Source organism: Rattus norvegicus, chromosome 1, assembly GCF_021556685.1.
Source record: "Rattus norvegicus strain SHRSP/BbbUtx chromosome 1, alternate assembly SHRSP_T2T, whole genome shotgun sequence".
Lineage (NCBI taxonomy): Eukaryota > Metazoa > Chordata > Mammalia > Rodentia > Muridae > Rattus > Rattus norvegicus.
In genome coordinates this window covers 77,209,147-77,278,517 of record NC_141534.1, presented here as the reverse complement: position 1 = coordinate 77,278,517, position 69,371 = coordinate 77,209,147, and the positions used below count along the sequence as shown (strand labels likewise).

Sequence of the window (69,371 nt, the reverse complement as noted above, 5' to 3'; positions counted from 1 at the left end):
GTTACTGTATCCTGCAAAACTCTCAATTAACATTGATGGAGAAACCAAGATATTCCATGACAAAACCAAATTTACACAATATATTTCTACAAATCCAGCACTACAAAGGATAATAAAAGATAAAGCCCAACATAAGGAGGCAAGCTATACCCTAGAAGAAGCAAGAAACTAATCGTCTTGGCAACAAAACAAAGAGAATGAAAGCACACAAACATAACCTCACATCCAAATATGAATATAACGGGAAGCAATAATCACTATTCCTTAATATCTCTCAATATCAATGGCCTCAACTCCCCAATAAAAAGACATAGATTAACAAACTGGATACGCAACGAGGACCCTGCATTCTGCTGCCTACAGGAAACACACCTCAGAGACAAAGACAGACACTACCTCAGAGTGAAAGGCTGGAAAACAACTTTCCAAGCAAATGGTCAGAAGAAGCAAGCTGGAGTAGCCATTCTAATATCAAATAAAATCAATTTCCAACTAAAAGTCATCAAAAAAGATAAGGAAGGACACTTCATATTCATCAAAGGGAAAATCAACCAAGATGAACTCTCAATCCTAAATATCTATGCTCCAAATACAAGGGCACCTACATTCATAAAAGAAACCTTACTAAAGCTCAAAACACACATTGCACCTCACACAATAATAGTGGGAGATTTCAACACCCCACTCTCATCAATGGACAGATCATGGAAACAGAAATTAAACAGTGATGTCGACAGACTAAGAGAAGTCCTGAGCCAAATGGACTTAACGGATGTTTATAGAACATTCTATCCTAAAGCAAAAGGATATACCTTCTTCTCAGCTCCTCATGGTACTTTCTCCAAAATTGACCATATAATTGGTCAAAAAACGGGCCTCAACAGGTACAGAAAGATAGAAATAATCCCATGCGTGCTATCGGACCACCACGGCCTAAAACTGGTCTTCAATAACAATAAGGGAAGAATGCCCACATATACGTGGAAATTGAACAATGCTCTACTCAATGATAACCTGGTCAAGGAAGAAATAAAGAAAGAAATTAAAAACTTTTTAGAATTTAATGAAAATGAAGATACAACATACTCAAACTTATGGGACACAATGAAAGCTGTGCTAAGAGGAAAACTCATAGCGCTGAGTGCCTGCAGAAAGAAACAGGAAAGAGCATATGTCAGCAGCTTGACAGCACACCTAAAAGCTCTAGAACAAAAAGAAGCAATTACACCCAGGAAGAGTAGAAGGCAGGAAATAATCAAACTCAGAGCTGAAATCAACCAAGTAGAAACAAAAAGGACCATAGAAAGAATCAACAGAACCAAAAGTTGGTTCTTTGAGAAAATCAACAAGATAGATAAACCCTTAGCCAGACTAACGAGAGGACACAGAGAGTGTGTCCAAATTAACAAAATCAGAAATGAAAAGGGAGACATAACTACAGATTCGGAGGAAATTCAAAAAATCATCAGATCTTACTATAAAAACCTATATTCAACAAAATTTGAAAATCTTCAGGAAATGGACAATTTCCTAGACAGATACCAGGTATCGAGGTTAAATCAGGAACAGATAAGCCAGTTAAACAACCCCATAACTCCTAAGGAAATAGAAGCAGTCATTAAAGGTCTCCCAACCAAAAAGAGCCCAGGTCCAGACGGGTTTAGTGCAGAATTCTATCAAACCTTCATAGAAGACCTCATACCAATATCATCCAAACTATTCCACAAAATTGAAACAGATGGAGCCCTACCAAATTCCTTCTACGAAGCCACAATTACTCTTATACCTAAACCACACAAAGACACAACAAAGAAAGAGAACTTCAGACCAATTTCCCTTATGAATATCGACGCAAAAATACTCAATAAAATTCTGGCAAACCGAATTCAAGAGCACATCAAAACAATCATCCACCATGATCAAGTAGGCTTCATCCCAGGCATGCAGGGATGGTTTAATATACGGAAAACCATCAACGTGATCCATCATATAAACAAACTGAAAGAACAGAACCACATGATCATTTCATTAGATGCTGAGAAAGCATTTGACAAAATTCAACACCCCTTCATGATAAAAGTCCTGGAAAGAATAGGAATTCAAGGCCCATACCTAAACATAGTAAAAGCCATATACAGCAAACCAGTTGCTAACATTAAACTAAATGGAGAGAAACTTGAAGCAATCCCACTAAAATCAGGTACTAGACAAGGCTGCCCACTCTCTCCCTACTTATTCAATATAGTTCTTGAAGTTATAGCCAGAGCAATCAGACAACAAAAGGAGGTCAAGGGGATACAGATCGGAAAAGAAGAAGTCAAAATATCACTATTTGCAGATGATATGATAGTATATTTAAGTGATCCCAAAAGTTCCACCAGAGAACTACTAAAGCTGATAGACAACTTCAGCAAAGTGGCTGGGTATAAAATTAACTCAAATAAATCAGTTGCCTTCCACTATACAAAAGAGAAACAAGCCGAGAAAGAAATTAGGGAAACGACACCCTTCATAATAGACCCAAATAATATAAAGTACCTCGGTGTGACTTTAACAAAGCAAGTAAAAGATCTGTACAATAAGAACTTCAAGACACTGAAGAAAGAAATTGAAGAAGACCTCAGAAAATGGAAAGATCTCCCATGCTCATGGATTGGCAGGATTAATATAGTAAAAATGGCCATTTTACCAAAAGCAATCTACAGATTCAATGCAATCCCCATCAAAATACCAATCCAATTCTTCAAAGAGTTAGACAGAACAATTTGCAAATTCATCTGGAATAACAAAAAACCCAGGATAGCTAAAGCTATCCTCAACAATAAAAGGACTTCAGGGGGAATCACTATCCCTGAACTCAAGCAGTATTACAGAGCAATAGTGATAAAAACTGCATGGTATTGGTACAGAGACAGACAGATAGACCAATGGAATAGAATTGAAGACCCAGAAATGAACCCACACACCTATGGTCACTTGATTTTTGACAAAGGAGCCAAAACCATCCAATGGAAAAAAGATAGCATTTTCAGCAAATGGTGCTGGTTCAACTGGAGGGCAACATGTAGAAGAATGCAGATCGATCCATGCTTATCACCCTGTACAAAGCTTAAGTCCAAGTGGATCAACGACCTCCACATCAAACCAGACACACTCAAACTAATAGAAGAAAAACTAGGGAAGCATCTGGAACACTTGGGCACTGGAAAAAAATTCCTGAACAAAACACCAATGGCTTATGCTCTAAGATCAAGAATCGACAAATGGGATCTCATAAAACTGCAAAGCTTCTGTAAGGCAAAGGACACTGTGGTTAGGACAAAACGGCAACCAACAGATTGGGAAAAGATCTTTACCAATCCTACAACAGATAGAGGCCTTATATCCAAAATATACAAAGAACTCAAGAAGTTAGACCACAGGGAAACAAATAACCCTATTAAAAAATGGGGTTCAGAGCTAAACAAAGAATTCACAGCTGAGGAATGCCGAATGGCTGAGAAACACCTAAAGAAATGTTCAACATCTTTAGTCATAAGGGAAATGCAAATCAAAACAAGCCTGAGATTTCACCTCACACCAGTGCGATTGGCTAAGATCAAAAACTCAGGTGACAGCAGATGCTGGCGAGGATGTGGAGAAAGAGGAACACTCCTCCATTGTTGGTGGGATTGCAGACTGGTAAAACCATTCTGGAAATCAGTCTGGAGGTTCCTCAGAAAATTGGACATTGAACTGCCTGAGGATCCAGCTATACCTCTCTTGGGCATATACCCAAAAGATGCCTCAACATATAAAAGAGACACATGCTCCACTATGTTCATCGCAGCCTTATTTATAATAGCCAGAAAATGGAAAGAACCCAGATGCCCTTCAACAGAGGAATGGATACAGAAAATGTGGTACATCTACACAATGGAATATTACTCAGCTATCAAAAACAATGAGTTTATGAAATTCGTAGGCAAATGGTTGGAACTGGAAAATATCATCCTGAGTGAGCTAACCCAATCACAGAAAGACATACATGGTATGCACTCATTGATAAGTGGCTATTAGCCCAAATGCTTGAATTACCCTAGATCCCTAGAACAAACGAAACTCAAGACGGATGATCAAAATGTGAATGCTTCACTCCTTCTTTAAATGAGGAAAAAGAATACCCTTGGCAGGGAATAGTGAGGCAAAGTTTAGAACAGAGGCAGAAGGAACACCCATTCAGAGCCTGCCCCACATGTGACCCATACATATACAGCCACCCAATTAGACAAGATGGATGAAGCAAAGAAGTGCAGGCAGACAGGAACCAGATGTAGATCTCTCCTGAGAGACACAGCCAGAATACAGCAAATACAGAGGCGAATGCCAGCAGCAAACCACTGAACTGAGAATAGGTCCCCTGTTGAAGGAATCAGAGAAAGAACTGGAAGAGCTTGAAGGGGCTCGAGACCCCAAAAGTACAACAATGCCAAGCAACCAGAGCTTCCAGGGACTAAGCCACTACCTAAAGACTATACATGGACTGACCCTGGACTCTGACCCCATAGGTAGCAATGAATATCCTAGTAAGAGCACCAGTGGAAGGGGAAGCCCTGGGTCCTGCTAAGACTGAACCCCCAGTGAACTAGTCTATGGGGGGAGGGCAGCAATGGGGGGAGGGTTGGGAGGGGAACACCCATAAGGAAGGGGAGGGGGGAGGGGGATGTTTGCCCGGAAACCGGGAAAGGGAATAACATTCGAAATGTATATAAGAAATACTCAAGTTAATAAAAAAAAAAAAAAAAGAAAAGAAAAAAAAAAAAAAGACACGTCCTCCACTATGGTCATCGCAGCCTTATTTATAATAGCCAGAAGCTGGAAAGAACCCAGATGCCCTTCAACAGAGGAATGGATACAGAAAATGTGGTACATCTACACAATGGAATATTACTCAGCTATCAAAAATAACGGCTTTATGAAATTCATAGGCAAATGGTTGGAACTGGAAAATATCATCCTGAGAGAGCTAACCCAATCACAGAAAGACATACATGGTATGCACTCACTGATAAGTGGCTTTTAGCCCAAATGCTTGAATTACCCTAAATGCCTAGAACAAATGAAACTCAAGACGGATGATCAAAATGTGAATGCTTCACTCCTTCTCTAAAAGGGGAACAAGAATACCCTTGGCAGGGAAGAGAGAGGCAAAGATTAAAACAGAGACTGAAGGAACACCCATTCAGAGCCTGCCCCACATGTGGCCCATACATATACAGCCACCCAATTAGACAAGATGGATGAAGCAAAGAAGTGCAGACTGACAGGAGCCGGATGTAGATGGCTCCTGAGAGACACAGCCACAATACAGCAAATACAGAGGCAAATGCCAGCAGCAAACCACTGAACTGAGAATAGGACCCCCGTTGAAGGAATCAGAGAAAGAACTGGAAGAGCTTGAAGGGGCTCGTGACCCCATATGTACAACAATGCCAAGCAACCAGAGCTTCCAGGGACTAAGCCACTACCTAAAGACTATACATGGACTGACCCTGGACTCTGACCTCATAGGTAGCAATGAATATCCTAGTAAGAGCACCAGTGGAAGGGGAAGCCCTGGGTCCTGCTAAGACTGAACCCCCAGTGAACTAGGCTGGTGGGGGGAGGGCGGCAATGGGGGGAGGGTTGGGTGGGGAACACCCATAAGGAAGGGAAAGGGGGAGGGGGATGTTTGCCCGGAAACCAAAGAATTATTATTAAGTATTAAATAAATTTTAAAAAAAAAAAGAATAAGAAGCCGTCTTGAGTGTCATGCTAAGTACCAATGGATTTGTGTTACTTTTAAACTTGACAATGATAGTCAATCTAATTGGAAAAAGTTTCAAAGACACCTACAGGGTATTTGACATTCTAATACCTCTCTGGATGTTTTAACATTGCATATCAAGATTATAAATTTAAAGAATGCTGCCCGGCTGAGCTTTGCTGCTGATATTGCTGGTAAAATTAATCATGGCCTGAAGTCAGTATTTCCATCTTGGTCTAGCTTCAAGAATGTCTGGTATAGCTTAATCATGCTAGCCCTTTTTGTCCTTGGAATACTTTTATTCCTGCCATTGCGATAAAGCTTGCCTTTAACAACAGCAATATGTTGGCAGCCAAAAGACATGACTTGAAACTAAAAATGGACCTCCATATAGACTTATTAATTTAACAGGGTGGTAAACCAAGGATGGGTAAGAATCATCTGCTCAGAGCCTTACCACCCTAAGACAGAAATGCATTGCTTTTGATAATGCATATTCCATGACAGGTAAGGAAAGCATTCTTGTCTGAATGACCTAAGAGAGGCTCAGTCTTGTTTATTAAATAAATAGGGGGAAGATGTAGAGAGCCTTTTGGGGACACTCACTTCACTTCTAGACACTTGGTAGTAATCTGACATTATCAGGACAAAGGAAATAAGCCCAGGGCAGATATCTGGCTTGGGGCTTAGGCTCAGGAAATAGGCCCTGATTAAGAACATTTATATTTGAGTTAATGCAAAGCTCAGAGCAGGCTCAGCAGAAACAAGTGTGGCAGTCCTTTTGTCTTGGTCATCCTGATTAGCCCCCCAGAAAGATGTTTTGTTTACAGGATTTTGTTTATCACCTTGCTTGTTCCTTGACTGTGAACTGATCTTATCATTCTGCATGTAATTAAAGTGATATAAAAGCAAACTGAGAAAAATAAAGCTGCATCAGCCTCAGAACTGGCTGGAGTCATGTTAAATGTTGTCTAATTGTCCTTTTGTTTTGTTTTGTTTTGTTTTGTTTTGTTTTGTTTTGTTTTGTTTTGTTTTTAATCCTCACTCCTGCCCTAGATAACCTGTTGACTGACTGAGCTGGCTTGGTCAATCCTTAGTCGTCAGGGAATTGCAAATCAAAACAACCCTGAGATTCCACCTCACACCAGTCAGAATGGCTAAGATCAAAAACTCAGTTGTCAAAAAATGCTGGTAAGAATGTGGAGAAAGAGGAACACTCCTCCATTCTTGGTGGAATTGCAAGCTGCTACAACCACTCTAGAAATTAGTGTGTCAGTTCCTGAGAATATGGGACATAGTATTACCTGAGGACCCAATTATACCACTTTTGGGTATACACCCAAAAGATGTTCCAATATATAACAAGGACACAGGCTCCACTATGTTCATAGCAGCCTTATTATGTCATAATAGCCAGAAGCTGGAAAGAACCCAGATGTCCTTCAACAGAAGAATAAATACAGAAAATGTGGTACACTTACACAATGGAGTTCTACTCAGCTAATAAAAACAATGACTACATGAAATTCTTAGGCAAATGGATGGAACTAAAAAATATTATCCTGAGTGAGCTAACCCAGTCACAAAAGAACACAAATGGTATGCACTCACTGATAAGTGGATATTAGTCCAAAAGTTTGGAATACCTCAGAAAAAATTCATAGATCATATGAAGCCCTAGAAGAAAGAAGATCAAAATGTGGATGCTTCATTCTTTCTTAGAAGGGAGAATGAAAGACTCATGAGAGGATATACAGGGACAAAGAGTGGAGCAGGGACTGAAGAAAAGATCATCCAGAGACGGCCCCACCTGGGAATCCATCCCATAAGCTGCCACCAAACCCAGACACTATTGCTGATGCCAAGAAGTACTTGCTGACAGGAGCCAGATATGGGTGTCTCCTGAGAGGCTCTGCCAGAGCCCTACTGATACAGATGAGGATGGTTGTAGCTAACCATTGGACTGAACAAAGGGATCCCAAAGGAAGACTTAGAGAAAAGACTGAAGAATCTGAAGGGGTTTGCAACACCATAGGAAGAACAACAATATCAACCAACCAGACCCCACCAGAGCTCCCGTGAACTTAACCACCAACCAATGAGTAAACATGGAGAGACCCATGACTCCAGCCACATATGTGGCAGAGGATGGCATTGTCCAGCATCAATGGGAGGAAAAGCCATAGGTCCTGTGAAGGCTTGTTTCCCCAGTGTAGAGTAATACCAGGGCATTGAGGCTGGAGTGGGTAGGTGGGAATGGGAACATCCTTAGAGAAACAGGGGGATGGTGGAAGGACTATGGGAGAGGGGGGAAAGGGTATAACATTTAAAATGTAAATACATAAAATATCCAAGAAAAATAAAATTATTTTTAGAAAAAGAAAGAAAAAAATCTATGACTCATGGAGACCCCCGAAAGCAAAACTAGAATTGATAATCCCCAGTTTACAAAGAATGTTCTCTACTATAGTGACTTGGCCAGGCATGGTCTTCTTCGGGACCTTTTCCATTTCATCTACCACAACATCATCTGGTATACATATTTGTATCATCATAAATGGCTTTCCCATGAGTAGTTTCTTGGGTCACATTAGTTGCTTAATTCACTAAGGCTTTCATGCCTTGGGACTGAATCTCTAGTTTTGGATTAAATCATATTGCCTGTGGCTGGAGAACCTTTAAAAAACATTTTTTATCCATAATATTTGTTATAACAAATTCAGGCCCTCAGATTCCAAGACTGTGGGAAGAAAGTATTGGACAATTCCACATGGGAGTGAAGAGGCCTATCAGAAAGAACTTGAGATGATTCAAGTGATAACTTCAGTCTCCAATAAAATTCTAAATAATAATGCACACATAAACCATGCATATGTGTGCTGGACACTGTAGAGTTCAACTAGTCATGTTCAAGAAGGGGCAAATACTTTGTTAATATGCTCTTCGCTTGGACTTTTATCTCTTGCTTTCTGCAGATTCCAATTATTTTATGCTCCTACAGAAGCAGCGAGTGCTTAGTCAAGATGAATTATCGTTTAAAGGGGAAAGGAAATGTGGTGATTGTTGGATTTTTCCCTGCTTTTGCTGTCTACCCCCTCAACAAAACAATTGACTGGTGGATGCTTAAATTCAGCAAAGAAGTTATGATTGAGTAAGTCCTTTATCCATTTATTTTTTTTCAAGATTTGGCAGTCACATACCATAGGGAAAGTACAGATTCAAACAGCATTTTTCTGAATCTTTGTCCTAGTAAGACATATCCTAGGTCTTTCTGCAGCCCTGTGTTCTTAGTGACTTATCTAGTATTTTCAAAAGACAAGGAGTTTTGGGGTTTATTCACTTTCTTTCCACAGTAGACACTGGAAATCTCCTCCATTTTTTCTACCAAACCTGTAACTCCTCGAAGTTTGAATATTTTCAGTGTTAGCTCTACAAGAGAAAGACTATAAAATCAAAAGTTAATAGAGTATTTGCGAGGGTTCTAGAAATCTAGCTGTGCCCCTGTAAGAAGGAATAATGCCACTGTTATTAGTGACTGTTTCCTTGTGTGAGGCTGCAGTAACAAATAATGTCTGTGTGTGCTGCTGACAATTTGGGAGCAGCAATGTCAGGATTAGAAATGGAGACCTACCGTCTGCTTTAGAAATACCTTCAACTGTTTCAGATTATTTGATCTAACTTTTAATATTTGTATTTTGTGATAACTTACCATGTTTACCTGTTTAACACATACGTATTCAATGTGTATTTGTTGTCATGAATGTGTTTCTATGCACATATTGATTGTTCTGGGGGCCTCTGAAAAATGTTTCTAGGTATTCTCAAAGATGGAAAGATAGTGCCAGACAAGTGCTTGAGTTTAGTAAGCCCTGCTAATGAGAAACAATCGTATATATTTGTATTTAAAGGAAGAGAGGTCTATTTTGTCACATACAGGCATGTTCATTGCTGTAGGTAACCACACAATAAGTACCTGAAAATAAGAAGTGCAGCTTGCACTCAAGTCTGAGCTCAACGAGGGAGCATGGAAATACACATTCAGGGATTAACTTGGGAAGAATGGGTAGAAACTCACCTAAAACAAATATAGTACTGCAGATAGATTATGGTTAGTGTGGCATTGTTGGAATGGATTATGGTTAGTGTTACTGTGTCTACTGAAATGCACCTCTAGAGTTCAGCCATTAACTCAGCAGTGGAAGAGGAAAATGTTCAAGGGTAAAATGTCATTTGACATTAAGGATATTGTAATAGGTTTAGCCTTACATTAGGCAGCATGGAAAATTCAGAAACTGATCCCTCAACAAAATATTCTATGAAGAGTCTATTGGTCCCAGGGATCCTTGCTTACTTCAAGGAAGGTTACAAATTTTCTACATATTTGCACCTTGGACACTAAGGTGAAAACTGTTCTGGTTTACAACAGATGCTGTCCTTGTTACTCTTCTTCTCCTCTGCTTTCCAATCTCAACAGGTCAGGCACCACTGTGCATCATCCTGAATACATCTTCAAGTTTTACCACAGCAATCCTATGTCTACAAACTTCACACTTGAAATTACATGAGCCCTCTGTGGCTGTTTTATTTAATATGTACAATAAGAGAGTGCTGTATAAATGTTATTTAATACACTATGAAGTAAAAAATAAAACTAAAATGAACATAAAATTATTGATGCTATAAAAATAACATACAGTTTAGGTGGCATTTTTTTAATTTTTTTTAAATTTTTTAAATTTTTTTTATTAACTTGAGTATTTCTTATTTACATTTAGAATGTTATTCCCTTTCCTGGTTTCTGGGCCAACATCTCCCTAACCCTTCCCCCTCCCCTTCTTTATGGATGTTCCCCTCCCCATCCTCCCCCCATTACCACCCTGCCCCCAACTATCACGTTCACTGGGGGTTCAGTCTTGGCAGGACGAAGGGCTTCCCCTTCCACTCGTGCTCTTACTGGGCTATTCATTGCTACCTATGAGGTCAGAGTCCAGGGTTAGTCCATGCATAGTCTTTGGGTAGTGGCTTAGTCCCTGGAAGCTCTGGTTGCTTGGCATTGTTGTTCATATGAGGTCTCAAGCCCCTTCAAGTTCTTCCAGTTCTTTCTCTGATTCCTTCAACGAGGGTCCAGTTTAGTGGTTTGCTGCTGGCATTCGCCTCTGTATTTGCTGTATTCTGGCTGTGTCTCTCAGGAGAGATCTACAACCAGCTCCTGTCTGCCTGCACTACTTTGCTTCATCCAACTTGTCTAATTGGGTGGCTGTATGTGTATGGGCCACATGTGGGGCAGGCTCTGACTGGGTGTTCCTTCTGTCTCTGTTTTAATCTTTGCCTCTCTATTCCCTGCCAAGAGTACTCTTGTTCCCCTTTTAAAGAAGGAGTGAAGCATTCACATTTTGATCATCCATCTTGAGATTCATGTGTTCTGTACATCTAGGGTAATTCAAGCATTTGGGCTATTAGCCACTTATCAATGAGTGCATACCATGTGTGTTTTTCTGTGATTGGGTTACCTCACTCAGGATGATATTTTCCAGTTCCAACCATTTGCCTACGAATTTCATAAAGTCATTGTTTTTGATAGCTGAGTAATATTCCATTGTGTAGATGTACCACATTTTCTGTATCCATTCCTCTGTTGAAGGGCATCTGCGTTCTTTCCAGCTTCTGGCTATTATAAATAAGGCTGCGATGAACATAGTGGAGCACGTGTCTTTTTTATATGTTGGGGCATCTTTTGGGTATATGCCCAAGAGATGTATAGCTGGATCCTCAGGCAGTTCAATGTCCAATTTTCTGAGGAACCTCCAGACTGATTTCCAGAAAGGTTGTACCAGTCTGCAATCCCACCAACAATGGAGGAGTGTTCCTCTTTCTCCACATCCTTGCCAGCATTTGCTGTCCCTTGAGTTTTTGATCTTAGCCATTCTCACTGGTGTGAGGTGAAATCTGAGGGTTGTTTTGATTTGCATTTCCATTATGACTAAAGATGTTGAATATTTCTTTAGGTGTTTCTCAGCCATTCAGCATTCCTCAGCTGTGAATTCTTTGTTTAGCTCTGAACCCCATTTTTTTAATATATTTTTTTATTAACTTGAGTATTTCTTATATACATTTCAAGTGTTATTCCCTTTCCCAGTATCCGGGCAAACATCCCCCTCCCCCCTCCCCTTCCTTATGGGTGTTCCCCTCCCAACCCTCCCCCCATTGCCGCCCTCCCCCCACCAGTCTAGTTCACTGGGGGTTCAGTCTTAGCAGGACCCAGGGCTTCCCCTTCCACTGGTGCTCTTACTAGGATATGCATTGCTACCTATGAGGTCAGAGTCCAGGGTCAGTCCATGTATAGTCTTTAGGTAGTGGCTTAGTCCCTGGAAGCTCTGGTTGGTTGGCATTGTTGTACATATGGAGTCTCAAGCCCCTTCAAGCTCTTCCAGTTCTTTCTCTGATTCCTTCAACGGGGGTCCTATTCTCAGTTCAGTGGTTTGCTGCTGGCATTCGCCTCTGTATTTGCTGTATTCTGGTTGTGTCTCTTAGGAGCGATCTACATCCGGCTCCTGTCGGTCTGCACTTCTTTGCTTCATCCATCTTGTCTAATTGGGTGGCTATATATGTATGGGCCACATGTGGGGCAGACTCTGAATGGGTGTTCCTTCAGTCTCTGTTTTTTTTTTTTTTGTTTTGTTTTTTTTGGTTTTTTTTTTTGTTTTTTTTATTAACTTGAGTATTTCTTATATACATTTCGAGTGTTATTCCCTTTCCCGGTTTCCGGGCAAACATCCCCCTCCCCCCTCCCCTTCCTTATGGGTGTTCCCCTCCCAACCCTCCCCCCATTGCCGCCCTCCCCCCATAGACTAGTTCACTGGGGGTTCAGTCTTAGCAGGACCCAGGGCTTCCCCTTCCACTGGTGCTCTTACTAGGATAGGCATTGCTACCTATGAGGTCAGAGTCCAGGGTCAGTCCATGTATAGTCTTTAGGTAGTGGCTTAGTCCCTGGAAGCTCTGGTTGCTTGGCATTGTTGTACTTTTGGGGTCTCGAGCCCCTTCAAGCTCTTCCAGTTCTTTCTCTGATTCCTTCAATAGGGGACCTATTCTCAGTTCAGTGGTTTGCTGCTGGCATTCGCCTCTGTATTTGCTGTATTCTGGCTGTGTCTCTCAGGAGCGATCTACATCCGGCTCCTGTCAGCCTGCACTTCTTTGCTTCATCCATCTTGTCTAATTGGGTGGCTGTATATGTATGGGCCACATGTGGGGCAGGCTCTGAATGGGTGTTCCTTCAGTCTCTGTTTTAATCTTTGCCTCTCCCTTCCCTGCCAAGGGTATTCTTTTTCCTCATTTAAAGAAGGAGTGAAGCATTCACATTTTGATCATCCGTCTTGAGTTTCGTTTGTTCTAGGGATCTAGGGTAATTCAAGCATTTGGGCTAAAAGCCACTTATCAGTGAGTGCATACCATGTATGTCTTTCTGTGATTGGGTTAGCTCACTCAGGATGATATTTTCCAGTTCCAACCATTTGCCTACGAATTTCATAAACTCGTTGTTTTTGATAGCTGAGTAATATTCCATTGTGTAGATGTACCACATTTTCTGTATCCATTCCTCTGTTGAAGGGCATCTGGGTTCTTTCCATTTTCTGGCTATTATAAATAAGGCTGCGATGAACATAGTGGAGCACGTGTCTCTTTTATATGTTGAGGCATCTTTTGGGTATATGCCCAAGAGAGGTATAGCTGGATCCTCAGGCAGTTCAATGTCCAATTTTCGGAGGAACCTCCAGACTGATTTCCAGAATGGTTTTACCAGTCTGCAATCCCACCAACAATGGAGGAGTGTTCCTCTTTCTCCACATCCTCGCCAGCATCTGCTGTCACCTGAGTTTTTGATCTTAGCCAATCGCACTGGTGTGAGGTGAAATCTCAGGCTTGTTTTGATTTGCATTTCCCTTATGACTAAAGATGTTGAACATTTCTTTAGGTGTTTCTCAGCCATTCGGCATTCCTCAGCTGTGAATTCTTTGGTTAGCTCTGAACCCCATTTTTTAATAGGGTTATTTGTTTCCCTGCGGTCTAACTTCTTGAGTTCTTTGTATATTTTGGATATAAGGCCTCTATCTGTTGTAGGATTGGTAAAGATCTTTTCCCAATCTGTTGGTTGCCGTTTTGTCCTAACCACAGTGTCCTTTGCCTTACAGAAGCTTTGCAGTTTTATGAGATCCCATTTGTCGATTCTTGATCTTAGAGCATAAGCCATTGGTGTTTTGTTCAGGAAATTTTTTCCAGTGCCCATGTGTTCCAGATGCTTCCCTAGTTTTTCTTCTATTAGTTTGAGTGTGTCTCGTTTGATGTGGAGGTCGTTGATCCACTTGGACTTAAGCTTTGTACAGGGTGATAAGCATGGATCGATCTGCATTCTTCTACATGTTGCCCTCCAGTTGAACCAGCACCATTTGCTGAAAATGCTATCTTTTTTCCATTGGATGGTTTTGGCTCCTTTGTCAAAAATCAAGTGACCATAGGTGTGTGGGTTCATTTCTGGGTTTCCCTAATTTCTTTCTCGGCTTGTTTCTCTTTTGTGTAGAGGAAGGCTACTGATTTATTTGAGTTAATTTTATACACAGCCACTTTGCTGAAGTTGTTTATCAGCTTTAGTAGTTCTCTGGTGGAACTTTTGGGATCACTTAAATATACTATCATATCATCTGCAAATAGTGATACTTTGACTTCTTCTTTTCCGATCTGTATCCCCTTGATCTCCTTTTGTTGTCTGATTGCTCTGGCTAGAACTTCAAGAACTATATTGAATAAGTAGGGAGAGAGTGGGCAGCCTTGTCTAGTACCTGATTTTAGTGGGATTGCTTCAAGTTTTTCTCCATTTAGATTAATGTTAGCAACTGGTTGGCTGTATATGGCTTTTACTATGTTTAGGTATGGGCCTTGAATTCCTATTCTTTCCAGGACTTTTATCATGAAGGGGTGTTGAATTTTGTCAAATGCTTTCTCAGCATCTAATGAAATGATCATGTGGTTTTGTTCTTTCAGTTTGTTTATATAATGGATCATGTTGAGGATTTTCCGTATATTAAACCATCCCTGCATGCCTGGGATAAAGCCTACTTGATCATGGTGGATGATTGTTTTGATGTGCTCTTGGATTCAGTTTGCAAGAATTTTATTGAGTATTTTTTCATCAATATTCATAAGGGAAATTGGTCTGAAGTTCTCTTTCTTTGTTGGGTCTTTGTGTGGTTTAGGTATAAGAGTAATTGTGGCTTCATAGAAGGAATTCGGGAGTGATCCATCTGTTTCAATTTTGTGGAATAGTTTGGATAGTATTGGTATGAGGTCTTCTATGAAGGTCTGATAGAATTCTGCACTAAACCCATCTGGACCTGGGCTCTTTTTGGTTGGGAGACCTTGAATGACTGCTTCTATTTCCTTAGGAGTTATGGGGTTGTTTAACTGGTTTATCTGTTCCTGATTTAACTTCAGTACCTGGTATCTGTCTTGGAAAGTGTCCATTTCCTTCAGATTTTCAAGTTTTGTTGAATATAGGCTTTTGTAGTAAGATCTGATGAGTTTTTGAATTTCCTCTGATTCTGTAGTTATGTCTCCCTTTTCATTTCTGATTTTGTTCATTTGGACACACTCTTTGTGTCCTCTTATTAGTCTGGCTAAGGGTTTATCTATCTTGTTGATTTTCTCAAAGAACCAACTTTTGGTTCTGTTGATTCTTTCTATGGTCCTTTTTGTTTCTACTTGGTTGAATTCAGCTCTGAGTTTAATTATTTCCTGCCTTCTACTCCTCCTGGTGTATTTGCTTCTTTTTGTTCTAGAGCTTTTATGTGTGCTGTCAAGCTGGTGACATATTCTCTCTCCTGTTTCTTTCTGCAGGCACTCAGAGCTATGAGTTTTCCTCTTAGCACAGCTTTCATTGTGTCCCATAAGTTTGGGTATGTTGTACCTTCATTTTCATTAAATTCTAAGAAGTCTTTTATTTCTTTCTTCATTTCTTCCTTGACCAGGTTATTGTTGAGTAGAGCATTGTTCAACTTCCACGTATATGTGGGCATTCTTCCCTTATTGTTATTGAAGACCAGCTTTAGGCCGTGGTGGTCTGATAGCACGCATGGGATTATTTCTATCTTTCTGTACATGTTGAGGCCCTTTTTTGACCAATTATATGGTCAATTTTGGAGAAAGTACCATGAGGAGCTGAGAAGAGGGTATATCCTTTTGCTTTAGGATAGAAAGTTATATAAATGTCTGTTAAGTCCATTTGATTCATGACTTCTCTTAGTCTGTCTGCGTCTCTGTTTAATTTGTTTCCATGACCTGTCCATTGATGAGAGTGGGGTGTTGAAATCTCCTACTATTAGTGTGTGAGGTACAATGTGTGCTTGGAGCTTTAATAAGGTTTCTTTTATGTATGTAGGTGCCCTTATGTTTGGAGCATAGATATTTAGGATTGAGAGTTCATCTTGGTGGATTTTTTCCTTTGAGGAATATGAAGTGTCCTTCCTTATCTTTTTTGATGACTTTTAGTTGAAAATTCATCTTATTTGATATTAGAATGGCTACTCCAGCTTGCTTCTTCCAACCATTTGCTTGGAAAGTTGATTTCCAGCCTTTCACTCTGAGGTAGTGTCTGTCTTTGTCTCTGGGGTGTGTTTCCTGTAGGCAGCAGAATGTGCGGTCCTCGTTGCGTATCCAGTTTGTTAATCTATGTCTTTTATTGGGGAGTTGAGACCACTGATGTTGAGAGATATTAAGGAATAGTGATTATTGCTTCCTGTTATATTCATATTTGGATGTGAGGTTATGTTTGTGTGCTTTTCTTCTCTTTGTTTTGTTGCCAAGACGATTAGTTTCTTGCTTTTTCTAGGGTGTAGCTCACCTCCTTATGTTGGGCTTTACCATTTATTATCCTTTGTAGTGCTGGATTTCTAGAAAGATATTGTGTAAATTTGGTTTTGTCATGGAATATCTTGGCTTCTTCATCTATGTTAATTGAGAGTTTTGCTGGATACAATAACCTGGGCTGGCATTTGTGTTCTCTTAGGGTCTGTATGACATCTGTCCAGGATCTTCTGGCTTTCATAGTCTCTGGCGAAAAGTCTGGTGTGATTCTGATAGTTCTGCCTTTATATGTTACTTGACCTTTTTCCCTTACTGCTTTTAATATTCTTTCTTTATTTTGTGCGTTTGGTGTTTTGACTATTATGTGACGGGAGGATTTTCTTTTCTAGTCCAATCTATTTGGAGTTCTGTAGGCTTCTTGTATGCCTATGGGCATCTCTATCTTTAGGTTAGGGAAGTTTTCTTCTATGATTTTGTTGAAGATATTTACTGGTCCTTTGAGCTGGGAGTCTTCACTCTCTTCTATACCTATTATCCTTAGGTTTGATCTTCTCATTGAGTCCTGGATTTCTTGTATGTTTTGGACCAGTAGCTTTTTCCACTTTACACTACCTTTGACAGTTGAGTTGATGTTTTCTATGGAATCTTCTGCTCCTGAGATTCTCTCTTCTATCTCTTGTATTCTGTTGGTGATGCTTGTATCTATGGCTCCTTGTCTCTCCCTTTGGTTTTCTATATCCAGGGTTGTTTCCATGTGTTCTTTCTTGATTGCTTCTATTTCCATTTTTAATTCCTTCAACTGTTTGCTTGTGTTTTCCTGGAATTCTTTCAGTGATTTTTGTGATTCCTCTCTGTAGGCTTCTACTTGTTTATTTATGTTTTCCTGCATTTCTCTAAGGGAGTTCTTCATGTCTTTCTTGAAGTCCTCCAGCATCATGATCAAATATGATTTTGAATCTAGATCTTGCTTTTCTGGTGTGTTTGGATATTCCGTGTTTGCTTTGGTGGGAGAATTGGGCTCCGATGATGCCATGTAGTCTTGGTTTCTGTTGCTTGGGTTCCTGCGCTTGCCTCTCGCCATCAGATTTTCTCTAGTGTTACTTTGTTCTGCTATTTCTGACAGTGGCTAGACTGTCCTATAAGCCTGTGTGTCAGGAGTGCTGTAGACCTGTTTTCCTGTTTTCTTTCAGCCAGTTATGGGAACAGAGTGTTCTGCTTTCGGGTGTGTAGTTTTTCCTATCTACAGTTCTTCAGTTGTTCCTGTGGGCCTGTGTCCTGAGTTCACTGTCTATTGCTTTTACTATGTTTACATATGGGCCTTGAATTCCTGATTTTTCCAGGACTTTTATCATGAATGCACGTCAAATTTTGTCAAATGCTTTCTCAGCATCTAATGAAATGATCATGTGGTTCTTGTTTTTTCAGTTTGTTTATACAATGGATTACATTGATGGATTTACCTATCTAAAACCATCCCTGCATCCCTGGGATGAAACCTACTTGATCATGATAGATGATCATTTTGATGTGTTCTTGGATTTGGTTTGCAAGAATTTTTTGAGTATTTTTGCAACAATATTCTTAAGGGAAATGGGTCTGAAGTTCTCTTTCTTTGTTGGGTCTTTGTGTGGTTAAGGTGTAAGAGTAATTGTGGCTTCATAGAAGGAATTTGGTAGTGTTCCTTCTGTTTCTATTTTGTGGAATAGTTTGGATAGCATTGGTATGAGGTCTGCTATGGTGGTCTGATAGAATTTGGTACTAAACCATCTGGTCCTGGACTCTTTTTGTTTGAGAGACTTTTGATAACTGCTTCTGTTTCTTTAGGAGTTATGGCATTGTTTAGATGGTTTGTTTGTTCCTGATTTAGCTTTGATATCTGGTATCTGTCTAGAAAATTGTCCATTTCCTCCAGATTTTCCAGTTTTGTTGAATATAGGCTTTTGTAGTAGAATCTGATCATTTTTAATTTCTTCAGATTCTGTTGTTATATCTCCCTTTTCATTTCTGATTTTGTTAATTTGTACACACTCTCTGTGCCCTCTAGTTAGTCTGGCTAAGGGTTTATCTTGTTGATTTTCTCAAAGAACCAACCCTTGGTTTTGTTGATTCTTTGTATAGTCCTCTTTGTTTCAACTTGGTTTATTTCAGCTCTGAGTGTGATTATTTCCTGCCTTCTATTCCTCTTGGGTGCGTTTACTTCTTTTTTTTTCTAGAGCTTGTAGGTGTGATGTCAAGCTGCTAATGTATGCTCTCTCTGGTTTCTTTTTGGAGGCACTGGGAGCTGTGAGAATTACTCTTAGCACTGCTTTCATTTTGCCCCAAAAATTGGGTATGTTGTGCCTTAATTTTCATTAACTTCTAAAAAGACTTTAATTTATTTATTTCATCTTTGACCATGTTATCATTGAATAGAGCATTGGTCCACTTCCATGTATATGTGGGCTTACTGTCATTTATTTCGCCTTTGAAGTCCAGCCTTAGTGCCTGGTGATCTGACAGGATATATGGGATTATTTCTATCTTCTTGTATCTGTTCAGGTTTGTTTTGTGACCAATATGTGGTCAATTTTGGAGAAAGTACTATTAGGTGCTGATAGAAGGTCTGTTTTTAGTATGAAATGTTCTATAAGTATCTGTGAAGTCCATTCAGTTCATAACTTCTGCTAGTTTCTATATGTCTCTGTTTAATTTCTGCTTTCATGATCTGTCCATTGATGAGAGTGGGGTGTTGAAATCTCCTATTATTATGTGTGATTTGAGCTTTAGTAAGGTTTCTTTTATGAATGTAGGTGCCCTTGCACTTGGAGCATAGGTATGTAGGATTGAGGGTTCATCTTGGTGGATTTTTCCTTTGATGAATATGAAGTGTCCTTCCTTATCTTTTTTGATGACTTTTGGTTGAAAGTCAGTTTTATTCAATATTAGAATGGCTACTCCAATTTTGTTTTGGATATTTGCTTAGAAAGTTTTTTCCCAGCCTTTTATTCTGAGTTAGTGTCTGTCTTTGTCTCTGAGGTGTGTTTCCTGTAGGGAGCAAAATACTGGGTCCTCTTTATGTATCCAGTTTGTTAGCCTATGTCTTTTTATTGAGGAATTGAGTCCATTGATGCTAAGAGATATTAAGGAATAGTGATTGTTGCTTCCTGTTATTTTGATTGTTAGAGGTCGAATTATGTTTGTATGTCTCTCTTCTTTTGGTTTCATTGCAAGGATATTACTTTCTTGCTTTTTCTAGGGTGTAGTTTCCCTCCTTGTGTTGGAGTTTTCCATCTATTATCCTTTGTAGGGCTGCATTCGTACAAAGATAATGTGTAAATTTGGTTTTGTCATGGCTTCTCCATCTATGTTAATTGAGGGCTATGCTGGATATAGTACCTGTGCTGGCATTTGTGTTCTCTTAGGGTCTGTATGACATCTGTCCAGGATCTTCTGGCTCTCATAGTCTCTGGTGAGAAGTCTGATGTAATTTTGATAGGTCTGCCTTTATATGTTACTTGACCTTTTTCCCTTACTTCTTTTAATATTCTTTCTCTGTTTTGTGCGTTTGGTGTTTGGACTATTATGTGCCAGGAGGAATTTCTCTTCTGGTCCAATCTATTTGGATTTCTGTAGGCTTCTTGTATGTTTATGTGATGCTTTCTTTAGGCTAGGGAAGTTTTCTTCTATAATTTTGTTGAATATATTTACTGATCCTTTAAGTTGGAAGTCTTCGCTCTCTTCTATATCTCGTATCCTTAAATTTAATTTTCTCATTGTGTCCTGTATTTCCTAGATGTTTTGGGTTAGGAGCTTTTTGTGTTTTACATATCTTCAATGCTTGTGTTGATGTTTTCTATGGTATTTTCTGCCCCAGAGATTCTCTTTTCTATCTCTTGTATTCTGTTGGTGATGCTCATGTCTGTGACTTCTGAGCTCTTTCCTAGGTTTTATATCTCCGGTGTTGATTCTCTTTGTGCTTTCTTTATTGTTTCTATTTCCACTTTTAAATCCTGGATGGCTTTGCTCAATTCCTTCATCTGTTTGTTGTGATTTCCTGTAATTCTTTAAGGGATTTTTCTGTTTCTTCTTTAAGGGCTTCTACTTGTTTACCTGTATCATCCTATATTTCTTTAAGGGAGTTATTTATGACTTTCTTAAAGTCCTTTATCGTCATCAAGAGATGTGATTTTAAATTCAAAACTTGCTTTTCCATTGTGTTTGGATATCCAGTATTTGCTTTGTTGGGAGAACTGGGCTCTGATGATGCCAAGTAATCTTTGTTTATGTTGCTTTGGTTTCTGTACTTGCCTCTCACCACCAGGTTGTCTCTAGTGTTAGCTTGTCTTGCTTTCTCTGGCAATGGCTTGACCCTCCTGTAAGCCTTTGTTTCAGCACTCCTATATACCTGTTTTCTTTCGCCAGATCTGGGAACAGAGAGCTGCTCCTGGGTTTATGTGACCTGAAGCCTCCAGGTGGGTCACGTGAAGCAGAAAAGTTGGTCTTATCTCTGCTCTCAAGTGTGTGGGTGCTCCTGGTGACTGGCTTTCAGCTCTCAGCACAAGCAGAAACCTGAAGGTTCCTGCCCCTGACTGCTCCTGTATTCCTGTATCCAGAGGGCACTAGGCAGGTTCCTCTTGGACCGGGAATGTTAGCAGAAGTGGCAGTCTCCCCTGAGTTTTCAGGATTGTCTGCACTTCTGAGAGTCTAGTTCTCTCCTCCATGGGACTTGGGTACAGAGTCTAGCTGTAATTTCAAGGGTGAAGCTTGTCACCTGCTGAACCCAATAATCACAACCATTGAGATTTTTGTAAGAAAAACAACCATCAGCTTCCTTACCATAGAAGTCAAAAGCTGCTGGCCCCTTTAAGAGCAGCTTGTCCTGAGAGACACAGCCAGAATACAGCAAATACAGAGGCGAATGCCAGCAGCAAACCAGTGAACTGAGAACAGGACCCCCGTTGAAGGAATCAGAGAAAGAACTGGAAAGCTTGAAGGGGCTCAAGACCCCATATGAACAACAATGCCAAGCAACCAGAGCTTCCAGGGACTAAGCCACTACTACAGGGACTATACATGGACTGACCCTGGACTCTGACCTCATAGGTAGCATTGAATATCCTAGTAAGATCACCAGTGTAAGGGGAAGCCCTGGGTCCTGCTAAGACTGAACCCCCACTGAACGTGATTGTTGGGGGGAGGGCGGCAATGGGCGGAGGATGGGGAGGGGAACACCGATAAAGAAGGGGAGGGGGAGAGGTGAGGGGGATGTTGGCCTGGAAACTGAGAAGGGGAATAACACTCGAAATGTAAATAAGAAATACTCAAGTTAATTAAAAAAAAAAAAGAGCAGCTTGAACAGATAATCATCTCCTGGCAGGGCTTCTTCCAGCTATGCTTAAATCCTAGCTACAGGTACAGGGCCCCAAAGTTCATCGGTTTTTGTTGTGTCAATTGAGACTGCTTTTTTTTTTAACTAACTAATTCAAGGGGTAGGCAGCCAGCAGATAAAGTTTTTCTTCTTTTGAACATGAAATAAAGAGCAATGGCCACACAACAAAACAAAAACACAGACATAAGTGACAAACATGGACAAATTGGTGCACCAAGGACAGACAATACACAGAGAGGGAAGAGAAGTAGATGTGCCAAAGAGATCCAGATCTCCTACCTAAAGGACTCAGAACCATAACTAAGCATTTCTCCAGTGGGAGCCAGAGAGGAAGCAGGACATCTCCTGATCCTCCTATCCCTAGGAGAGATCTGGAACAGCCTAGGTTCATGTTCCTTCTCTTTTGCCAGATGGAGGGGATGACTGCTTCTCTGGAATCCATTCTCTCTCTCATTCTATCTCTAATCAGGATCTAAAGACTAAAAGCATCTATGAGAATTATCTTTGCTCTTCTATAGTTTATCATAACTCTAAACACATGCACAAAATACATTCTGCCATTACCTTGCCCCATTCTTACAAGGTTTATTCTAAATGTGCTTTATTTTCCTTTATCTTTCATTTACATTCTACCATTATCTTGTCTCTTTTAACAATGTTTATTCACTACTGGCCCAAATATTTTCCTTTACCTTTCATTTTCTTTTATCATTCACTTTCCTTTTTGAGTGTTCCCCTCTCAGTGGTGTCCTACACTATATCCCCCTTACTTGAGTTTCAGTGTTCAGGCACCATTTCACCACCTCAGTCAGTAAACAGGGTCTCAAGTAATGGAGTGAGGATTGAAAAAGAAAAAGTTAGACAAAATTATAACATGACTCCAGTCTGTACTAAGGCTGAAGCAGCTTTATTTCTCTCCACCCTGCTTTTATATCATTCCAAGTATTTAAAAAAAAAAAGTCAGTTCTTAGATCAAACACAAAGTAATTAAGTGAAGTAGAAAACAGAGAGATCACATAAGATAGTAATTAAGTAAAGTAGTAAGCAAAACGATCACACAAGGTAATAATTAAGTAGTAGACAAAGGGGTTGGGGATTTAGCTCAGTGGTAGAGCACTTGCCTAGCAAGCACAAGGCCCTGGGTTCAGTCCCCAGCTCCGAAAAAAAGAAAAAAGAAAAAAAAGTAGTAGATAAAGCCCCATGGTCACTGTTTCTGGTATTTTTTTAAGATTTATTTATTATATAAGAATACACTGTAGCTGTCTTCAGACACACCAGAAGGGGGTGCCAGATCTCATTACAGATAGTTGTGAGTCACCATGTTATTGCTGGGATTTGAACTCAGGACCTCTGGAAGAGCAGTTAGTGCTCTTAGCCACTGAACCATCTCTCTAGCCCCTGTTCCTAATATTCTTATCTAAGCCTACTTCCTTGTCCAAGCCCAGAGACAAATGCCAAATTCCTAAAAGTGGAATCAGAAGCTCTCAACAGGGATTCATTCAATGTTCTTGTATTTGTTAAAGATTATTTTGTGTCCAATTATATGGTTGATTTTTGAGAGGGTACTATGAGGTGCTGAGAAGAAGGAATATTCTTGGGGAAATATTCATTAGATATCTATTAAATCCATTTGACTCATAATTCCTATTAGTTTCACTGTGTCTCTGTTTCTGTTTCCATGATCTGTCCATAGGTGAAAATGGGGTGTTGAAGTATCCTACTATTATTGTGTGAGGTGCAATGTATGAATTGAGTTTCAGTAACATTTCTTTTACAAATGTGGATGCCCTTGCATTTGGGGCATAGATTTTCAGAATTGAGAGTTAATCTTGGTCGATTTTTTCTTCAATAAGTATGTTGTGTCCTTCCCATCTTTGTTTATAACTTTTGGTTGAAAGTCTATTTTATTGCATATCAGAATGACTACTCTAGCTTGTTTCTTGGGACCATATGCTTGAAATTTTATTTTTGAGCCATTTACTTTGAGGTAGTGTCTGTTTTTGTCACGGAGATGTGTTTTCTGTATACAGTAAAATGCTTAGTCCTGTTGTGAATCCAGTCTGTTAGCCTATCTCTTTTTATTAGGGAGTTGAGTCCATTGATGTTGAGAGATATTAAGGACCAGTGGTTCTTGCTTCCTGTCATTTTTGTTGTTAGAGGTGGAATTATGTCTGTTTGGCTAACTTTGGTTTGTTGTGAGAGGATTAATTCCTTGCTCTTTCTTGGGTATAGTTTCCCTCCTTGTGTTGGAGCTTTTCATCTATTATCCTTTGTAGGGCTGATTAGTAGAAGCTTATTGCTAAACTTTGGTTTTGTCGTGAAATATCTTGCTTTTTCCACCTATAATAATGGAGAGTTTTGCTGGATATAGTAGCCTGGGCTAATATTTTTGTTCTCTTGGGGTCTGTATGATATCTGCCCAAGATCTTCTGGCTTTTAGAGTCTCTGTTGAGAAGTCTAATGTAATTCTATAGGTCTGCCTTTATATGTTAGTTGGTCTTTTTCCCTTACTAATTTCAATATTCTTTCTTTAGTCTATGTATTTGGTGTTTTGATTATTATGTGATGGAAAGAATTTATCTTATAGTCCAATCTGTTTGCTGTTTGTAGGCTTCCTATATGTTTATGGACATCTCTTTTTTTGGTTAGAGAAGTTATCTTCTATTATTTTGTTTAAGATGTTTCCTGGCCCTTTGAGTTGGTAATCTTTAATATTTCTAGTTTTCTTTAATATTTCTAGTTCCATTTTTAGATCATAGACAGTATTGTTCAATTCCTTCACCTGTTTGTTTTTTCCTGTATTACTTTGAATTATTTATGTGTTTGCTATCTAGTGGCTTCTGCTTGGTTATCTGCACTTTCCTGTATTCCTTTAATTTTATTTATGACATTTTAAAAGTCCTCTATTGTCTTCATGTCATGGGATTTTAGATCTGAATCTTGCTTTTCATGAGTGTTGGGGTATCCAGGGCTTGCAGAGGTCAGAAAACTGGGTTCTGATGTTGCCAAATATTATTGGTTTCAGTTGCTTATGTTCTTGGCTTGCTTTTCGCCACCTGGTTATCTCTGGTGTAGAATCTATAAAGATACACAGACAGACAAACAGAAAGGCAGACAGATAGAAGAAAGAAATTTCAAAGGAATCACCAAATAACATAGGAGAGAAAGCCACAACTAGCCCATTTCCTGCTACTAGATGAAACTTACAGTTCTAGAGATGGGTTGAGGCATTGGCAAAATAAGGCCTACGCAAACATCCAAACAACCCAGGCTATGGATAAGGCTATTGGTTGCTCTACAAAAAATGAAGGTAAGACCCTTTGCTGAATATGACACTAACAGAACTTACTGAACATGAAAAAAATGAGCTGGTGTCTACTTAGAGCCTTCACTCCTATAGACTAATGTTCATGGAACTTGAAGGTACTCTACATGCTATCAAAGGAGAAATGTAAATATCAACAATCTGATCAACAGTGGTTTCATGACTGCAAGATGAAAGTATGCAATAGGGCAATCGTGGCACAAAGCTTATGGGACTAACCAAGCAATTTCTGATTGGGTTTAAGGCCCACTCCTCTTTCAGATGAAAACCAACAGTGCTAGAGTAGCCAAAAACCTGAAATTAGATAGGCCATGGACCAAGGGGGAAATGAAAAAGTATGGTTCTGCGAAATTAATGTCAAAATAAAATGACTCCTTAGAATATTCTGTTATGAGCCTGCCCCACATGTGGCCCACACATATACAGCCACCAAACTAGATAAGATGGATGAAGCAAAGAAGGGCAGGCTGACAGGAACCGGATGTAGATCTCTCCTGAGAGACACAGCCAGCATATAGCAAATACAAAGGCGAATGCCAGCAGCAAACCACTGAACTGAGAACAGGACCCCCGTTGAAGGAATCAGAGAAAGGACTGGAAGAGCTTGAAAGAGCTCGAGACCCCATATGAACAAAAATGCCAACCAACCAGAGCTTCCAGGGAATAAGCCACTACCCCAAGACTATACATGGACTGACCCTGGGCTCCAACCTCATAGGTAGCAATGAATAGCCTAGTAAGAGCACCAGTGGAAGGGGAAGCCCTTCGTCCTGCCAAGACTGAACCCCCAGTGAATGTGATTGCTGGGGGGAGGGTGGTAATGGGGGGAGGATGGGGAGGGGAACACCATATAGAAGGGGAGGGGGAAGGGGTTAGGGGATGTTGGCCTGGAAGCCAGGAAGGGGAATAATAATCAAAATGTAAATAAGAAATACTCAAGTTAATACAGATTAAAAAATAAAATAAAAGCAAAATGTGTGTGATAGAAAAAAAGAATATTCTGTTATGTTCATAGATTGGTGTCTCACTCTACAACATTGGAGAGGTTCCCTACAGCAGTAGCACATTCAATTCTAAATAAGATGTATCCATAAAACCTATTCAGGGCTCAGAAAATGCAGAAGTGGAGGAGGAAAAATTGTAAGAGCCAGAGACTATGGAGAAGACCGAGGCCTTCTGAACATAGCTAGGCTGATGGATGTATGAAATCACAGAGACTGTGAAAGCATGTAAAGGACCTATAACAGTCTATGACAGATAGACTGCCAGTGCTTAGAGAGGAAATGGCCACGAGCCCCCATATTTAATTCAGAAGTATTTGTAAGCTATCACAAGCCTCCATCCCTAACCCAAAGGCAAATACAAAAAATAGTTGTCTCCAATGAGGCTCCATGAGTATACAAATAAGGCCAGGCCCATGCTCAATAATAGATGGAAAAGAAAAAGAATAAACTCTCTTTTGAATTTTGAATAATGGCACTTTTTTAACCATTCATGACTTTTGTATACATACTATGTATAGGATTTTTTGTTGTTATATTTTGATTTAAGGTTTTCTATAAAAGAAACCTTATGTGTGTCTCTGCATCTCTATTTCTGCTCCTTTCCTTTTACTTTGGTTCTTGTTTGTTTGCTTGCTTGCTTGTTTGTTTTGTCCTATTCTAGTTTCTTTGTTTTTATTTTAATGAATTATTATTTTACATACGTTTTTGTTTTCTAGTAACAGAAAAAAAAGAATGGGTATGGGATTGAGTGGTGAGAGATATGAGAATAACTGGGGGAAAGTGGTGGAGGGGAAAATGTAATAAAAATATATTGTGGGGGCTGGAGAGATGGCTCAGTGGTTAAGACACTGACTGCTCTTCCAGAGGTCCTGAATTCAAATCCCAGCAACCACATGGTGGCTCACAACCATCTATAATGAGATCTGATGCCCTCTTCTGCTGTGTCTGAAGACAACTACAGTGTACTTATATATAATAAATAAATAAATCTTTAAAAATATATATTGTGTGAAAAAAGAACTATTTTCAATAAAAAATAAGGAAAGGGGAAAAATAATCCTGTTCTATTTTCAGAAAATACTGAGAAGATATTTAAACATGGATGTTTAGAAACAGAAGCATGCAAACTGTAAAAGTCATTGCAATAAACTTGCACATTTGATATGTGATATGAGTCTTCCCTAAATATTGTTCTACCTTCTGTTCAGGTTTAAGTTGAAGAGCTACCAGTATATTTTGGCCATGAGGTTTGCCATTGAGGAAATCAACAGCAATCCCCATCTTTTACCAAACACATCCCTGGGATTTGAGATCAATAATGTCCCACACGGTCAGAGGTACACTCTGGTCAAACTTTTTAGCTCACTTTCAGGGTCTAATTATGACATTCCTAACTACATAAGTGCAAGTGAGAGCAATTCTGCTGCTGTACTTACAGGACCATCGTGGACAATATCTGAATGCGTAGGGACACTCCTGGATCTTTACAAATTTCCACAGGTGAGAGAAGGGGATGGGATAGGACATTAGGTCAGTTCTACTTGGTGATATTTTAGGAGGCTGTGAGGGAAAATAGGGAAACTTAAATCACTCTTCACAGATAGGGAGATGAGGCAGACAATTAATGGTAGCTTAGAACAGATAAAAGGGAAAAAATAGAATAGACACAGGACACTATTGAACCTAAGAATTTTTCGTACTTTTATGGAAAACCCATAAAAGGTATGATTGACCTTCAAAGCAGGATTGTCCTAAAGACTTCAAACCATTACTATAAAATTGAGTTGAATTTTATGACAATGTTCTTTTATCTTATTTTTTTTCTGCAGCTTACTTTTGGGCCTTTTGATAGTCTCCTGAGTGAACAAAGACGGTTTTCTTCTCTGTACCAAGTGGCCCCCAAAGATACATTTCTGACGCCTGGCATTGTATCTTTGATGCTTCATTTCCACTGGAACTGGGTGGGGTTATTCATCATAGATGATGACAAAGGTGCCCAGACACTGTCAGACTTGAGAAATGAGATGGATAAAAATGGAGTCTGCACAGCATTTGTAGAAATGATCCCAGTCATCAAGGGTTCATTTTTTACCAAATCCTGGAAAAATCATGTGCAGATCCTGGAATCATCATCAAATGTGATTATTATTTATGGGGACTCTGATTCTCTATTAAGCTTAATAGTAAATATTAAGCAGAAGTTGCTCACATGGAAAGTGTGGGTACTGATCTCACAGTGGGATGTTTCTAAATTTGATGATTATTTCATGGTAGACTCATTGCATGGAGCTCTTATTTTTTCACACCATCGTGAGGAGATTCCTAATTTTACAGATTTTATGCAGAAGTACAACCCTTCCAAGTACCCGGAAGACACTTATCTTCATGTATTGTGGCACATGTACTTCAATTGCTCATTTGTTAAGAAAGATTGTAAAATTGTGCACAACTGTTTGCCTAATGCCTCCCTGGGGTTCTTGCCTGGGAACATATTTGACATGGCCATGAGTGAAGAGAGTTACAATGTATACAATGCTGTGTATGCTGTGGCCCACAGTCTGCATGAGATGATTCTCAACCAAGTACAATTTCAAACTCATGAAAAAGGAAAAAAGATGGTATTCTTTCCTTGGCAGGTAATGTCACTTCAGTTTTATTGTGATATCAGCACATGATACTTGAAGACTTTATAAATTCACTAAATCTAGGCAATACATAGTTTAGATTATTTTGTCAACAATATGCAAGGAAGACTGTGCTACATATATATAGCAACATATATAGTTATATTACAAAGAGCCATACAATAATTTCACAGTAAATTTTCAATATAAAAGGTTCATTTACCTCAGAGATTTCACACACAAAAAAAAAAAACTCAGAGACAGAGAATTATCACAATGAGCATGAACACCTCTAAAATGCTTGCAGTATGTAAGTAATCACTCAGGGATTAAAATTAACTAGAGATATTTCCTAATCCTGCTTGGCCTTTGCTTCTCCCTAGTTTATGTAATATAAGTGCATGCATCTCTTTCAGCTTCACCCCTTTCTAAGGGAAAGACAACTCATCAATCAGAATGGAGCGAATGAAGATCTGGATTGTACCAGGAAGTCACATGTAGAGTATGACATTCTCAACTTTTGGAATTTCCCAAAAGGTCTTGGGCTAAATGTGAAAGTAGGAACGTTTTCTCCAAGTGCTCCAAAGGAACAGAAACTGTCCATATCTTCTAACATGATACAGTGGGCCACAGGGTCGACAGAGGTGGGTTGCAGCTTACTTCTGTGTTTTGAAGAATATGGAAATCTCAAAATCATGTTTCTAAGGGTCAGGACTCTTCATTGCTCACACAGGGCCCACTAATAGGCAAGTAATGACCACCAATATACAAAATTATCTTAACACCTAATTTTGCAAAATGAACTATATTTATTTTTCAGTCTTCTCATTTACCAAATATCATGAATACAGAATTTTTCAGGAAGATTTCCACCACTATCTCAGATCATCTGACAGAAAGTTTGTTTTGATCCCAGCTTGGAAGTTTTCAGTCAATGGTCAGTTAGCCTTTTTCTTCTTGACCCAGTCAGGACAGAAGACCATGAAGGGAATGTGTGTTAGTTGTTTGTTTTGCAGTTGCAAAAATGCTACCTAACAAAACAATGTGGGAGCATTTTTCTAGGTTCACAGTTTGAGAGTATATTCTATGACTGCAGAAAGCCAGGTTCTTAGGTGGTAGGGGAAGAGATTCGCATTGCATTAACAGTCAGGATACAGAGAGCGCTGAGTGCTGCTGAGTGTTAACTGCTTTCCTGCTTTCCATTTTTTCAGGAACCATGGCCAATAAATCAGAGCCACCTACTATTAGACATGGTCTATTCACCTCAAGTAAACAAATCTAAAAAAATATTTTTCAATTATTCTCATAGATTCATTTCAACAGTGATTCTAATACCTGTCACACTGACTTGGTGAACTTTTACCATGGAAAAAAAAATTATTTGTATTTGTAACCAAGAGTAAAGAGGCAGTAGATTTGTAGTTATACCAAGACATGATACCAAGAACATAAACATTAGCTTCTATGACTCACCTTAAACAATTTCAACAATTTTCTAGTAAATTCATATTATTAGGACCAAACATTAACAATATGGGCCTGTGAATGACTCATACTAGTAGTAAAAACAATTCAGCTATCAGCATTTAGAGAAATTGGCATAAAAAAATTAATGGTTCTATATTCAAAACCACTGTATTGGAGACTCCATCCAAACCTGACCACTTGCTATCCTGACCATTCCCAGATTCCACAGTCTGTATGCAGTGAGAGCTGTCATCCTGGATTCAGGAAAACCCACCAGGAAGGCAGGGTTGCCTGTTGCTTTGACTGCATTCCTTGTCCAGAAAATGAGATCTCCAATGAGACAGGTACGTGTCAGTCATGCAAAACACATTCATATCTATTCACATCTGCAAAATCTAAGCAAATGGAAAACATCTGTAAATGAACTGCAATCAGTTCACTTCACTGAAGATAATTCTCTGCTTTCCAAATGTCAGAAAATCACAGGTTACAGCTCATTTTTCCCACTGAAATAATACACACTTGACATTGAAATTCATAACTTCTTTGTGTTCTTGAACCATTCTGGTTGAGGCTGACAGAAGAAACAACTTTATCAACACCAGAGTATCCTGCTTCATTTTACCATGCCTTTTGTCTTAGTTTCTTTTCTACTGATATGACAAAGTAATCTGACCAAGCAACTTATAATAGACGGCATTTAACTGGCTTGTATTTTCAGGTACTTAGAGTCCATAAAAGCAGAGCAGAACTGTATGTGATACTTTGAATGAGAAGGGCCCACATATGCTTTTATGATTGAATACTTGAGCTACAGTTATGGAACTATTTGGGATGGATTAGGAGGTGTGGACATGTTCAAGGAGGACTGTCATTTAGGATGGGTTTGGAGGTATCAACAGCTCATTTCATTTCCATTTAGCATTCACTCTCCCCTCTCCTACTCCCTCCCTCTCTCTTTCTTCTCTTCCACCTCCACCTCCCCGCGCCTCTACCTCATGCTCGTAGATCAGATGCAAGCTTTCAGCTATTTTTTCCAGATCCCGTCCTTCCTGTAGTTTGCCATGTTCTCTATATGGAGCTGTGAGTCAGCAAGTTAAATGCTTTCTTTTATAAGTTGCCTTGGTCATGCCTCTTCCCAGCAGTCAGAAATTAACTAAGACAGCATAACAAGAAAATTGAGCACTCACATGCAGATCCACAAGTAGGAGACAAAGAAGACACAATGAATGACAAACCCTTCAACAGCAACATGCCTCTCCCAAAAGAGCCTCATCTCCTAATTTCCAGATAGTGCCCCCAATGAGGGGCAAATGCATACAAATATGTATGGGGCAGGGGGACATTCTCATTCAAACCATCACATTTTGCTCCCTGTTCTTCTTAGCAAATCATAATATTATTTTTTACTTTGATTTTTATAAAATTCTATGTGTTATACAACACATTCTAATCACAGATCTCCATCCTCCCAGTCAACACCCCCACCTACCCTCTCCCTCAAATCCACTGCTCTTCAAGTTTTCTTCAGAAAATGGTGGAAATGTCAACTGAACATGCCATAACAAGATGCAATGACATTAGGTATAAGCCTCCTTTCAAGCCTGGACAAGACAACCCAGTAGGAAAAAAATGATCCCACGAGCATTCAAAAGTGTCAATCACACCCTACTTTCACTGTTAGGAATCCCACTTTAAAAGCCCATGTCAGAATGATCCTGATTCATGTCCATTCTGATAGCCTGTGTCTTTATATTGGGGAGTTGTGTCCATTAACACTGATAGATGTTAATAACCAAGGATTGCTAATTCCTGTTATTTTGGTGGTGGTGGTGGTGGTGGTGGTGGTGGTGGGGTGTGTGTGTGTGTGTGTGTGTGTGTCCCTTCTTTGCTAGAGTGAAATTATTTATTGCTTGCATATTCAGGAGTGCAGTTAATCTCCTTGGGTTGAAGTTTTCTTTCTAGTATTTTCTATAGGGATGGATTTGTAGAAAGATTATGTTTAAATTTGACTTTGTCATGAAATATCTTGATTTCTCCATGTACAGTGGTTGGCAGTTATGCTGGTCTCCTAGAGTTATGTGGTCTCCTAGAGTCTGCAAAATATATGTCCAGGCCCTTCTGGCTTTTAGAATCTCCACTGAAATTATTCATTTCTTGTGTTTTCTTGAGTGTAGTTAGCCTTGTTGGGTTGAAGTTTTCCTTCTAGTATCCTCTGTAGGAGTAGGTTAGTGAAAAATACTGTTTAAATTATGTTGTGTCATGTAATATCTTGCTCTTCCCCTGTATGGTGATGGAAAGTTTTGCTTTCTGATGTCTGAGGTCCCTTAGGGTCTTCAAGACATCTGTCCAGGCCTTTCTTACTTTGAGCATGTCCATTGAGAACTCAGGTATAGTTCTAATAGATAAGCCTTTCTATCTTATAGGCATTTTTTCTTTTTTTTTTTAATTTTTCCCATTTTTATTAAATTGGGTACTTCTTATTTACATTTCAAATGTTATTCCCTTACCTGGTTTCCTGTCCATCAGCCCCCTAAATCCTCCCCATCCACTTCTATAAGGGTGTTCACTTCTCCATCTACCCCCCTTACCACCCCACCCAACAATCCCATATACTGGGGGTCCAACCTTGCCATGACCAAGGGCTTCACCTTCCACTGCTGCCCCAATAAGGCTATACACTGCTACTATACAGTTGGAGCCAAGGGTCAGTCCATGTATATTCTTTGGGTAGTAGTTTAGTCCCTGAAAGCTCTGGTTCGTTGGCATTGTTGTTCATATGGGGTTGCAAGCGCCTTCAGCTCTTTCAGTCCTTTTTCTAATTCCTCCAACCAGAATCCTGTTCTCAGCTTAGTGGTTTGCTGCTAGCATTCGCCTCTGTATTTGACATGTTCTGACTGTGTCTCTCAGGAGACATCTATATATGGTTCCTGTCAGCATGCACTAATTAGCTTCATCAATCTTATCTAGTTTTGGTGGCTGTACATATATGGGACGCATGTGGGGCAGGTTCTGAATACCTGTTCCTTCCATCTCTGCTCTAAACTTGGCCTCCATATCCCCTCCTATGGATATTTTTGTTTCCCCATTTAAAGAAGGAGTGAAACATCTAAATTTTGGTCATCCTTCTGCAGTTTCGTGTGGTCTGTGCATTGTATCTCGGGTATTTCGAGAATTTGAGCTAATATCCACTTATCAATGAGTGCATACCATGTGAGTTTTCTGTGATTAGGTTACCTCACTAGGGATGATATTTTCTAGATCCATACATTTGCCTATGATTTTAATAAAGTCATTGTTTTTGATGGCCGAATAGTATTCCATTGTGTAGATGTACCACATTTTCTGTATCCATTCCTCTATTGAAGGGCATCTGGGTTCTTTCCAGCTTCTGGCTATTATAAATAAGGCTGCTATGAACATAGTGGAGCATGTATCTTTGTTATATGTTGGAGCATCTTTTGGGTATATGCCCAGGAGAGGTATAGCTGGGTCCTCAGGTAGTGCAATGTCCAAATTTCTGAGGAACCACCAGACTGATTTCCAGAGAGGTTGTATCAGTCTGCAATCCCATCAAAAATGGAGGAGTGTTCCTCTTTCCCCACATCCTCCCCAGCAGCTGCTGTCACCTGAGGGTTTTTTTTTTCCATCTTTATTAACTTGAGTATTTGTATTTGCATTTTGATTGTTATTCCCCTTCCTGGTTTCCGGGCCAACATCCCCCTAACCCCTCTCACTCCCATTGAGAGTGTGAGGTGTTCCCCTCCCCATCCTCCCCCCATTACCGCCCTCCCCCAACAATCATGTTTACTGGGGAGGGGGTCAGTCTTGGCAGGACCAAGGACTTCTCTTTCCACTGGTGCTCTTACTAGGCTATTCATTGCTACCTATGAGGTTAGAGTCCAGGGTCAGTCCATGTATAGTCTTTGGGTAGTGGCTTAATCCCTGGAAGCTCTGGTTGGTTGGCTTTGTTGTTCTTATGGGGTCTCAAGTCCCTTCAAGCTCTTTCAGACCTTTCTCTGATTCCTTCAACGGGGGTCCCAATCTCAGTTCAGAGGATTGCTGCTGGCATTCGCCTATGTATTTGCTGTATTCTGGGTGTGTCTCTCAGGAGAGATCTACATCTGGTTCCTGTCAACCTGCACTTCTTTGCTTCATCCATCTTGTCTAATTGGGTGGCTGTATATGTTTGGGCCACGTGTTGGGCAGGCTCTGAATGGGTGTTCCTTCTGCCTCTGTTCTAAACTTTGCCTCCCTATTCCCTCCCAAGGGTATTCTTGTTCCCCTTTTAAAGAAGGAGTGAAGCATTCACATTTTGATCATCCTTCTTGAGTTTCATGTGTTCTGTGCATCTAGGGCAATTCAAGCATTTGGGCTAATATCCACTATTCAAGAGTGCATACCATGTGTGTTTTTCTGTTAGTTTCCTGTGCTTGCCTCTAGCCATCAGGTTGTCTCTGGTGTTAGCTTGTCTTTCTGTCTTTGACAGTGGTTTGACCCTCCTGTAAGCCTGTGTCCGCACTCCTTTAGACTTGTTTTCTTTCAGCAGGATCTGAGAACTGAGAGTTGCTCCTGGGTTTGAGTGACCTGAAGCTCCCAGGCAGGTCGCTTGGAGCAGAAGAGTTGGTCTTACCTCTGCTTTCAGGTGTGTCAGTGCTCCAGGTGACTGGCTTTCAGCTCTGGTTTAGGTAGAAACCCAAAGGGGCCTGCCCCTGAGGGCTCCTAATTTTCAGTGCCCAGAGGGCACAGAAGGCACAGAGGGCACTAGTCGGGTTCTTTTTGGGCCAGGAATGTGAGCAGAAGTTGCAGTCTCCCTGAGCTCTTAGGATTGTCTGCAATTCTGTGCAACCAGCTCTTTCCCCCACAGGATTTGGGTACAGAGAACTGTGGCACTGGTTCATTGCTAGGTGTAGGCAGAAACCAGATGGTTCCTGCCACTGACTGCTCCTATGTTCCTGTATCCAGAGGGCACTAGGCTAGTTCCTCTTGGGTCAGGAATGTGAGCAGTAGTGGTGATCTCCCCTTAACTCCGAGGATTGTTTGCACTTCTGAGAGTCTAGCTCTCTCCCCCATGGAATTTTGGTACAGAGAGTTGTGGGAGCAGTTCAGCCCTGAGCACAGGCAGAAACAGGAAGTGTCCTATCCCAGAAGAGTGCCTTTGTGTGTCCTGAGGCCACTAGGTAGGTCACTTGGAGCAGAAGAGTTGGTCTTACCTCTGCTCTCACCTGTGTCAGCACTCCTGGTGACTGGCTTTCAGCTCTCAGTGCAGGCAGAAACTGGAAGGTTCCTGCTGCTGACTGTTCCTGGGTTCCTCTGCCTAGAGGGCACAGAGGGCACTAGGCAGGTTTCTCTTGGGTCAGGAATGTGGACAGGAGTAGTTGTCCCCTCTGAGCTTTCAAGATTGTCTGTACTTCTGGGAGACCAGCTCTCTCCCCGATGAGATTTGGGTACAGAGAATACTATCTATTCTTAAGAGGTCATGGGACTCGGTCCCCAGCTCCGAAAAAAAGAACAAAAAAAAAAAAAGAGGTCATGGGACATCAGTGCAGTAGAATGTCCTTTGAAATCCTAATCTTACAATGATGTTCCTATATGTGTCCCAAATATAAAGTATACATGGTGTTCTCTAAGTTTCTTCATTCTCTGAAGCAACCTGACTGAATTCGTATTCTGAAATTGTTGGCACCTTGAAGTATCTCACCAGTTATACAGTTCTCATAACCCTGAACAACATTTGAACACTGTTCCTGATAGCTTGTCAATTTACTCTTAGTTCATAATGTACACATATGAATTTTGCCATATTTTCAATAGATTAACAAAGTACCTATATTTCTGTATACCTTTTAATTTTAAACTATACTTAATTTCTTTGTATCATCACATTACTATTCATATTCCTATATGATACATACTAATCAGGATTTTGCCCTCACCTAACTCCTCCTAGATCTTCCCCATTTTTATGCCCAGCCAGTTCTCCACACTTTCTTTCTCTTTTTTTTTTAAGAGAGAAAGGAGAAAAAAATCCCACCGAACCAAACAAAACAAGAGTTAAGTAAAACACTCAGTCTCACACACATGCATGCACGAACTATGGAAGCATAAAGTTGCAAACCAAACTATTAAGAAAAATTCTGTAAGACCAGAAATAAACAGAAGACTAGGCCACACTAGTCAGAAGAACACAGAACTTCTGCTACACCAAATTAAGCACCAGGAGTGCTGCTCTTAACCTGGTCATAGACTCCCTCTGGATTAATGCTCATTCAGGCCACCAGAAATCCATGCCACAAAGACCAGAAGACCAAAGAAGGAACAGAAACCAAAAACCAAAACCAAACCTAGAAAATAGCAGCTAGCTTTATTATGGTCCTAAACTCAGATACCCAAACGCCAGTGTAAGAACGCAATAAACAGACCAAATCCCATAGGGAAGAGAGATGAAAACCCAGAAGTGCAGACATCCTGAGACGACAGAACAGACTGCCATTTCTGCACACCTCTGCCCACATCCCTGGTCCAAGGAGAAACTGAACAGGGCCTCTGGACACAGGAATATACGAACAGGCAGCCACTGGTACCTGTGGTTCTGGTCTGTGCCCAGGACTAAACTGAACCTGTCAAATAGCTCCCTGCACCCAAATCTTGTTGGGGAGAGAACTGGACCCTCAGAAGTGCAGACACTGGGGGCTAGAGAGATGGCTCAGTGGTTAAGAGCACTGACTGCTCTTCCAGAGGTCCTGAGTTCAATTCCCAACAACCACATGGTGGCTCACGACCATCTGTAATGGGATCTGATGCCCTCTTCTGGCATATGGGCAGAATGAACGTGTATACATAATAAATAAATCTTTAAAAAAAAAAAAAAAGAAGAAGAAGAAGAAGTGCAGACACTCCTGAAAAATCAGAGAAGACTACGCTCTGCCCACATTCCCAATCCAAGAGGGAATTGCCTAGTGCCAAATGAGCGCCCTGGGTACAAGGACCTCGGAGCAATCAGAGGCAGGACACTTCTGATTCCTCCCCACACGGAGAGCTGAAAGACAGTCACCAGGAGCACCTACACACCTGAGATCAGAGTACCTGTTCCCAGAAAGGGGTAAAAGAAAACAGGAAAACAGTTCTACAGGCGTTCTGACACAGAGGCCTACAGAAGGGTCAAGCCACTCTCAGAAACAGCAAGACAAGCAAACACCAGAGACAACTGGATGGTGAGAGGCAAGTACAGGAACCTAAACAACAGAAACCAAGACATCGTGAGAGTCCAGTTCTCCCACCAAAGAAAACACTGAATATCCAAACACACCAGAAAAGCAAGATTTAGATTTAAAATCACATTTTATGATAATGATGGAGGACTTTAAGAAGGATATAAATAACTCCCTTAAAGAAATGCAGGACAGGATGGAGAGATGGCTCAGCGGTTAAGAACACCGACTGCTCTTCCAGAGGTCCTGAGTTCAATTCCCAGCAACCACATAGTGGCTCACAACCATCTGTAAAGAGATCCGATACCCTCTTCTGGTGTATCTGAAGACAGCTACAGTGTACTTATATATAATAAATAAATAAATCTTTTTTTAAAAAAAGCAGTAAGGGAAAAAGGTCAAGTGACATATAAAGGCAGACCTATAAGAATTACACCAAACTTCTTACCAGAGACTATGAAAGCCAGAAGATCCTAGGCAGATGTCATACACACCCTAAGAGAACACAAATGCCAACCCAGGCTACTATATCCAGCAAAACTCTCAATTAATATACATGGAAAAACCAAGATATTCCATGCCAAAACCAAATTTACACAATATCTTTCTACAAATACAACCCTACAAAGGATAATAGATGGAAAACTCAAACACAAGGAGAGAAACTACACCATACAGAAAGCAAGGATATAATCTCCTTGCAATGAAACCAAAAGAGAGATGCACAAACATAATTCCACCTCTAACAACGAAAACAACAGGAATCGACGACCACTATTCCTAAATATCTCTCAACATCAATGGACTCAATTCCCCAATAAAAAGACATAGACTAACTGACTGGATACATAAAGAAGACCCAGCATTTTACTGCATACAGGAAACACACCACAGGGACAAATACAGACACTACCTCAGAGTGAAAGGCTGGAAAACAACTTTCCAAGCAAATGGTCAGAAGAAGCAAGCTGGAGTAGCCATTCTAATATCAAATAAAATCAATTTTCAACTAAAATTCATCAAAAAAGATAAGGAAGGGCACTTCATATTCATCAAAGGAAAAATCCGCCAAGATGAACTCTCAATCTTAAATATCTATGCCACAAAATACATTAGATGCCACAAATACAAGGGCACCTACATACGTAAAAGAAACCTTATTAAAGCTCAAACCACACATTGAGCCTCACACAATAATAGTAGTAGATTTCAACACCCCACTCTCATTAATGGACAGATCGTGGAAACATATTAAACAGAAACAGAGAGAAACTAACAGAAGTTCTGAACCAAATGGATTTAACAGGTATTTATAGAACATTCCATCCTAAAACAAAAGGATATACCTTCTTCTCAGCACCTTGTGATAACTTCTTCAAAACTGACCATATAATTGGTCACAGAAAGGTCTTATCAGATACAGGAAGATAGAAATAATCCCGTGCATCCTGTCAGGTCACCACAGAATAAGGCTGGTCTTCAATAACAATAAGGGAAGAACGCCCACATATATATGAAAGTTGAACAATGCTCTACTCAACGATAACCTGGTCAAGGAAGAAATAAAGAAATTAAAGACTTCTTAGAATTTAATGAAAATGAAGGTACAACATACCCAAACTTATGGGACACAATGAAAGCTGTGCTAAGAGGAAAACTCACAGCTCTGAGTGCCTGCAGAAAGAAACAGGAGAGAGCATGTATCAACAACTTGACAGCACACCTAAAAGCTCTAGAACAAAAAGAAATAAATAAACCCAAGACTATTAGAAGGCAGGAAATAATGAAACCCAAGGCTGAAATCAACCAAGTAGGAAGCGAAAAGACTATACAAAGAATCAACAAAAGCAGGAGCTTGTTCTTTGAGAAAATCAACAAGATAGATAAACCCTTAGCCAGACTAACCAGAGGTCACAGAGAGTGTATCCAAATTAACAAAATCAGAAATGAAAAGGGAGACATAACTACAGAATCAGAGGAAATTTGAAAAATCATCAGATCCTACTACAAAAGCCTATATTCAACAAAACTTGAAAATCTGGAGGAAATAAACAATTTTCTAGACAGATACCAGGTACCAAAGCTAAATCAGGAACAAATGAACCATCTAAACAACCCCATAACTCCTAAAGAAATACAAGCAGTTATTAAAAGTCTCCCAACCCAAAAAGAGCCCAGAACCAGATGGGTTCAGTGCTGAATTCTATCAGACCTTCATAGAAGACCTCATACCAATACTGTCCAAACTATTCCACAAAATAGAAATAGACAGAGCCCTAGCAAGCGCAAGGCCCTGGGTTCGGTCCCCAGCTCCAAAAAAAAAGAGAAAAAAAAAAAAGAAAAGAAATAGACAGAGCACCACCAAATTCCTTCTATGACGCCACAATTACTCTTATACCTAAACTACACAAAGACCCAACAAAGTAAGAGAACTTCAAACCAATTTCCCTTATGAATATTGACGCAAAAATACACAATAAAATTCTTGAAAGTCAAATCCAAGAACACATCAAAATGATCATCCACCATGATCAAATAGACTTCATTCCAGGTATGAAGGGATGGTTCAATATATGGAAAACCATCAACGTAATCCACTATATAAAAACCACATGATCATTTCATTAGATGCTGAGAAAGCATTTGACAAAATTCAACACCCTTTCATGATAAAAGTCCTGGAAAGATCTGGAATTCAAGGGCTATATCTAAACATAGTAAAAGCAATATATGGCAAACCAGTAGCTAACATTAAACTAAATGGAGAGAAACTTGAAGCAATCCCACTAAAATCAGGGAGTAGACAAGGCTGCCCACTCTCTCCCTACTTATTCAATATAGTACTCAAAGTCCTAGCCAGAGAAATCAGGCAATGAAAGGAGTTCAAATGGATACAAATTAGAAGGGAAAATGTCCTTATCATCCTTAGTCATCCTTAGAACAACCTTAGAACATCCTTAGTCATCAGGGAAGTGCAAATCAAAACAACCATGAGATTCCACCTCACACCAGTCAGAATGGCTAAGATCAAAAACTAAGGTGACAGCAGATACTGGCGAAGATGTGGAGAAAGAGGAACACTCCTCTATTGTTGGTGGAATTGTAACCTGGAAATTGTAACCAGTCTGGAAATCAGTCTGGAGGTGCCTGAGAAAATTGGATGGTGCACTACCTAAGGACCCAGCCATACCACTCCAACATACAACAAAGACACATGCTCCACTATGCTCATAGCAGCCTTATTTATAATATCCAGAAGCTGGAAAGAACCCAGATGCCCTTCAACAGAGGAATGGATACACAAAATGTGGTTCATCTACACAATAGAGTACTACTCAGCTATCAAAAGCAATGACTTCGTAAAATTCATAGGCAAATGGATGGAAATAGAAAATATCATCTTGAGTGAGGTAATGCAATCACAAACACACACACACACACACACACACACACACACATGATATACACTCACTGATAAGTGGATATTAGCATTAAAACTCAAGTTACTCAAGATAAAATCCATAGACCACATGAAGCTCAAGAAGAAAGTCAACCAAACTGTGGATGTTTCAGTCCTTCTTAAAAGGGGGAACAAAGATATTCATAGGAGGGGATATGGAGACAAAGTTTGGAGCAGAGACTGAAGGAATGGCCATTCAGAGCCTGCCCCACCTGGAGCTCCAGTCATTATATATACAGCCACCAAAACTAGACAATATTGATGAAGCCAAGAAGTGCATGCTGACAGGAGCCTGGTACAGCTGTCTCCTGAGAGGCTCAGCCAGAGCACGACAAATACAGCAAACCATTAAACTGAGAACAGGGTCTCTGTTGGAGAAATTAGAGAAAGGATTGAAGGAGCTGAGTGGGCTTGAAACCTCATAAGCACAATACCAACCAACCAGAGCTCCCAGGGACTAAACCACTACCCAAAGACTACACATGGACAGACCCATGGCTCCAGCTGCATATGTAGCAATGGATGGCCTTGTTGGGCACCAATGGGAGGAGAAGCCCTTGGTCCTGCCAAGGCTGCATCCCCCAGTGTAGGGGAGTGTCAGGGTGGGGAGGTGAAAGGGGGGGGTGGTTGGGGATGGGGAAGACACTTATAGAAGGGGAGGAAAATGGTATAGAGGGAAACTGGGAAAGGTGATAACATTTGAAATGTAAATAAAATATATCCAATAAAAAAGGGAAAAAAGAAATATTATCTGGAAAGTGTTTTTATATGTGCATCAGAAACAGCATAATTGTTCTGATAACACTGCAGTGTGTGGGAGCTAGGAAATGGCTTAGGATAAAAGAGAAAACCATAGTATGCACTCATTATAAACTGCATTTCTTTCAGATGTGGATCAGTGTGTGAAGTGTCCAGAAACTCACTATGCAAACATAGAGAAGATCCACTGCCTACAGAAAACTGTGACATTTCTGTACTATGATGACCCATTGGGGAAGACACTTTGCTTCATGTCCCTGGGTTTCTCCTCACTCACAGCTGCTGTTCTTGTGGTGTTTCTGAAGAACAGGGACACCCCCATTGTCAAGGCCAATAACCTGGCTCTCAGTTACACCCTGCTCATCACTTTGATGCTCTGTTTTCTCTGTCCCTTGCTCTTCATTGGCCGTCCCAGCACAGCCTCCTGTATCCTGCAGCAAAACATTTTTGGGCTTCTGTTCACTGTGGCTCTTTCCACTGTGTTGGCCAAAACTATCACTGTGGTTATAGCCTTCAAGATCACTTCTCCAGGAAGAATTAGAAGATGGCTGCTGATATCAAGGGCCCCTAATTTCATTATTCCCTTATGCACCCTGCTCCAAGTTTTTCTATCTGGAATTTGGCTGACAACCTCTCCTCCATTTATTGATAAAGATGCTCACTCAGAACATGGACACATCATCATCATTTGCAATAAAGGCTCAGCTGTTGCTTTCCATTGCAACCTTGGATACCTGGGAGCACTAGCCCTAGTGAGCTACTTTATGGCTTTCTTGTCCAGAAACCTACCTGACACATTCAATGAAGCCAAGTTCCTGGCTTTCAGCATGCTGGTGTTCTGCAGTGTCTGGGTCACCTTCCTCCCTGTCTACCACAGCACCAAGGGGAAGAACATGGTGGCTATGGAAGTCTTCTCTATCTTGGCTTCCAGTACATCTCTCCTAGGCATCATCTTTGCCCCCAAGTGCTACCTCATATTATTAAGACCAGAAAGGAATTCACTTAGCTATATCAGGGACAAAACATATGCTAAAAGCATAAAACCTTCTTAGCATCCTTATGTGCCTCTTAAATTAAACAGCATCATTGAAGGCAATTGTTGTTCTTCACTATCTGAACACTCACATATAAAGTCATAATTGTACATTTGATCCAGGGGCTATTATTTCTTTAGATAGTCATATATATGTACCTAATGCTTTTTTCACATTAAAATATGTGCTGCATTTTTCGTCTTCCTCTTCTACTTACTATTAGTTTTGTGCTATTGATTTAACTTGCAATAAAATCCAAATTTCTGAGTTCTTCCACTTGGATCATTAACATATTTTATTAATTTGACAACTGGATTGCAAAAGATTTATTTCCTCTATTAATTACGTGTGCCGATGAACAGATTCAAGTCATATATGAAGAGTTTACTTTTTTTAATACTTTGTGAATTTGACATTCAATACAGCAAACTTGCATCAATAGAACATTTTGCTTCGGAAGTCAATACATTTCTTAAATTTGTCATGATTTCCATACATACGTGTTTTATTCTGAAAAAATCTAATTCCTTTGTATGTGATGTAAGCTTTCATGAAAATTATTCTATACCATGTCACTGCAAGTGAGCTACATTCTAAGTTATTGTGAACTTACGACCTTATTTTACAACCCATTGCCAAAGGGCAACTGGAAAAACCAATTGGCTGTCAGTATATAAAACCACTCTTTGAATGATGGTAATGAAAGACCACCGGGATGGGGAAGACCCCCACTCAAATCTCGAGGCGACACAAAAACTCACGAGGAACCGGTCTTGATATAATGAACAAGAGGTGTATTTGAGGAACCAGAGCTCTGGGACGACACGTATCTCACATAGGAGACAGAGGAGTCGACCCCGAGCCCAATTAGGGGAAGATAATTATAGGGAAAAATACATAGGCAGTTGGCAACAGTCACACAATGCAATTTCATTGGTTTGTTTACATTGGCACACATGATCTAACTTGGGCTCAGTTTAACTCTAGGCCACCCTGATTCTGGGACAAGCTGACCCTAGTTCTTGTTTTTCTCAGGACTGTTGAGTCAGGCCTTATTGAGGCCAGATGGTTTATGGTGACTATGGCCAGGCTACTTCCTCAAAACATGTTATGTTATTCTTTGCTGTGAGGTGCACCTGTCCTCACAGCAGGGTCAGTGGGGGATAGTTTAAAATCCTTATTCTTTCAGTAATATCAAATGTACAGCTGTAACTACTCCCTCTGGCTCTCTGTTCACTTCTCTGTTTTACTCTAATCATCTAAGCAGCCTCTATCTTTTTACTTCTTCACAGTTCAACACCTTTCACTAAATTGGTATATATTAATGTGTTATTAAAATATGTTTTTAAGTTTCTCTTCCAGTCAAGCAAGATGCCCAAAGGAAAGAAGGCCAAGGGGAAGAAGGTGGCCCCAGCCCCCGCCGTGGTCAAGGAACAAGAAGCCAAAAAGGTGGTCAATCCTTTGTTTGAGAAAAGGCCTAAGAACTTCAGCATTGGGCAGGACATCCAGCCCAAAAGAGATCTCACACGCTTTGTCAAATGGCCTCACTACATCAGGCTGCAGCGGCAAAGATCCATCCTCTATAAGTGGCTCAAAGTACCTCCTGCCATCAACCAGTTCACCCAGGCCCTGGACAGGCAAACAGCGACTTAGTTGCTTAAGCTCGCCCACAAGTACAGGACAGAGACAAAGCAGGAGAAGAAGCAAAAGCTGCTGGCCCAAGCTGAGAAGAAAGCTGCTGGCAAAGGGGACGTCCCAACTAAGAGACCACCTGTCCTCCGAGCAGGGGTCAATACAGTCACCACCTTGGTGGAGAACAAAAAGGCTCAGCTGGTGGTGATTGCCCATGATGTAGACCCCATTGAGCTGGTGGTTTTCCTGCCTGCCCTTTGTCGAAAGATGGGGGTGCCCTACTGCATCATCAAGGGAAAGGCCAGGCTGGGGCGCCTGGTCCACAGGAAGACGTGCACCACTGTTGCCTTCACACAGGTTAACTCGGAAGACAAGGGTGCTCTGGCTAAGCTGGTGGAAGCTGTTAGGACCAATTATAATGACAGATATGATGAGATCCGCCGCCACTGGGGAGGCAACGTCCTGAGTCCTAAGTCTGTGGCTCGCATTGCCAAGCTGGAAAGGCAAAGGCTAAAGAACTCACCACTAAACTGGGTTAAATGTACACTTAAGTTTTCTGTACATAAATATAATTACAAAATTAAAAAAATATATATGTTTTTAAAAAGTGTTTTGCTGTTACAATTTTCTATGCTCATCAGGAAACCAAATCTATTATTTATATATGTGTGTATGTGGTGTGTGTGTGGTGTGTGTGTGTGTGTGTGTGTGTGTGTGTGTGTGTGTGTGTGTGTGGTTTTTAAAGACAGAGTTTCTGTGTAACAGCGGCCTGGCTCTCCTGAACTCACTTTGTAGACCTGGCTAGCCTCAATCTCAGAGATGTATCTACCCCTCTGCCTTCCAAGTCCTGGCATGATGAAAAACATGTGCCACCACCCCCAGCCTCTAATTTTCTTCATTATTGTGTATACTTCTAGCTTTGCTATCAGTATGATGCTAGCTTTGAAAAAAGGTTTTCTAATTTGTAGAATAATTTAAGAATAATTGATATCTGCTACAACAGTTGGTGAGATGGCTTAGTAGTTAAGAGCACTGACTGCTCTTCCAGAGGTCGTGAGTTTGATTCCCAGTGACCACATTGTTGTTTGCAACCTTATGTAATGGGATCTGATGTCCTTTTCTGGTGTGTCTGAAGACAGCTACAGTGTATCCATATATGTAAAATAAATAAATAAATCTTTAAAATAAAGATATGGAAATTTTTCCTGATTAATTTATTAGTTTCTACTTTATCTGTTTTCTTGTTAGTTTCATTTCATCTCTTTTATGCATTCTGTAGTTTTCTGAGTGTATGTCTCCGCACTGCAGACATGTAGGTCAGAAGATTGTCTCAGATTCATTTGAAATTGGACGTACACATGATTGCCAGCTGCCATGGGAGCACTGGGAATCAAATCCAGGTCCCCTGGAAGATCACCCAGTGCTCTTATCTGTTGATCCATTTCTCCAGCAGCCAAAATACTTTATGACTGTTTGTCCCATTGCTAATCATGGACTTAATCATATAGCATATCTTGCTTTTGGAAATCCATCCTTTTATTTGATATTTCCTAAACTGGTACATTACATGTTTTTAAGGTGTGTTCTCTAGGGGTTGAGATTTCATGCTGCTTACATTAATTATTCTCTTTTCACCTCCAATCCCAAGAGTTCGCAGCTACTAGCACTTTCTTCTGGTTAATTTGGTTAAGAATCTGTTAATCTTACCTATTTTTTTCAAAAAAAGAAATCTTTCTGTACTTCATCTACTCTTTATATTATTTTTTATAGTAGTTGATTGTGTTCATTTATTCAGGCCTACACATAATTTTTTTCTATTCTAGCGTGTGCTCCCTTCTACAGTGTCTTTAGATACATTATGTTATTTGTTTAGGACCTCCTTGCTTTGTAACTTAGGCATTTGGAATTGTTAATACGTCCCTTGGGGTGGCCTTTATTATAGCTGATGGGTTTGGCATTTTGGGTTCATTTTCAACTGATTAAAAGATATTTTCAGTTCTATCTCAATTTCTTCTCAAAGATATTCAGTACTCATTAGTGTGATGGTTATTCTTCACAGTGCTTTGTCTTCTGTCATTTCTCTTCCTGACTTCTGTCTTTACCCCTTTGCACTCCAGTAGAATACAAGAAGTTATTTCAAATTTTTCCTGTGTTGATAGTTTCTCTCTGCCCTAATTTGAGATCTATTTTAGACCAAGCCCTCTGGTCTGCTTTGAAGAACATATGTTCTGGACTGTTTGAGTAAAGTGTCCTGAAGATCTATGTCATTTCGGCTACCGTTCCATTTATCTCCAATGGAACTTTGTTAACTTTTTGTCTGCATGGCTACTCTATTGGCAAGAGCATCAAATGGGAACATCTCAACAACTCACAGACATTTCTAGGAAAGGAGAAGACATTTCCAGAGGAAGGTGAATGACTCTAAAGTTGGGGAGTGAAATCTGCACTGTACATCATCTCTCCACCACCAGTCCTACAGGGCTTATTGCAGGATCACTCATAAACCCTAAAAATATGGATAGAATATGAAAATTACATGGCAGAAATGAAAGCAAGCATCACTGACTATGGGATAAGCCTAACGAGGGAGTCCGAAATTCAAGGATGGTCATAAACACCTGCGCAGCATCCATAGTATGAAGAATCCTGGTGGGACGAGTTTTTGGTCAGAAATTGCTAAGTGTAATATGAATATCCCTGGGAGGGCTGTTTTTGTTTGTTTGTTTGTTTGTTTGTTTCTGTTGTTTGTTAGTTTTGTTGTCTTGGTTTTGTTTTTTGGTTTGTCTTTTTTTTTTGAACAGAAAAAGAGGAGGAGTGGAACTGAGATTGAGGGGAGATAGAAGAAAATGCGAGTGATAAGGGAGGGAAACTGCAGTAGGGATGTATTGGAGAAAAACAACTGTGTTCTAGATATAACGGGCTGTACTAGGGTAGCAAACATTTGGGTGTGGTCACAGCCAACTAGAATAAAGAATTTCAAGTGACTGTACAATGTGTCTGAGTAGTCATCTCTGGTATGCTCCGATCGATGACAAATTTCAGAAGAAATCGGGGAAATAAGCCCATTCTCAATTGTCTCAAAAATAAAATATAACATAATTAATATGATCACAGGATAAACAAAGAAAGCAGTTAAACACCTTAACAAAATCCTTTACTAACGCTCCGTGAACTGCGCATGCCCCACAGTGTGGACCACATTTCCCAGAGGCATCTGAGCGGTGCTATTGGGGCTGAGAGGCATGCTTGGAAAGAATTACTGTGGGTAGAATGAACAGTTGGGAGTGTAAGTGATCAAAACACATTGTATAAAAGTATGAGATTCTCAAGGAAAAATGTTTAAAAGAGTAATGGGCTCACTTATACCTTGCCTACTCCTGGGCTTTGGACAATATTTCCCAGAGGTCTCTGGGGCAGTGCGGACTGGGAGGTGGAATTTTGAAAAAAAGTTCCACCTGGGTGCCATCTGGATTCAGTTTAACCCATCCCTCGCCTCACTCAGTATCATATTTGTGAAGAAACTAAACTCTCTCCTCAATAGTTTTCAAATAGGCTGCACTCAGTTTTCATAATCATCTCCAAGTGCTACAATAGATTTCTAAACTTAATTCTCCTCTCCAATGGAACGTGTCCTCTTAATTCCTGCAGGCCCCAGTAACCACAGTCTCCTCTTTCAGTCATTTTAACTTGAATGCAATCCACCTACTATTGGCGTTAGGAAATATAATAAGGCTAGGGTGCACCATGATAGGCCCATGCCATGATGAGCCCCTGAGTAATTAGGCCATGCAGCAGATCTGTTATAAAGAGAGCAGTGAGGACCTGGGGTTCAGTAGTGGCAACAAGGGAGTCGTGAGGACAGCGGAGGACATAAGGGACTCCAAGGACAAAAAGGGAGAGAGAGAACATAGAGGGGAAAGAGCTGGAGAGATGAGTGGTCCTTTATTCCAGCCAAACACACTGGTCACAACTACCAGAAGCAAGTTATGACTTAAGCAATTGCTAGGTCCCTGAGGGCAGGCCATCAGAACTGCCTATACACTAAGAATTGGACTATTTTAATTATTTAGGGGTTTTTGGTTGGTTGGTTGGTTGGTTGGTTGGTTGGTTGGTTGGTTGGGTTTTTTGTATTTTGTTTTTCATTTTCCTGGAATAAAAGGGTATGCCACTGATGAGCTTGGGGTTTTTGTTTTGTTTTATTTTGTTTAATGTGTGTGAATGTTCTGCCTCTTGTATATCTATGTATCTTGTTCATCCTTGATGCCTATGACAGAGAAGGCATTGGATTTCCTGGGACTGGAGTTATAGACAGATTTTGGGTTTTGTTTTTTTGTCTGTCTGTCTGTCTGTCTGTTTGTTTGTTTTTTATCTATTTTCGATGTCTTCTTTTATTTTCTTTAATTATGGGAGTCAGATGATATATCCACACGAGTTCAGGTTTATGCAGAGTCCAGAAGAGAGCACCAGCTTTACTTCCCACGCCCACCCCTCCCCCTAACCTCTACACTGGTAGTTGGATTCACAGGAGGTAGTGAACACAGCGTGACATGGCTGCTGTGAACTGAACTCTGGTCCCTCTGCAAGAACCGTAAACACTTTTTGATTGTATATGTGTGAGTCTTTTGCCTGGATGTATGTATGTGCACCAACTGTATGCCTGGTGTCTAAGGAAGTCAGAAACTGGTGTCAGATCTCCTTGGAGTTGTGAGAGGTTATGAGCGGCCATGTGGATACTATGAATTGAACCCAGTCCTCTGTAATAGCAACAAGTGCTCCTAACCACTGAGTGATCATTCCATCATTCCATGCTTATATAGCATATTTAACCTTTAGTCCCAGTTCTTGGAGAGCAGAGGCAGGTGGATCCCCATTAATTCAAGGCCAGCATGGTCTACATGTAGAATTCAAGGCCAGTCAGGACAACATAGTCAGACCTTGTCTTTAAAAAGGAAAAAAGAGATCTGTGCATGTCAAATCATACATAAAGTTAAAGTCCCCTTGTTGTTTATTTCCTTTTTAGCATATACTAATTACAAATAATGATGATTTTTGTAGCTGGACAGTGGTACTTCACACCTGTAGTTCCAACACTGGGGAGACAGAGGTAAATGGATTTATGTGAGTTCAAGTCCAGCCTGTTCTACAGAGCAAGTTCTGACATATCCAGGCCTCACAGAAACCCTGTCTCCAAAAACAGAAACAAAATGTTTTTGTTGACATTTTCATACCTATGTGTAATATATTTTGGTTATATTCATTGTGCCTGATAGCTTTGTGTCAACTTGACACAAGCTAAAGTCATCTCAGAGGAGGTAACCTCAATTAAGAAAATGCCTCCAAAGAGGAACACTCCTCCATTGTGGGTGGGATTGCAGACTGGTACAACCATTCTGGAAATCAGTCTGGAGGTTCCTCAGAAAATTGGACATTGCACTACCTGAGGACCCAGCTATACCTCTCTTGGACATATACCCAAAAGATGCCCCAACATATAACAAAGATACATGCTCCACTATGTTCACAGCAGCCTTATTTATAATAGCCAGAAGCTGGAAAGAACCCAGATGCCCTTCAACAGAGGAATGGATACAGAAAATGTGGTACATCTACACAATGGAATATTACTCAGCTATCAAAAACAATGACTTTATGAAATTCGTAGGCAAATGGATGGAACTGGAAAATCATCCTCAGTGAGGTAACCCAATCACAGAAAAACACACATGGTATGCACTCATTGATAAGTGGCTATTAGCCCAAATGCTTAAATTACCTTAGATGCACAGAACACATGAAACTCAAGAAGGATGACCAAAATGTGAATGCTTCACTCCTTCTTTAAAAGGGGAACAAGAATACCCTTGGGAGGGAATAGGGAGGCAAAGTTTAGAACAGAGGCAGAAGGAACACCCATTCAGAGCCTGCCCCACATGTGGCCCATACATATACAGCCACCCAATTAGACAAGATGGATGAAGCAAAGAAGTGCAGGCTGACAGGAACCGGATGAAAGACACAGCCAGAATACAGCAAATACATAGGCAAATGCTAGCAGCAAATCACTGAACTGAGAATGGGACCCCCGTTGAAGGAAACAGAGAAAGGACTGGAAGAGCTTGAAGGGGTTCGAGACCCCATATGAACAACAATGCCAACCAACCAGAGCTTCCAGGGACTAAGCCACTACCCCAAGACTATACATGGACTGACCCTGGGCTCCAACCTCATAGTTAGCAATGAATAGCCTAGTAAGAGCACCAGTGGAAGGGGAAGCCCTTGGTCCTGCCAAGACTGAACCCCCAGTGAATGTGATTGTTGGGGGGAGGGTGGTAGTGGGGGGAGGATGGGGAGGGGAACACCCATAAAGAAGGGGAGGTGGAGGGGTTAGGGGGATGTTGGCCTGGAAACCGAGAAGGGGAATAACAATCGAAATGTAAATGAGAAATACCCAAGTTAATAAAGATCGAGAAAAAGAAAAAGGAAAAAAAATACCCAAGTTAATAAAGATGAAAAAATAAATAAATGAATGAATTTTTTAAAAAAAGAAAGAAAGAAAGAAAGAAAGAAAGAAAGAAGGAAAGAAAGAAAGAAAGAAAGAAAATGCCTCCAGCCTAGCTGTCATGTCCTGTTTTTAATCACAGCACTCAGGAGGCAAAGGCAGGCAAATCTTTGTGAATTTGAGGTCAGCCTGATCTACAGAGTGAGTTCCAAGGACAGCCAAAGCTACACAGAAAAACCCTGTCTTGAAGAGAGGAAAAAGGAAAAGACCTCTGTAAGGTCAGGCTGTATGCAAACCTGTAAAAACATTTTCTTAATTAGTGATTAATGGGGAAGGGCTGAGGCCATTGTGGGTGGTGCCATCCCTGGGCTCTTAGATGCTGTAAGAAAGCATGCTGATTGGGGCTGGAGAGATGGCTTAGTTGTTAAGAGCACTGACTGCTCTTCTCCAGGTCCCGAGTTCAATTCCCAGCAACCCCATAGTGGCTCACAACCATCCGTAATGGAATTCGATGCTCTCCTCTGGTGTGTCTGAAGACAGCAACAGTGTACTCACATACATAAAATAAATAAAGAAGCCAATAAGCAGCAACCCCTTTCTGGCCTCTGCATCTGCTGTTGCCTCTGAATTCTAGCACTGCTTCAAGTTCCTGTCCTGACTTCCTTCTATTATGAGCAGTGATGTGGAAATGTATCCCAAATAAACCTTTTCCTTCCCAAGTTGCTTTGGTCATGGTGTTTCATCATAACAATGATAACCCTAATGTGTGTGTTCATCCATGTGCATGTGCCCATGTGTGCACCCATATGTACTCAAATCTGTGTGCATCTGTGTCCACGGACGCACACACAGTCTTGCCTGTGTTTGTATGTTCTCATATTACACGTGTATGTTGTGAATTGTCCTGGTTTGAGGTGGCTGGTGATAGCCCCTCCCTGCAATGGTGTCACACACTGAGGGGTCACTGACACTGGTACTCAGCACTGATGCAGCCAGCTGTTGCCTTGACGATGCAGCAGGAAACTGCAGTTCCCCACCCATACTCCTCAGACTGCAGATGCTGCAGTGAGGGGTTGTGGCGAGAGGCCGTACATGCATTTGCAGCTATGTGTGAGAACACTTGCAGTTTTTCTGCCCTTCTTCTGGTGTGGGACATCGATATGTTCTGCTTCACTGCTGAGGTACACCGAGGTAATGCATGCTCAACATGCATGTGCCCCAACTTCTCCAAAAGGAAGACAAGACTGAGCATAGCAGTTGTTGAAAGGGATGTCAAGAGTAGTTGGTGAAAGTGGGTGCACTGTAAAACTCTGAAACTGACACCTATGGGGTTGACTTAAACTTCTGTCTACAGTTTGTCCCTAAGTAAAATGACGAAGAGGTTCAAAGGCAGTCAGGTGTGGTGACAGCTTTAGAGCCAGCATTATGCATACAGGCTCCCTAGATGACAGAAGCTGGTGGCCTGTTGTGAGAATGCAAAAGCCCCTCATACTACAGGTAAGGATGTTAAAGACAGGTCCCCGGGAATCTGGAAAATTCAGAGCAGAAACACAGGGTTTTACCATAGCCTATAAGCAGTTGTGCCTCAGGTGTATTTTCTGTTTTAACCTGTTCTCCACAGAACCCTTGTTCACTTCATCATCCACTTCCCCCTATCCTCCGACCCCCTCTTCAGGTCAGCTGAAGAGACTGTTTTCATTGGGAAGGATGGTAGGCATCTTAAACATAAAGGTGTGTACTGGCTGGTTTTGTGTGTCAACTTGACACAAGTTGGAGTTATCACAGAAAAGGAGCCTCAGTTGTGGATATGCCTTCATGAGACCCAGCTGTAAGGCATTTTCTTAACTAGTTGTCAAGATGGGAGGACCAGCCCATTGTGGGTGGTGCCGTCCCTGGGCTGGTGGTCTTGAGTTCTATAAGAGAGCAAGCTGAGCAAGCCAGGGGAAGCAAGCCAGTAAGTAACATCCCTCCATGGCCTCTGCATCAGCTCCTGCTTCCTGCCCTGCTTGAGTTCCAGTCCTGACTTCCTTTGGTGATGAACAGCAATGTGGAAGTGTGAGCTGAATAAACCCTTTTCCTCCACAACCTGCTTCTTGGTCATGATGCTTGTGCAGGAATAGAAACCCTGACTAAGACAGGGTGCATTTCTCTTTTTGATTAGAGAATTTTGCATCGCAGATTTTAATTTGACATTTGAGGTGTCAGAACCCATACTGGGAGGTGTGAAGGAGATGGTATTTCTTTATTTGGAAAATAATGCAGTTATTATAGGGATCAATAAGTGAGTTCAAAGATTCTGGCATAGCAAGACCAGTTACAAAGAAGTATATGGTCTTGTGACCCACCCACATTGTATCCATTTGGGACAGAATTCAGTGACCTGCTTTATTGTATCTGCTTAAAAAACAGTAATAATAATTTCCATTCAAGGGCCTGGAAAGATAGTTTGGAGGTTATGAGTGCTGGCTGTTCTTCCAGAGTCATGAGTTTAATTCCCAGCAACCATATGGTGGCTCAGAACCATCTATAATGAGACTTAGTGCCCTCTCTTCTGGTAGGCAAGCATACCTGCAGACAGAACACTGTATACATAGTAAATATATAAATCTTTTTAAAAGATGTATTTGAGGTGAGACAGTTTCAAACCTGTTACTGGTTCCTCCCAGCTTTTTTGGCTTTTTGAAAATTGGGTCATTATATGGATAGAACACAGTAACACACTTATAACCCCAACCATTAAATGCTCAGTAAATACTTGGCACAGTCATATTCAGCCCTGGCAAATACTAACTGGTCATTACATAGTAAGCATAGATAGTTATAAATCATGAGCAACATACATATGAAGGTAAGAGAGATGGATGTTAAGAAGTTCACAAGGAGAAACAGCAGCAGATGGTCGGGAACTTAACCCTAGGTGAGCATACCAGTACATGGCTATAAGCTCAGCATTATAGGGACCAAGCAAGGAGAACAGCTGGAAATTTTAGGTCAGTCTAGGCTACATGATGATGGAATCGTGTATCAAAAAATAAAAATAAATCACGTGTATCACATGTAGTATTACAGATCTATAATTCCAGCACTTGAGAGGTAGAGGCGGGAGAATAAGAGTTCAAAGCCAGCCTGGAAGAACAGTCTCTTTAAAAAAAAAATCTAATCTCACACTTCTGAATACATGTGTCCCTTGTTTCTGGAGTGCACCCTGCTAATAATTTATGTCAATTCACAAACGGCTCCAAAGTTTAGTTTGTGAATAGAATCCAGAACTCTTTAGTGTATATTATTTAAACAGATGATTTAAAGAACACAAACTTTAGCATCAAGAAGGGAAGTTGAGCTTGCTAGCACATGCCTATAATCCCAACACTCTGGGATTACAGCTAAAACCAGAAGATTATCTCAAAGCAAGGCCAGCCTGGGCTACTCAGCTAGTACTAGACCAGCAAGGGACAGAGACCTTGTCAAAAAAATTTAAATGGGTCTGGAGATACTGCTCAGTGATGGGGCTCTTGCCTACCATGTTCAAGACACTGGGTTTCTGCCCCAGAACTGCAAATAAAAATTAATAAATAAATGTGTAAAATCCTTGATCTTTTATAGTAACAGATACAATATTAATCACTGCATATTGCTGCATGCTTTAGACAGATTATCTTAAGTTTGGGACAGCCACAGCTCATAATCTTTCTATTCCAATTTTAGGAGGAAGGAAACAGACACTATGAGGTTAGTAACTGTCACTCACTCAAGCTTAGACATTCAGCCTTGGCAGGGGTTCTCACAGATTAGTGTGAATGACTGGCAGCCTAGTGGCTGATTTCAGTCTCCAGGTCTGTTGTCACTGTATGATCCCAGACCTTCATCCTGAGTCACCAGGTTGATCTGTCTAGACAGATCAGCCTCTGCCTAAAGGAAAGGTAAGATGGAGACTTGTCTCTTGGGACCTGAAGGCAAAAGCCAGATGTTTGAAGGCAAGGCCGTTCTTCACTGTATCTCAGACTTCTCCCAGATACACTTCAAGAAGGGAACTGTTAAGGTCTGTCTTCAAGGCAACCTCCCAGAAAAGTGAGAAGCCTCTTTTTCAGAAATCTTAATGTTCTTGGTTTTTAACCAGCATATCAGACATGCCTCACTTGTGTGGGGCGGGGGGGGGGGGGGGGGGGGAGGTGGGAAGTGAAGATGGAAACTAGAAGTCGTTTGAGAACCCAGTTGCCACTGGTTTTAGCTATTCACTTTTCCCTGCGGCTCTCATCTCTCAGACTTTATTTTTTTTTTTATTAACTTGAGTATTTCTTATATACATTTCGAGTGTTATTCCCTTTCCCGGTTTCCGGGCAAACATCCCCCTCCCCCCTCCCCTTCCTTATGGGTGTTCCCCTCCCAACCCTCCCCCCATTGCCGCCCTCCCCCCATAGACTAGTTCACTGGGGGTTCAGTCTTAGCAGGACCCAGGGCTTCCCCTTCCACTGGTGCTCTTACTAGGGTATTCATTGCTACCTATGGGGTCAGAGTCCAGGGTCAGTCCATGTACAGTATTTAGGTAGTGGCTTAGTCCCTGGAAGCTCTGGTTGCTTGGCATTGTTGTACTTTTGGGGTCTCGAGCCCCTTCAAGCTCTTCCAGTTCTTTCTCTGATTCCTTCAATAGGGGACCTATTCTCAGTTCAGTGGTTTGCTGCTGGCATTCGCCTCTGTATTTGCTGTATTCTGGCTGTGTCTCTCAGGAGCGATCTACATCCGGCTCCTGTCTGCCTGCACTTCTTTGCTTCATCCATCTTGTCTAATTGGGTGGCTGTATATGTATGGGCCACATGTGGGGTAGGCTCTTCAGACTTTATTTTTATTGTGGAACAAACCCCAAGATGACAGATGGAACCTTGAGTTCTGGAACTATGACCCATAGAAGCTTGAATTTCCTTCTTTCCCAAAATGTGTTTGTCAGGTGTGGGAGCATTACTGTGAATTACCCAGACACTTGGAGCTAAGCAAGCCCTATCTTCCCAGTTCTCCCCTTGCCAGTGAATGATAGTCTCATATAACCTCTTTATTTAACCACTGAAGTACTGAGACTTTCCTGTGTGTTCATGTTTTGGGTTTTTGGTGGTGGTGGTGGTGGTGGTGGTGGTGGTGGTGGTGGTGGTGGTGGTGGTTTTGTTTGGTTTGGTTGTGGTTTTTGGTTTTGGTTTTTTGGTTTTGGGGTTTTTTTGGGGCGGGGTTGTTTTGTTTTTCTCCAGAGAAGGAACAAAATCCCTCGCACAAAACATTGTCATATCAGTGGCCTGGCAAGTTGGACACACTAGTCCCATTGGTCCATAGGAGAAAACTTTGTTCATTTCTACTGACGGGCCTTGTGTCCTGGATAGATAAGAAGCAATATGTCCAAGTGATCTTCATCGTCATACATGCTGACATACAAGCTTTGTGAGGCCTCTAAGGGTGATACTGTATTGAATAGGGGCTGAAGCCTTGTGTTGTCATGGAAACCAGGAGATGCATTTTGCTGTTGGATGGCCCTACCAGATCTCTATATGGCACTTAGTCATTTGGCGCCAGTGTCCATTGAACAGGAGAAAGGCAGGATTAACAGCTGTCTCAGTCAGCCTGGTTTATGACTCCAATAGGCTTAAATCTCATTAGTCTGTCTATATGATGAGATTTATTGATATTTCTGTCATTACAAAGGTAGTCGAATTAGTGACTTGGGCATTCAGAAACACTCAAATATGCAGAGCCTAAAATAAAAGATCTTGAGTCCATCCCGGTCTTTGTATCAAGTTCCAAGGCAGCCAAAACTACATAGACACCCTGCCCCATAATAAAGAAAATATTAGGAAGCCAGACATAGTGGTGCACACCTTTAATCCCAGTGCTCAGGAGGCAGAAGCTGGTGTTTGAGGAGTTCGAGGCCAGCCTGGTCTACAGAGTGAGTTCTGGGACATCGAAGGCTATACAGAGAAACTCTGCATTGAAAAATTAATTAATTAATTAATTAATTAATATAAACATAAGCAAAACTTTTTTCTTAAGAACAAGGAGAGAACAGGATCTAGAGAAATGACTCAGGAGTCAAGAGCACTGGCTGCTCTTCTACAGGACTCAGCTTCAGTTCCCAGCAACCACACAGGGCATCTCACAGCCATCTGTAACTCCAGTTCCAGAGGATTCTACAGCCTTTTTGTAGAATACCTGGCCTTTGTAAGTTTGAGGCATTCTCATGAGGCACAGACATGTGCAGGCAAAATACCTGTATACATAACATTAATTCTGTTAAAGAATTTTTTTAAACAAGAAAACGGAAACTTTAGCTCTGTGGTAGAGTGCTTGCTTCATATGCATGATGCCCTAGGTTCAATTCCCTGTACTCCCGGAGAGAGCAGATGAGCCAGGGATATCGCTCACTCAATGCTACTTACAAGTACTCACAAGCCCCCAGGTTTGAGATCCACCATAGAATAAGGAAGGAGAAAACTAGGTCAGATGCTTGCTGCCAAGCCTGATGTCTTGAATTTGATCCCCAGAACCCACGTTGAGAAAGTCAAGGACCAACCCCTACAAATCATCTGACCATACACAATCACACATGTACACACACACATATAAATAAATAAATTTTAAAGAAAATTTTTCTAGATTTTAGCACTAGGAGGGAGTCTGGGGCAACAGCATCATGAATTTCTTTGGTTTGGCTGGGCTATGTAACAGGATTCTGTCTCAAAAATAAAATAAAATAAAATAAGCACATAAAGGCACTTGCTGCCAAAACTTGACCAACCGATTATGATTTGGACACTCAGAAACCACAATAAACAGAAAGAACAACTTCTACAAAGTCATCTTTTTTTTTTTTCTTTTTTCTTTTTTTCGGAGCTGGGGACCGAACCCAGGGCCTTGCGCTTCTACAAAGTCGTCTTGGCTAACACATTGTGTGGCATGTGCGTGTCCACATTCACAATCAGAATAAAGATGAACTTATTTTTTTTTAAATAATAAGACAAAGACGTCATGAGAACCCACGCCCGTTGGTAACTTACAAAGCAGGCACAAACCCGCTGTGCTGGTAAACAGAGAGGAAGGTTGTTTTGTCGGCTCCCAGGCAGATCATAGGCTCTGGAGTAACACAACAGAGCTCAACCCAGCAGGTGCAGCCAATACCCACTTCATCCTGCAGGTGTCTCCCGTCACATCCTCAGGAATAGGTGGCTTTATGTCTTCAGGATTTAGTGACATTCTCTGATGTAGCTGTAGACTTCTCTCAGGAGGAGTAGGCCTGTCTGGCATATGACTTTCAGGACCATTTTCCAAGAAATTGGCTGAATTTTTTTCTCTCCCTGATGCCAAAGAGGGCTTTGAGCTCTGTCAGCGAGGAAATGGATGCCCTATGCCTTCTTCATCTTCCGGTCTAACAGTCATGGTCCCCTTGGGCTGGCCTCCCTGTGATCATCTCTCTTCCCCAATAAACAAGGGATGCATTGGAATTCTGGATATGTATAACCATCTTCAAAGAGAGACAGCCTTGCCTTTAGATATTGTTTTTGTACGCAAATTGCTATTCACTTTGTACTTTGAGGAACCACCTTTATGGGAAACATCTTCAATCTAGAACTCAGATCTTTTCTAAGTCAGCATTTGTGTATAATTGTAAGTAAATTAGACCTAGAATTTGTGTAAAACCAAAGTGCCTAGAATCCCATTGCCGGCATATTGTAGATGGAGTGAGACAGAAAGTTACACTCCGTGAGCCTTGTGTTTGACATTGAATGCACACGCCTGCAGGCCCTGCAGTTCAGGAGCAAAGACAGAAAGATTGTGAGTTTGAGGTCAACTCATCAAGAACATGTCACAAAATAAAATAATATCAAGAACGGCTAATGTTAGACCAACCATGTGCCATGGACAGTTAAAAGCCTGTGCATGTATACGTATGCTGTACATGTTACTCTCACAAGCTCATAAACTAATCAGGATTATGCCAGGGTAGGAAAAAATTATACTCAAGAACACATGACTTGTCACAGAGAAAACAGGAGCCAAACTTGCCAGGCATGGTGGCACACTCCTGCTGCATAAGTACTTGAGCAGTGGAGGTTAGAGTTTGAGGCCGTAGCTGGGCCTCACACCTTTGATTCCAGCATTCTGGAGACAGAAGTAGGCAGATCTCTGAGTTCAAGACCAGCCCAGGCTACACAGATCCTGTGTTGAAAAAAAAACAAACAAACAAAAACAAATAAATAAAACCAATGGGGAAAAAGAGAAAAAAAAGAGTTTGAAGCCAGCCTGTGCCCCATTAGAACCTGTCTCAGAAACAAGTAGGGCTGGGATGCAGCTCAGTTAGTACAATGCTTGCAGAGCAAGTATGAAAGCCCTGGTCATCCCAGCACTGCACAAACCAAGGTGTCATGACGAGCATCCATCCCAGCATCCCTCGAGAGGTAGAGACAGGAGACTAGCCTCAACTACAGGCTTTGTGAAACTCTACATCAAATCAAAAAAAGTTCTGATTCTGCCTTCCTAACTGGATATGGTAGCTCACACATAATCCCAGCATTGGGAAACTGAGGCAGAATAGACATATCAGTTTAATCTCACTACCCCTCCTCTTCAGAACTGGGGTCTGCAGATGTACTTGAATGACATGCCCGAACCTCAGGGTTTCATCCCCAGAACCAGAAGAGTAATTCTGGCCCAAGCACACATGCTGGCAACCACCTTGCTCCACTTACCCTGAGGGAAAACACATACCGATGTTTGTGATAAGGGGTTTTCCTGATCATCTGGCTTCCTGTCTGTTCCCCGATGCTGTCTCTTTTATGAAGTCTTTGCCAATATCATGTTGCGCTTTCAGTAACTGTAATAATTCCTGATCATAAAAAAATTGAAACGGATTTTTCTGCTGATCCCATCACCTGAGAGACTAGGGCAAGAAGATTGCAGTTCTGAGTATGGTGAAACAACAAGACCTTATCGACATTTTCGAGCTTGTAAAATTTTTCTTGAGAAGGCTTGGCAAGATGGTTCAGTGGGTAGACACTTGCTGACAAATCTGACAGTTTGAGTTCTGTTCCCAAGAACTTACATGGTAAAGGGCCACAGGTTGTCCTATGACCTCTGCTCATGTACAGTAGTGTGTGTGTGTGTGTGTGTGTGTGTGTGTGTGTGTGTGTGTGTACACGTGTGTGTGTCACACATACTCAAAATCAGTCAGTCAATATAAAAAACATGTTTTTTCTTCATCTCTGTATCACAGAGCATTCATCTTTTGGGTTTTGTTTTGTTTTGTTTGTTTTAGTTTGGTTTGGTTTGGGTTGGGTTGGGTTGGGTTTTGTTTTTTGTTCTATCTTTGTTTCTGAAATAATGTTTCTTCAGCTGTCCTGGAACTGGCTCTATAAACCAGGGTGACCTCAAACTCACAGAGATCTGCCTGCCTCTGCCTCTAACAGGATTAAAGGCATGTGCCACCACCACCCAGCTGATTAATCCTTCCTTTGTGGTCAGAACATTCGAATCAAATCTATCTTGAAATATGTGAAAACTAGTCATGGTGACATACCCCTTAAGAGACCAGATATCAAGAGTTCAAAATCAGCCTCAACATCTCAAGTTTAATGCCAGCCTGGGCAACTTGAGACATTTAAAAACAAAAACAGGGGGCTGGAGAAATGGCTCAGTGGTTAAGAGCACTGACTGCTCTTCCAGAGGTCCTGAGTTCAATTCCCAGCAACCACGTGGTGGCTCACAACCGTCCGTATTGAGATCCGATGCCCTCTTCTGGCCTGCAGGCATACATGCAGGCAGAAAGCTGTTTGTTGTACATATAATAAGTAAATATTTTAAAAAAAAACTGTTAAAAACAAAAACAAAGCGCTGTAAATCCATGTTCCTTTACAGTGTCTATACTAGAGCTTAAACCTCCTATTTACCTGTTTTTTGTAGTCAGCCAACCAATCCCCGTATTCCTTCCCCCTTAGTCTCCCAGCTTTTGGGGAAAGGTACTCTGGCTGCTACTTAGTCAGGTTAGTCAGGTCTCACAGGCTGGCCTGGAACTCACTATGTAGCCCAGGCTGGCCTCAAACTTGAGGAAGCCCTCCTGGTCTCTGCCTTAGGTGTTTCAATTACAAGTTAAGCCCCTGTGCTGTGATTCTACTCTCTGCTTCAGCAATCGCTGTTTCTTTGGGTTGTTTTTTTTTTCCTTCTTTTATTCTTTGAGAATTTTAGACATGTATCCAATGAAATATGGTTATATCCTCCCTCCACTTCTCCCCTTCACCTCCCTCAGGATTTACCCCTACATCTTCCTGTTCCCCTCCCAAATTCATCCCTCGTTTTGTCACACTAAGTCCAGTCGCCCCTGTGTGTAAGAGCATGGGGCAATCCTCCAGAACATGAATAGGCTACTGCCTACCAGTTGGCATGTGGTTAAATTGCTTTCTATATATATTTTTTAATATTTTATTTTATTTTTTATCTTTATTAACTTGAATATTTCTTATTTACATTTTGATTGTTATTCCCTTTCCCGGTTTCAGGGCCAACATCCCCCTAACCCCTCCCACTCCCCTTCTCTATGTGTGTTCCTCTCCCCATCCTCCCCCCATTACATCCCTCCCCCCAACAATCACATTCACTGGGGGTTCAGTCTTAGCAGGACCCAAGGCTTCCCCTTCCACTAGTGCTCTTACTAGGCTATTCATTGCTACCTATGAGGTTAGAGTCCAGGGTCAGTCCATGTATAGTCTTTGGGTAGTGGCTTAGTCCCTGGAAGCTCTGGTTGGTTGGCATTGTTGTTCATATGGGGTCTCAACCCCCTTCAAGCTTTCCAGTTCTTTCTCTGATTCCTTCAACGGGGTCCCGTTCTCAGTTCAGTGGTTTGCTGCTGGCATTGGCCTCTGTATTTGCTGTATTCTGGCTGTGTCTCTCAGGAGAGATCTACATCGGGTTCCTGTCAGCCTGCACTTCTTTGCTTCATCCATCTTATCTAGTTTGGTGGCTGTATATGTATGGGACACATGTGGGGCAGGTTCTGAATGGGTGTCTTTCTATATATTTAAATATTTGTTTATACCCACAAACTCCGAGCATGTCAGAGAAGCTTCTATTTACAGTGGGCTTTTTGGGGGTTCTTGTTTGATTCTTTTTTTTCTTTGTTTTTCAAGACAGGATCTTTCTGTGTAGCCCTGCCTGCCCTGAAATTCCCTCTGTAGACCAGGTTTTTTTTCTTTCTTACTTTCCCTATTAATAAGAATATGGATGTTTGTTTTTCAGTGCCTGGTTTGTTTCACTTAACATAGTGTCCTGCCAATCTCATCCATGTTACCCCAAGTGTTCTCCCTGACCCCCCCCCAGCAGTCCTGAATGTCATCTCACCATCTATAGAGTATACTATATCATGTTTACTTTCAAAACTCTTACTCCTTCACTGAGTCACTGCCACAGCAATCAGTGTCCTCTCTCGTTTGGCTTTAACACAAATTCCCATGGTGTTTCCTCACTAATAGCTGTGATCCTAGAATATCAGTTCTGCTGGGGAAGGGCTTGAATTGTTCTTAGTTTTACCTTCTGATTCTTTTTACAGATGGTTGTGAGCCACCATGCGGTTGCTGGGAATTGAACTCAGGACCTCTGGAAGAGCAATCAGTGCTCTCAACCACTGAGCCATCTCTCCAGCCCCTCTGATTCTTTTAAAAAGAAAGAAATGAGGGCTGGAGAGATGGCTCTGTGGTTAAGAACATCAACTGCTCTTCCAGAGATCCTGAGTTCAATTCCCAGCATCCACATGGTGGTTCTACAGTCAAGAACACTTGCTGTTCTAACAGACAACTGTGGTTTGGTTCCCAGCACTCACATAGTGGGTCACAACCAGTGGGTCACAACCAGTTCTAGGGGATCAATGCCTTCTTCTGGCCTCCTCTGGCCTCAGGCAGGAGTGTAGTGCACATACAGAAATGCAGTCAAAGCATGCATACATATAAAATAAATAAATTCGTTTTCTTAACATTATTTTTCTTTCAGATGTGAAATCATCCCATGGTACCAACAATTTAGCTATTAGAAGAAGCATTTATGTACTAATCTTAGAGAGAAGTTGACAAGTGACGAAAATGCATCTTCTCACCCTGACAGGATTGGTGAGGGTGAGTCTGAACAACCACAGGGCTCTGGAGAAAAAGACATCAATGATTTAATAGACAGGGCTAGAAAAGGACCCACCAAACAGAAAACACACCTACACCATGCGTGAGACCTCAAAAGAAGAGCTTCTTTTCATGTTGGGACTGTGGGAAGGCCTTTAGTCATGGGTATCAGCTTAGTTAGCATTAGAAAATTCACAGGGATTAGAAGGCCTATGAATGTAAAGACTGTAAGAAAGCCTTCCGCTGCCATAATCTGCTCAATACCAAAACATTCACACCAGGGAGAAACCTCTTAAATGTAACAACTGTGGGAAAGACCTTCCTCTGGGATTTGAGCTTTGTAATTCATAAGAAAAATCACACTAGTGAAAAACCATACTTATGTGAAGAACCCTTAAGATGAAGCGATGAACAAGTCACTCTGTGTCAGCAGTTTCATGCTGGTGAAGATACTATGAGTGCAATGGTTGTGGGAAGACGTTTAGCCATCTCTATAAACTTCTGCAACACAAGAGAATCCACAGTGATGACAAGCCCCATGAACGTAAAGTCTGTGGGAAGGCCTTTATTTGGAGTTCCAACCTCAGTCAACATGAGAGAATCCACACAGGTGAGAAACGCTCTGAGTGCCAAGAACGTGGGAAGTTCTTCACTAGAACCAACTACCTCACTCAGCGTTGAACATTCACCCTGAGGAGAAGCCGCATGAATATAGGGAATGTGGGAGGACCTTTCAATGGGTGTCAAGCCTGGTCAAACATAAGAGAGAGCTTTCAGAAACCCTATAAATGTGGAGAATGTGGGAAGGGCTTTAGTTGTGGCTACCACCTCACCCAGCATGAGAGAATTCACACTGGGGAACCCCTTAGAAATGTAAAGAATGGGAAAGGTGCCCCTATGACCCCGGCGGAGAACAGTGTCTGTTACCAAACGTGTAGCAGTTTTAGTGAACAGATCAAGATGGATGTCGTGTATCATTCAGTATGGAAGTTTCAGAAGTGAGAAGGCATTTGCTAAATCAAGTTACTTCAACCTGGCAACTTCAGAAGTAATTTCAGCCAGTTTGCATTTAATGGAAGGAGACCTTTGTCTGCTCATGTACATGTCTAACTCATAATAGAAAGCTACTCTTCAGGTCAAATACATCATAATGCGGAATTCCTCATCAGTACCACCAAAAGATCAAGTTTGAGAAGGACTGACTGCAGTTATTCCTTGAAAATGTGGTAGATTCTGCTCTGCTCCCAAACCCCGTGGGAGAGAGACCTCACCACCTGGTCAGGTGGGCACTCCTGAGGCTGCAGAGCAGAAGACACCACCAACACTGCCCACCCCTGCTCACATCCCTGGCCCAAGAGGAAACTGTATACGGACTCTGGGTTCCCGTAGAGGAGCACCCAGGAGCAGCAGGACCGCTGCGTCTGAGACACCGCCAGAAACTGAAGGGACCTACCGGATAAACAGTTCTCTGCACCCAAATCCTGTGGGAGGGAGACCTAAACCTTCAGAGGGGCAGACACGCCTGGGAAACCAGAAGAGACTACACTCTGCACACATCTCTGACGCGAGAGGAAAACACCAAACGCCATCTGGAACCCTGGTGCACGGAAGCTCCCGGAAAGGGCAGCGCAGATTTTCCTGGTGGCTGCCACCACAGAGAACTCATAAGAAACACCCCACGAGCAAACTTGAGCCTCGGGAGCACAGGTAAGACCAACTTTTCTGCCGCAAGTGACCTGCCGGATGAACTCCAGACGCAGGCCCACAGGAACAGCTGAAGACCTGTAGATAGGAAAAACTACACGCCCGAAAGCAGAACACTCTGTCCCCATAACTGGCTGAAAGAAAACAGGAAAACAGGTCTACAGCACTCCTGACACACAGGCTTATAGGACAGTCTAGCCACTGTCAGAAATGGCAGAAGAAAGTAACACTAGAGATAATCTGATGGCAAGAGGAAAGCTCAGGAACCCAAGCAACAGAAACCAAGACTACATGGCATCATCGGAGCCCAATTCTCCCACCAAAGCAAACACGGAATGTCCAAACACACCAGAAAAGCAAGATCTAGTTTCAAAATCATATTTGATCATGATGCTGGAGGACTTCAAGAAAGACGTGAAGAACTCCCTTAGAGAAACACAGGAAAACATTAATAAACAAGTAGAAACCTACAGAGAGGAATCGCAAAAATCCCTGAAAGAATTCCAGGAAAACATAAATAAACAAGTAGAAGCCCATAGAGAGGAGTCACAAAAATCTCTGAAAGAATTCCAGGAAAACACAATTAAACAGTTGAAGGAATTAAAAATGGAAATAGAAGCAATCAAGAAAGAACACATGGAAACAACCCTGGATATAGAAAACCAAAAGAAGAGAAAAGGAGCTGTAGATACGAGCTTCACCAACAGAATACAAGAGATGGAAGAGAGAATCTCAGGAGCAGAAGATTCCATAGAAATCACTGACTCAACAGTCAAAGATAATGTAAAGAGGAAAAAGCTACTGGTCCAAAACATACAGGAAATCCAGGACTCAATGAGAAGATCAAACCTAAGGATAATAGGTATAGAAGAGAGTGAAGACTCCCAGATCAAAGGACCAGTAAATATCTTCAACAAAATCATAGAAGAAAACTTCCCTAACCTAAAAAAGAGATACCAATAGGCATACAAGAAGCCTACAGAACTCCAAATAGATTGGACCAGAAAAGAAACACCTTTTGTCACATAATAGTCAAAACACCAAACGCACAAAATAAAGAAAGAATATTAAAAGCAGTAAGGGAAAAAGGTCAAGTAACATATAAAGGCAGACCTATCAGAATCACACCAGACTTTTCGCCAGAAACTATGAAAGCCAGAAGATCCTGGACAGATGTCATACAAATCGTAAGAGAATACAAATGCCAGCCCACATCACTGTATCCTGCAAAACTCTCAATTAACATAGATGGAGAAACCAAGATATTCCATGACAAAACCAAATTTACACAATATCTTTCTACAAATCCAGCACTACAAAGGATAATAAATGGTAAAGCCCAACATAAGGAGGCAAGCTATACCCTAGAAGAAGCAAGAAACTAATCGTCTTGGCAACAAAACAAAGAGAATGAAAGCACACAAACATAACCTCACATCCAAATATGAATATAACGGGAAGCAATAATCACTATTCCTTAATATCTCTCAACATCAATGGCCTCAACTCCCCAATAAAAAGAAATAGATTAACAAACTGGATACGCAACGAGGACCCTGCATTCTGCTGCCTACAGGAAACACACCTCAGAGACAAAGACAGACACTACCTCAGAGTGAAAGGCTGGAAAACAACTTTCCAAGCAAATGGTCAGAAGAAGCAAGCTGGAGTAGCCATTCTAATATCAAATAAAATCAATTTCCAACTAAAAGTCATCAAAAAAGATAAGGAAGGACACTTCATATTCATCAAAGGAAAAATCCACCAAGATGAACTCTCAATCCTAAATATCTATGCCCCAAATACAAGGGCACCTACATAGGTAAAAGAAACCTTACTAAAGCTCAAAGCACACATTGCACCTCACACAATAATAGTAGGATATTTCAACACCCCACTCTCATCAATGGACAGATCATGGAAACAGAAATTAAACAGAGATGTAGACAGACTAAGAGAAGTCATGAGCCAAATGGACTTAACGGATATTTATAGAACATTCTATCCTACAGCAAAAGGATATACCTTCTTCTCAGCTCCTCATGGTACTTTCTCCAAAACTGACCATATAATTGGTCAAAAAACGGGCCTCAACAGGTACAGAAAGATAGAAATAATCCCATGCGTGCTATCGGACCACCACTGCCTAAAACTGGTCTTCAATAACAATAAGGGAAGAATGCCCACATATACGTGGAAATTAAACAATGCTCTACTCAATGATAACATGGTCAAGGAAGAAATAAAGAAAGAAATTAAAAACTTTTTAGAATTTAATGAAAATGAAGGTACAACATACCCAAACTTATGGGACACAATGAAAGCTGTGCTAAGAGGAAAACTCATAGCGCTGAGTGCCTGCAGAAAGAAACAGGAAAGAGCATATGTCAGCAGCTTGACAGCACACCTAAAAGCTCTAGAACAAAAAGAAGCAAATACACACAAGAGGAGTAGAAGGCAGGAAATAATCAAACTCAGAGCTGAAATCAACCAAGTAGAAACAAAAAGAACCATAGAAAGAATCAACAGAACCAAAAGTTGGTTCTTTGAGAAAATCAACAAGATAGATAAACCGTTAGCCAGACTAACGAGAGGACACAGAGAGTGTGTCCAAATTAACAAAATCAGAAATGAAAAGGGAGACATAACTACAGATTCAGAGGAAATTCAAAAAATCACCAGATCTTACTATAAAAGCGTATATTCAACAAAACTTGAAAATCTTCAGGAAATGGACAATTTCCTAGACAGATACCAGGTACCGAAGTTAAATCAGGAATAGATAAACCAGTTAAACAACCCCATAACTCCTAAGGAAATAGAAGCAGTCATTAAAGGTCTCCCAACCAAAAAGAGCCCAGGTCCAGACGGGTTTAGTGCAGAATTCTATCAGACCTTCATAGAAGACCTCATGCCAATACTATCCAAACTAGTCCACAAAATTGAAACAGATGGAGCACTACCGAATTCCTTCTATGAAGCCACAATTACTCTTATACCTAAACCACACAAAGACCCAACAAAGAAAGAGAACTTCAGGCCAATTTCCCATATGAATATCGACGCAAAAATACTCAATAAAATTCTGGCAAACCGAATCCAAGAGCACATCAAAACAATCATCCACCATGATCAAGTAGGCTTCATCCCAGGCATGCAGGGATGGTTTAATATACGGAAAACCATCAACGTGATCCATTATATAAACAAACTGAAAGAACAAAAACACATGATCATTTCATTAGATGCTGAGAAAGCATTTGACAAAATTCAATACCCCTTCATGATAAAAGTCCTGGAAAGAATAGGAATTCAAGGCCCATACCTAAACATAGTAAAAGCCATATACAGCAAACCAGTTGCTAACATTAAACTAAATGGAGAGAAACTTGAAGCAATCCCACTAAAATCAGGGACTAGACAAGGCTGCCCACTCTCTCCCTACTTATTCAATATAGTTCTTGAAGTTATAGCCAGAGCAATCAGACAACAAAAGGAGGTCAAGGGGATACAGATCGGAAAAGAAGAAGTCAAAATATCACTATTTGCAGATGATATGATAGTATATTTAAGTGATCCCAAAAGTTCCACCAGAGAACTACTAAAGCTGATAAACAACCTCAGCATAGTGGCTGGGTATAAAATTAACTCAAATAAATCAGTAGCCTTCGGCTACACAAAAGAGAAACAAACCGAGAAAGAAATTAGGGAAACGACACCCTTCATAATAGACCCAAATAATATAAAGTACCTCGGTGTGACTTTAACCAAGCAAGTAAAAGATCTGTACAATAAGAACTTCAAGACTCTGAAGAAAGAAATTGAAGAAGACCTCAGAAGATGGAAAGATCTCCTATGCTCATGGATTGGCAGGATTAATATAGTAAAAATGGCCATTTTACCAAAAGCGATCTACAGATTCAATGCAATCCCCATCAAAATACCAATCCAATTCTTCAAAGAGTTAGGCAGCACCCTCGCGGCACTGGCCGCTTGCTAGAGTCCGCGCGCTCTGTAGTGCGGCGCGTTCTGTGGTGCCGCGCGCGAGCTTCGCGGCTCCAGGGACTGGTGAACGCGGGGAGCGCCGCGGGCCGAAGCGGAGTCCGCGCACCTCCTCTGCCGGAGGCCGAGGGGTTCCCGGGCAGCGGACGTCAGGGCCGCGGCGGTGATGGCGGCGGCGGAGCCCACGAGCTCTGCTCAGCCCACGCCGCAGGCCCAGGCCCAGCCGCCGCCGCCGCCGCCGCCGCCGCAGGGGGCGCCTTCTTCCCATCAGTCCGCGGCGCTCGCGGGGGGCAGCAGCCGGCACGAGAAGAGCCTGGGGTTGCTCACCACCAAGTTCGTGTCGTTGCTGCAGGAGGCGCAGGACGGCGTCCTGGATCTCAAAGCGGCTGCAGATACTTTGGCTGTGAGGCAAAAGCGAAGAATTTATGATATTACCAACGTCTTAGAAGGAATTGATCTAATTGAAAAAAAAATCAAAGAACAGTATCCAGTGGAAGGGTGTAGGTGCTGGCTGTAAT

The 69,371-nt window shown here is 41.1% G+C and overlaps 1 protein-coding gene and 3 pseudogenes across 3 annotated transcripts in view; all 4 read left to right on the top strand.

Moving 5' to 3' along the window:
* The first annotated feature begins 8,678 nt into the window (after positions 1–8,678).
* Vom2r27 (vomeronasal 2 receptor, 27) lies at positions 8,679–43,164 on the top strand. The gene is made up of 6 exons (NM_173130.3): positions 8,679–8,936; positions 27,542–27,833; positions 28,163–28,969; positions 29,374–29,601; positions 30,645–30,768; positions 41,984–43,164. The coding sequence occupies exons 1-6, from the start codon at positions 8,722–8,724 to the stop codon at positions 42,904–42,906; spliced, it is 2,589 nt and encodes an 862-aa protein (NP_775153.2). The 5' UTR covers positions 8,679–8,721; the 3' UTR covers positions 42,907–43,164.
* Positions 43,165–44,259: 1,095 nt separating this feature from the next.
* Positions 44,260–45,059, top strand: LOC108348628 (60S ribosomal protein L7a pseudogene; annotated as a pseudogene).
* Positions 45,060–68,846: 23,787 nt separating this feature from the next.
* Positions 68,847–69,371, top strand: part of E2f5-ps1 (E2F transcription factor 5, pseudogene 1) — a 1,801-nt pseudogene continuing 1,276 nt past the window's right edge. The window contains exon 1 of the transcript XR_015646279.1: positions 68,847–69,371. This exon is cut by the window's right edge and continues 1,276 nt beyond it. The product of XR_015646279.1 is annotated as an E2F transcription factor 5, pseudogene 1 (transcript).
* LOC148007206 (transcription factor E2F5 pseudogene) overlaps positions 69,123–69,371 on the top strand; it is a 1,525-nt pseudogene continuing 1,276 nt past the window's right edge. The window contains exon 1 of the transcript XR_015646278.1: positions 69,123–69,371. This exon is cut by the window's right edge and continues 1,276 nt beyond it. The product of XR_015646278.1 is annotated as a transcription factor E2F5 pseudogene (transcript).

Excerpts from the sequence above, each read along its gene's own strand:
- Vom2r27 (NM_173130.3), top strand. The coding sequence starts at position 8,722 with ATGCTCTTCGCTTGGACTTTTATCTCTTGCTTTCTGCAGATTCCAATT. Across the intron at positions 27,834-28,162 it reads ATCTTTACAAATTTCCACAG|CTTACTTTTGGGCCTTTTGA; the intron begins GTGAGAGAAGGG and ends TTTTTTCTGCAG. Across the intron at positions 29,602-30,644 it reads GGGCCACAGGGTCGACAGAG|ATTCCACAGTCTGTATGCAG; the intron begins GTGGGTTGCAGC and ends GACCATTCCCAG.